Raw genomic sequence first — 72,089 nt, 5'->3', positions numbered from 1 at the left:
GTATGTACAAACTTCCTTCCCCCTAAGGGATGGGAATACAAGTTTAGTATGTAGTCATAAGGCTTTAAAAGGAAAGACATGGTGTGTCATCAACATGACTAATTCCACTTACAAGTTTCACTGAATTGATAAGGCTTACCCCCAATCATGCAATGACACAGAGCGAATAAGTGATGCAGAATCTGCAAGGTCATACAACTCAACAGCACCTTTTGTAGTCCCAACAGCAAGAATCTGTTGATCGGTGCCACTGATGCCATACAGCTTCACTTGAAGCAAATCGCTTTTCAACTATACAGATTCTGCATGTTTTAGACCCCTCTTGCTCACAGAACACTGAATCAGCTCCCCATCAGAAAACAGCACAAAAAGTGACCGCAAAGAATGGAAAATTCAAGTGGACAATTCCAGAAGTCTGAGACATGACATGGTTTAGTGGTTGGGACCATCACCCATTTGAACTCCTCTGGCAGTTGAACCATTGCTATAGTGATTGGATAATTTATTCAACCACTGCCATCATTTGGTAACATATCAAGGAAAAGGCACCACAGAACTGTACAAAGATCAAGAAAGCTGTTTTTATCCTCAATCCATCCAATAAGGTAGTAGTAAAACTTTGTGCTAGAACTGAACAATCAAGGATAACCTTAATGCCACAAATGTTGTTAAATGCTTTAACTATCCAAGGGAAACATAATGAATTGAGGATATTTTTACATAGTTTTGCTTGAAAAAGGTCCCAAGCCAAAATGCACATACCTCACCCTTCCAAGATATGTTATAAAGTGATCCATCAGATAGCCAATCAGCAGTGTTTGTTGTCACAAACAAAGTTGCTCCTGTAATACAAGCATTAAAGACTCAATATCATTCAAGATTAAGAACTAGGTCAAATTGAGAGTGACCCAAAGTCAAGCATGGCCAAGTGCTTTCTGTGAGTATGCTTCAGTGGTTAAGCGGCATGCTTCACTGTTGAACACAATAAAACCTCTTAACTTTATCCTATTAAATGCCCATGCAGACATCGCATGTAACTAACAGAAATTTTATTACTATTAACTTCTATCAGTAGGTCATTGAAGTAGAGAATTTAAAAGCACAAAGTTCCTCTCAATTATAAATGCAATCAAATATTTGTCATCCAAACTCAGGCTAGATGAATCATGAAATGATTGGAAAATAAGCAATATAATGCAGGCAATTAAGCCACTGACTCGGTAGAATAAATAAGAGATGATGCTTACTTACACTGTCAAATTCTTGTTTGCAAATGGGACTTGTTCACTGAGAACTAAGGATATGTTTGAGAGAAATAAACCAGTTGGTTGCTTGCCGCCAATGTATATTTTTGTTTCTGCCCTTTGAACCTTAAAAATGTGAAGATGAAAGGACGATGTCTACAAAACAGCAGCAGAACCAGATAATTTATAGCCAGCAACAAGATTAACTATGTACTAAATTACATTCATGATACAAGTAACTTAGTAGAAGAAAACTATAGATTTCACATTTTAAATATATCTTCCTATAAATAAAGTTGGTACCACATAATATTTAGCGGATGACCAAGAACAAGCACATTGCCGCATACATATATGATTTAGTTCGACGATACCCCTTTGAACCACATTTTACTTTGCTACATACTCGTAAGTTTCATTTGCAATAACTATCGATTTGTTCTCTCAGTCTAGCAAACATGATATTACTGCCGCAAAAAAATGTAGCGGCAATTGACACTAAGTTCTTTGCTACAATAACTACCAGTCGTGACATAAAATAGCTACTCCTCCAGTTACACAATAAAATAACTAGCGTAATGTAGCTACAATAACTACCAGTCACAACATAAAATAGCTAGTGTAATTTAGTGATAGAGTACTAGCTACTCCTCCAGTATAACGTACTTCTATTTCCGAAGAACTCATCATCCGAAACAACACGATGAGTTTTAAAGTAAACTCTAAAAATGCAATTGCATGTTGCATGGTAGCCAATTTATGCGAAGCTAATATGCCGCATTACACGGTTTGGATTGAATAAGCATACAGTGTATCAGTTCAGAACTGGACAATGTGTCACGTAAAAAAGTAAATGTCACATGAATGGTTGCACTTTACTCAGTAATTCAATACTTACAAGAACAGCAATGAGCTTAGTGTCGGGCTCCAAATTGCCCGCAAATTCTCCCCTTCTCTTTGAATAGAATCCACATCTCTCTTATACTTCCCCAACCTCACTCTGTGCTGTAAAACAGAATCAAAATGAAGAAAAAACTATAACATGCAAAAAAACTGATCTGATTCGGCACAGAAAACGCGAAATTCACAATTCCACCAATAAATTAGCAATGTCAATTAGCAGAGGTACCTGAGAAGACGACCAGAGCTCGATGTGAGTCGGCGCCACAACAAGGAGCAAGCTATTGAAGACTTTAAGATACACGATCTGCTGTGTGGAAGGACAGTTGGGCAATTCGAGAGGGATGACCTGCGGCCATCCATAAGCCATATACATCTTCGAGAATTCGCGCGCGGATAGCGAGAGAACGATGTTCAGAGCGAGGAATTCATGGAGTATAGAGAGAGAAAGCTAGGGGTCTGAAACAGGAATTGGATCGGAAGATTTGGAGGGTGTGATGCAACCCATTTCTCAGGTAGAAGGAGATCTGAGAGAGTGCCGGTCCCGAACTAAAGTTGTTTTTGCACTCTGCCCCTCGAATTTCTGTATATTCTGAATCTGTCCTACTTTTCAATTTTATACCAACTTTTTTATGAAATCTATAACTTTACTATGATTTCTTAATTTCAATATATACATTTGCAATTGATTATTGTTTCATTTTCTCTCTAACTATAGAATTCTCTTTTGATTTATTATCGTCTCTCTAACTTATAAACTTAATTATATATTAAACACTTTTAGAACTTATATAAGCAGCTTTCTGAGAGTAGTTTTTTAAGTTCATAGTAAATTCTTTGAAATAAGCTTCTCAAACACCACCTTAACTTATGATTTATGAGTGGCCTTTGCTGTGTTTCACGATAAAGCCCAAATAAAATTCAAATTGAATTTCATTTGTTTCTATGAGATAGCAAGCGATATCGTATTCGCAAGTTGAGGTAAAAAGAGTTTATATTGGAAGATATATATGAATTTGAATTTCATTTGTTTCTATGAGATACAACGATATCGGTATTGCAAGTTGAGGTAAAAAGAGTTTATATTGGAAGATATATATGATCGTACGCAATTGAAGTGGGATCTAATATTAGAATATCGTGTAAGAATGAGGTGTTCGGTTTGCAGATTATATCTCATGATAAAATGTGTATTATGTTTGATTCATGAGTTTGAATCTCATGACTAGGACCTAGTCTTATATAGATAGTCATGTCATAATTAGTGATAGTCAATCCTCTCCACTAAATAATCTCACAATTTAATAGTATTGGATTATATCTTGCTATTATTTTATCTAATAAAACCAAACACTACCAAAATATAATAAGTCAAAGGCCTCAATTTATAAAATGTTACTCCCTTCGTCCCAATATAACTAAGTGAGACGTATTCCTTATTGGGTCTAACCATTATAAGTGACGTTTCATTTTTATGGCAAAAAAATAAGACTTTATCTCTCTACTTTATCATCTCTTCTATTTTTTCTTTGTTCATTTAATCATTAAATATCACTACCTAAAAACTTGGGCCAAAAGAAATATCTTACATGTAATACGTAATAGAATGGTAGAAGAAATTGTTGGATATTTTAGTGTAATTGGATTAACTTGATTGATCGGTTATTGTTATAATGATACATCATTTAAGTATAGAGGTGCGGAGTGCACGCTTATTTGAATTCATTATGATGTTAGGGCGAAGTCCTAAATAGATGAACGGGTCGGGGGCGGCCGCCTGCTTGAGTCCAAGGGGAGCCCTGCCGAAATCGACAATTGTTTCGTCAACAGTGCATCGTTTCATCTTCTTCAAAAATCGATCAATTCGTGGTTCACATCTCGAATACATATATGAATGTTACGCAATCTCTGAATTTTATCCGATCAAATAATTTTGATAGAACCACAAATTGATTTGATCCGAAAGTGTTTTGCTGCTTTTAGATATCTGTTTTTCCATTCTCTATATTGAATCTCCCTAACGAAATGTATTAGGAGTATATGTAATAGGGAGGAAGAAGTAGTAAGCAGTTAGAAAGAATATGGACAAAACATCGAGTTTAAATAATGAAGAGCAAGGAAAAGAAAAGTACTCCTTAAAAGGGAAAATTTTAAAGCATCATTGATGATAAAAATTTGACATCATGGTTTCTAGGGGCGAAAACAATATACACAATCACAAACTTTATAGAAATGATTCGCCACTGCTCTTATTTGTGTTATGTGAAATTTTCGATCCCCATCTATACACAGGGGTTCAGGCGGAGCCAGGAATTAAAATCAAGAGAAAAAAATTATGTATAGCAAATAATTGAATAATTGAGAAGGAGCATTTAAGAAGAAATTCCAACAAATATACAAATTTGAAGAAATATACTATATTAGTATATGTACAAATTTTGAGGTGGGACACAAAGGTCCATGGGGCCCTACGCCCTGGTTCAGTTCCTCTCTAATACGGAGAGAGATTATTCTTTTATGAGTATTTAATTATTATATACTCCTGTCCCCATTCTTGCAGGTTTGATCGACGCGGTTTAAGATATGTAATGGAAAGTGTGTTAAAAAGTTGGTGGGATGTGAGTCCTCTTTTAAAGTATTAGTTTTATAATAAATGTGAGTAGGAATGAGTTAGTGGAATAGGGGTACTTAAAAATGGAAAAATGAAGGGGTCGGTAATTGAGGACGCAAAATGGCAACTTGTCAGTAATGGGGACGGAAGAAGTACTATATCCGATCCGCAATATTTTATCAAAAAAAAGTTTGGAAACAAATTAAAAATTTTGTGTTAAGTGTACAAAGATTCATGGCGAGAAAAAGAAACACGACAAATGATGAATTTCAACTACAATACCAAAGAAAAATGACGAACAAGGCCGTCTAACAGAGTTTGGAATTGATGGTCATCCATCTCTGGAGCTGCATTGTTGACAATTACTTTACCGTGCTCCTTTACAAAGCTGAACCATTACTTTTCCATTTCAATGCAAAAAATAGTAGGTGCGCAAACAATGTGATTTTATTTCATGTGTCAAGTCAATTAATCGGATCCACGCTTACTATAACTCTAAAAAGCGTGCTTGTATCATAATATAGTGTGATCTATGTGTACGCAAACCATAGTGATTATCGATAAATAAGTTAGGACTACGAAAAATTTGGGGCCACAATTCTACCCAAAGCCATTGTTCTGCATCGTACGAAAGCCCGGGTAAATTGAAAATGATTTGCCAATTTTTATACTAAAATCAAGGAAAAGTAACGAAGAATATTTTTTTTTGGTAAAACGTCACTAGAAGCGCGTGCCTCACGCGCCGTCACTCCAGTTGAATCTATAAACAGCAGTCAACCGAAAATCTAGGGAAGACTCTGAGAAATGGAGTATAATAATATTTTAACGAAGAATAAAGTCTTCAAATATTTGTCATCAATTTTAATATCCATTCATAAATAAATATAATCACATCCCTAATAAATCGTTTAGAGATAATCATGAATTTCCACATAAAACATCGATTTTCAAAGTACAGCAGACATACTTCATGAACACATTTACCAAGAATTGTTCCACCTCTGAATCTAGAATCTTAATTATTTGGAGAGAGGGAGAAAGAGGGAAATACAGAGATGGGAAAGTGGATTCTTGGTCAATTTAATATCTTTATGATATTTTTGCTATGTGTTTATTTTGTGATTCGCAAGAACAATCGTTGAATACATACACCATTTCTACCTTTTCATACGCTAGAACTGTGCTCAGCCCTTTTGACGGGCCCTACATTGGGAAAAATTTTTACTCCATTAATGTATCTTTGTTTCAAACTAGGATTTTTCTGTGTGCAAAGGTTGGGAGGTATGAATTTTTAATTTTTTTTTAATTTTTTGTGGGATTCAGGTTTCATTTATTTCTTGAGGTTTTGGGGTTTTTTTGTGAAGAATTCTTAGCTGGATTTGAGGGTCTTAGTCTTGACTTTTGGGAGTTCCTAATCAATGTAATGAATCAAGATTGAATTTTGAATTGATAACTTTAATTGATATCTTCTACTTATTGGCTTTTTTTATGAATTTAATTTCTACAGTTGTTTGTAATCTGAATGTCTTGATGATTTGATTGGGTATCTTGTTCAATTAAGGTAGTTGATTCGGTTGGCGAACGAAAATAATATACTTCTATGAATTATAGGAAGTAGTATACCATTTCTAGTTTGTTAGTTTAGTTCAAACCTTCCCTTTGCAAAAAAAGCTGAAATTTATAAGGGGAAAAAGATCAATAAAAAATTATCCCCCTGCAAAAAGCCCAAATCATCACCATGAGATTTGACAATCTAATGGTCAATAATTAAAGACACACCATGGTTTGACAATCTAATGGTCAAAAATTTTAAAAGAAAAACACGGAGGGTCATTATAAAGCAGTTTTAGGTCATATTATATATATATATATGTATATATTGTAAAATTAAGAACCTTATGCTTTTTTTAGGAATAAATTTCTGAGCTTTTAGACAATGTGATGATCTACAATCTTGTGCTTTCTCTTGTCTCATTGCAGTTGAATTGCCACCAGGGTTTCCCGACAATGTCTCTAGCCTTTGAGTGGGATACGGACGTTGTAAGTTATATGAAGATTGCCTGATTACTAAACATACAATTATTTTTTTTTTGATAGATTGTGGATTTTGCTTTTCATTTGACCTGTTGTGTTTGAGGTAAAAATATCGGGTTTTCCCGAATGAACTCAGTTCACTCATAGAACGTCAGGGAGGATTTTTCGTGGCATAAACCGGGAGCTCTGTGCCAATGATATGTTTTCGAAAAGGGGAGCCCTCCTATCCTGATGTTTACAACACTTCTTTAAGGGGTTTGGGAAAGAATTTTATGGCTGAAACAATCATTGCAGATAAATAGTTTGTAACTGTTTCTTCCCATGTCTCCTTTAACTAAGTGAAAGGGAAAATTTTTATTGCAGTGTCGGAGTACATATCAAATTTGGTTCTTTTGTTGTCGCATAGTCTTCAAAATTCTGAGAAGTGCTACCCGATGCAAAAAAAAATATCGGCTGGGGTTACAAATGAACGGGTTTTTTGTTCAAGGGTTTTTTGCTAGTGATGAGTTAGGGGTTAGAGTCATTTGAAATTTTTTTGCAGCATGAATGATTTTTCTATACAGATTACTCCCGGTATGTGGTTTTTTGGGCTATTCAATGGGGATTGGACCTGGGAGGGCTCAGTAAAATGGTACAGTTCCCCCAGCACTAATAGCATGATTGTAGGGGTAGATGATAATTTGTTTTTTGAAATTTTGAAGCCTTGGGGTTGGGGTATTTTTTTCTTACTTTGCAGATTAATCGAGGCTCGGGGGTACTTTTTTAGTGGGAAAACCGTGGAAGGGTTTCCACCAAAAATTTTTCGGGGGCCCAAATTTGAAAAAAAACCGTTAATTTTTCAATGTGGGGAGCTATAATTTAACCGGGGAAATGGTCTGGAAAATGGATCATTTAAAGGTATGAATAATAATGCCATTTTTCAGAAATGCCAATGGGATTGTTTGTCACGAAAAGGGCCGGATATCTACCATTGGGGGGGGGATGGGCATGGTTAAAAAGATATCCATTGCAGTCACCAATCTGGGCACTCAACGAGACAAAACCCCTTTAAACACGTCAGGAAGCCTTTCCTTTATGTGTTATGCTAGACACGGCACAATTTCCCTCAAAAAAAAGTTTTTTGATTTTTTTCCCTTGACATGGGGGAAAGGGCCCCCTTTTTTTCCCATTTCCCAAAAACAGGTCGGGGGATATTACTGTTCAATGAACATAACTCTAATACAAGTGGGATGGGTCCGGGCTTAGCTTAAACATGCTATTTGTTAGTATGGCAAGTGGTTGGCCCCCTGGATGGGGGGGGATTTTGCACATTTGGACTCACAACCCCGGTAAACATTTTGTTTTTTTTTACAGTTATCTGCTAATTTAATATGATGATGAAAATGAGGATTACATTCTTTTTTAGGAAAAACCATTGGAACCCAAAAGTAAGGGGCATTTCACCCCATTAGGGGTTTAAATTTAACCTAAAAAAATATTTATTTAGCTGAGGCAGATGCACTGGGTGTACGTTTTTACAAACATACTTTCCCCTTATATATACATACTCCATTTGTTTTTTCTTGTAGCCTAGGGGGTGATTTATACAGGCTTTGCAAACTATGAGTAGAGATGTTCTCTCGATTTTTTATGATCATTCGGCAATTTGTGAACTTATTGCTAAGGGTTTTAATGCAGACAGTTGTTAGGAGAGATTCATCTGTCCCTTTTGAGTCGAACTACTTTCCCAAAACCAAAGAGCCTTCAAACGTTTTCCTCTAGAGCCATTTCTAAGCAACTACTCGACTGGGGGAAATGATGTGGAGTGTGGACCTATTTCCTCCTCGCGTCCCCTTTTGGTGCAACTGGTGGAAACATCCACGTTCATCTGAGTTGACTCGAAGATCAAATACAGCTCTATGCAAGATATGGAGGGGTTTTTCCCCCTGAATTTGGGGTTATTTTACACAAACAGCACAAGCAACACAACGGGTCCATGTTCTTCGCTGTATGACTCGGGAGGAGACAATTAATTCTATATGTTGTACGCTAGAGGAGGAACTTGGGGCCTTGGGTTGAGACAACTAAATCCGGCTGATTCAAGTGGTAAAACCGGGATCTCCTTATCGCTGGGGGTGCCCAAGAAATGCTCTTCTCATGGGTTTTGTCAGTCCAGTCTCAACTCGACTTATGCTGTACAGGTTTCAGCGCTCATATACATTTCTTGCGTGACATTTAAATTGTCAGATAAGTCATCCCTGCCGTGTTCCACATTTGGTTATGTGCTTGTGATAGGAACCATGGAGGTTTTGACTGCAGTGTCGAACTTGTGTCTCTTTAGGGGGGGTTTTTGTTTCTTTCCCAGAGCTGAACCCTCAAAAGGGTTTTTTCCCAAGCAAAAACAGGGGGTCTTTTTTTTTTTCCATTTCTCAATCTTGAAAAGCATGCTTTTGAATGTAGTTCTTTTGTTCAACTAAAAAATGGGGGAACTTTTGTAATATGTAGGAAAATTAAACAGTCGTTTTTCCTTAAACCGGGAAATTGCAGCAATACTTCCCCCTTTTTGGGCCCCCGTAAAAAGGGTATGAAGATCTACAAAAGGCGAAATTGAAATTCTTGCTTTTTTAAATATGGTTTTTTTTTTTTTTCAAGGCATTTGCAAAAGGGGGTTTTTGTGGGTGGAATCTCTAGTCGTTGTATCATTCATGTGATGTCGGCACAGGGTTGTACTTCTTTTCGTGTCTTGCAGGTATAGATTCTGAAAACCCTTTGGTTTTTAAAATTTTTTTTCCCCAAATGCTAATTCTTGTTTCCCAAACTTAATTTTTGGGACTTCTGGCTTTCTTTCATGGCTTCGTAGGCTTTTTGTTACTTAGTTTTCCATTAAAGAAGTTTAAAAAAAGGGCGATCCCCCTATTGTGCAATTGTAACACCCTTCTCGGCTGAAACTGGCCCAGCAAGGTATTTTTTTTCAAAACCCTGTTCTCATCTTACAATGCCATCGGAGTTGATCACCGTATTTTTTTGCAGGTCTAAAAAGCCGGTTATGTCTTGGCCTAGGAACTCTCGGTTTTTGGGTTTGGGGGGGCTCAAATTTTTTTGCTCAAAACGGACATTTCGCTCTCCCCCGATTTCCATTTAAATCTTCTTGCTAGGTAGGTGAAACCCCTATGGTGATGTCCTCCTTTGGAAACATGTCACCCTCTGATCCGGTTTGATGTTGCATCTCATGTTACATATTTTATCTTCACCTCAGTAACTCTTAAACAACCTCCCTTGGGTTTCCAAAAAATGGTTTCGTAGCTTGATCAAGGCCCCTCTAAAAAACGTTTCCTTTTGGGGGTTCGTCATTGAGGATTTGCTGCATTGGAAGGCTGCTGTCAAAACTGGAAAATGGGGAAAAAAGCTACTGGACAAAAGGTATGTTCCCTTTTCCCCCCTCTTTTCTCCCCTCTCTCACCCCCTCATGTATGGTCAAAATTTGCGTTTGTTTTTTTCTACCCATTTGATCTTCCTTTCTTCCTCTGCTCGAAAGCAAAAACGACGACATGTGGGGAGATGGGCCGTTGGATGGGAACTACGGGCTAACCAGACAAAAATTTATTCAACAAATGAGCGAAGGATTGAAAAAATAGAAAATTCTTTTATTTATTCCCTTTGCACCATAGGTTAGATATTTAAACACTGCTGTATTTATATCTTAAATGTAACATATATAGTTAGCTTTTTTTTGAAAATTTGAAGAGAATGGTTCAATATAAAAAACTTTACTCAAACAGTGTTCTTATTTGTTATTTTTTTTTGGAGATTTTTTTTTCTTTTTTTTTTTTTTTTTGTTTTAATTTGCTAAAAAATTAAATTTAAGATGTGTATGTATCTTTTGTTATTGAAGAAAAAAGAAATGAATGAAAAAAAAGATATTATTTAAATTTTTTTTAAAAATTTTTTTTTTCTGCTCTCTTTTTACAAAATTTCCTATGTATATAGACAACCAAAAATGCAAACTAAAAAAAAAAAAAGAAAACCCCCTTTAAAATCCCCCAAACTTGCTGTATGAAATATTGATATAATGTACAATATCACCATTTGACTACCCTGTGACAGTGGCTTCTTCCTGGGCATCTCCTAAACCTAAAAACAGCAACGGTTCTTGAAAAAGGGGTTCAGCTAAGCTGCTGACATCCAGCCTGCACTCTGATTTCCGTGGATCACACCCGAAAACATCTCCTTGTAGTCCTTCCTGATCCCCCAAAAAGAGCCCCCCGCGCATTTCCTCATACTTGGCCTGTTCTTCCGGTGGGGGGAGCCAAACACTGCAATGCCAACTCAAAAATCTTCTGGGGGAAAAGGATTAGGAGACCTCACCACCTCGATCCCAAAACCATAATTCCCTCACCATTTAAACTTCTTCCCCCTTCAAGTTGACAAATCATTTCAAAACCAAAACACACTTTCCTCTTTCTCTCAAATGCAAATCATAGGAGATGAGTGAAAAATGTGTACCCCATCTGGCATGGGGGCTCCTTGCTTTCGTTTTGGCTCAAAAGGGGGGTCTGCCTGTGATGGTTAACCAGCAAGACGCCGAATGGTACACATCACTCTTCTCTGTGAGTTGGTAAGTTTTTAGATATTCGGATCCAAGTAGCCAGCAGTGCCTTTGACTTAGTGGAAACTGCGTAGCTCCATCTCACTATCAGCTGCCAGTGTGCAAAACCAAAATCGGCCACTTTTGCTCGTAGATTCTCAGTAAGGAAATTTGGAGGACTTGATATTTTGTGTATGATGGATGGTCTGAAAGCACAGATATACAGAAAATGGAAACTGAGTTGCATCAAATTTAACATTCAAACATGGGCTTGTTTTCCATAAAATGTAGATAAGTGACAGCATGCGCCACATCAATTCAACATCTAACCCTGCAGCAAAATTAGAACATTATCACACCTGCAAAATCAACGGGTTCAAAGGGGGGTTTAAGCAAACCAGCCAAATGCAAAGAGAACACGGGGAAAGAACTCACAGTCAAAAATTCCCTAAGAGTTCCATTTGCAACATACTCGACCACAAGAATCCTCTCATCTTCATGCACCAAATAACCATAGCATCTCACTAGATTCTGATGTTCCACTTGTGCAAGAGTCCTAACTCACTTTCAAACTCAGCTCCTAAGTGTTTATCATACGCAATCTGCAGCCACACAAATCTTATACTAAAAACTAGCAATACAATAGCAACATCCTACTAAAAACATGTGTTTTTCATAACTTGAGCAACAAAATATCCTTCTGACCTTCTTTGCGCGTTTAATGGCAACTATCGTCCCATCTTCAAGATGACCTTTGTAGACCGTTCCAAATCCTCCTTGTCCGATCTTTAAGGTGGGCGAGAAGTTTTTAGTCGCCTTGAGGATTTCTTGAATGGTGAACTTCATACTCCCCGGCTCTCTGCGGTGAGTTGAACTGTTGGTGCTCCCATATATCGATTGATTTGAATTACGCCTCTGCCTGCTTCCGAACTTGACGCTTCAGACAGATCAACAGAATGATCAACTACATATCTACTTTTATTCAGCCAAAAATCGTCTTTCATTCAATAACTAATCCAGTTCATTTTACTACATGAATAGCACCTTTGTGAAGTTTAATGATTAAAGAATTACACAACAAAAATTTACCACAATATTACTAATGTTTTTTTATACCATTGACACTCCAAAAGGTAAAGTAATTGACGATCTTGTCATCAGTTTAGGCCACATTCCCTAAATCAAAATTAGTTATTGAATAATTAGGAAAACATTGTCACATTGTTGTTCAATCATGATTGAGCTTCTCCCTTCTCAATAATCATCCTGGGAGAAAACATATCTAGTGGATGCACCACCTAGTTAAATGGACATTAACATTTTCATAGATTTTCACACAACCATTACTACTAGAGTATTTTTTTCATCCAAACAAAGTTTTCTAGTACTATATATTTGTAAATTTACAATAGTATGCTACAATAAACTAGAAATAAATCCAAATTTACGAAAGATTAAAACTTTCTCCAGCCAAGATCTCAGAAATCCTAATCTTGTATGGTCGTGCAAATCAAATTTCTTCACACAGTGTGTGTGATCATGAAAATGGATCTTAAAAAAAGGGCCAAAAATTGAAAACAAACTAAAAAGCGATAATTTTAACGTACCAGAAGAATCATTGAACGTGCTGGTGGAGTTGTTGTTATCCGGCCCCGGGGGAGTGAAGCAAGCGACGAGCGCATCCGCGATGGAGCGAGCGACAGCGGTGAACGGGTTCCTGGTATCGACGGCGGTGGCGGTGGCGGCTGACCTCCGAGAAGTGGTGGTGGAGGCTGAGGAGAAAGTGGACGTGCTTGCCGAGTGAGACAAGTTGACCGGCGTGCCGCCATCGGAGCCCGAGCGGCGGCCTCCGAAGAGAGGACTCCTCATGGCTAGCGATGCTCCTACGTCTCACCTGTTTTTTCAAGTGGTGAGAGAGAGAGAGATGGCGCGCACCACCGGCATTGGTAGCTTTGCAATAAATTGCAAGTTGTGAGTGACGATGACTTGACTTTCTTCATTCACTCTTTTTCTTGTATTTTAATGTATGTGGGGAATAATTTTCTTAACTCAAGAATGCTACTATAATTTTTTAATTTAGCCTCCACTAATTTTTTTCTTTTCTACTACATGTGACCAAACTGTCTTTGGGAATTAGACTAATCTTGCTTGATCAGGTTTGCAGATTAAGGTCGACTATTTTTAATTGAGTACTAATGATGGTTTTTTTTAAAAATTATGAATATGATACTACTATATGTTATGAGAAATAAGGAAAGTCAAATTTTTTGTTCGAGATGTCATTTTAATTTCAATTTTACTGTATGTGTACTGTTTCCAATAGTTTTCGAATTTTTAGCTATATAGGTGGACTAAAACTAAACCTATTTATACTTCAATGATGGGATGGCTTAATTAATTTATTTTGATGTAATACGAGAGGAGGTGTCAAAATTCAAACCTAACAATCCATTGTTTTCCATGCTAATAATATTTTATTTAGAAAGTCTAACTACATAACACGTACTGTATTAACGTATAGGTTGATGTATCGAGAAATTATAAATCTGAAATTTATTATAGTAGTTTATTTTTTCTGTTAAATAATTGTATGCATCTATAGCAAACGATGTTTGTTAAATCCTAAATAAAATAGATAAGATGTCACTTTATGCGGAAAACATAGTGTAACTTACCTTTGGGTGTACTTCTGGTCGGTGACGATATATACAACCCTTGTTTAACGTAACTTCGGCAATAATTGTAGTTAGTTACGTTGCCGAAAACTATTTCATTTAGTAAACTCAGGTCATATTTGCCAATATAACAATTGACTCACAAATTCTAGAAGTTCAATATAGCATACATGTCAAAGTCTAAGTTCTTTTTTTAAAAATTTATTCTCTGACAAAAGTTCCACAAGGGCATTCGCTCAGGAAAACAGAAATTGATGCAGCTCTGCATTCAATTTTATATGTCCGGTTCGTATACTAATAATTGGTCGTCAACTTAGTTTTATAATAGACTAAAGTCCAATTTTCGAATCGTAAAAATGTAAAAAAACAAAACCATTGAAGCAAAACCATAGCGGTTTAGAACTGGAATGATAGAAACACTTTCGGTTCGTTCCGTGCAATTCCCAAAACCGATGGGTTCCAGGCAGAATCCGGTTCAACGTGAGACCTCTACATGAACAATAGCTTCGGTTCGGCTTGTCAATCCAGTTTTTAAAAAATTGAGTATAACTCATCTGTGAGATTTAATTTGATTAACTAATTAACTAGTATATTTTTCTTTTTTAAATTAGCATAATAATTCACTATGTTAATTAAGTTAATAATTTAGGATTCCCGACAAATCCATTTGTGGGATTTAATTTGTATATATTTTATCTTTTAATTAGATTAGTAATTAACTTGGTTAATTATATTAATTAGGTTAATCATTAAGTCATTAATTATGTTCAAATGATTTGACCGCTTAACTTTAACGGTTAACTTTGGACCAAAACATAATGATTGAGACCAAAAGGTAACAAGACTTAATGTAAGAGACTAAAAAGTTTTTAAAACAAATATAAAAGACCAATTATGGACTTTAATCTACAGGGTTGCGTTATGTCTTAACTAATTTGAATAACTAATAACTTTCAATTCCGTGTATTAAAATTATCAACACAAAGACATAATTATATCAATACAACATAAAGACATAAGTTTATCAACACAAGAATATTGATAAATTTATGTCTTTGTGTTGATATTTTTAACACACTAAATTGATATTAGTTATTAGTTATTACTATAAATTAGTTAGTATTTGATTACACACCTTAATCTACATTTATATCTCATATATGTATTGTTCATGTCATAATTGTTTTTATCATGATTAATACAAAAAATATGCAACATGTTTAATACTTGGACCTCCAGTATAAAAATTTTGACTCTGCCATTGCCACCAACCACCGTATCACATCTCCATCACCATCACCATCACCATATAAAGCTACTCTATTATGGGTTCTGATTTCATTCAAACTCACATCTTTTTCGATCAAACGATGCACTTCCCATGGCAATGGCTTCCAATGAAACTGAAGAATGTTCTCCATTGGCGTTATCGTGTCTAAACTCCAAACCAAACATTATAGTACGGAGTATATTTTTTGTAGTTTTTATATTTTAAAAAATGGTATATATTCAAATTGACTTGCTTTTTGAATTCGAATGTTTGAAGATGATTCAAGATGTTTTTATACGAGGTTTGATCGTGTGTTTATTTTTTTATTGGATATTGATGGATTTGTATATTTTGTGTGAATTTTGTAGATTGTGGTATGATGTAGTATGAATCAAATGAATACATGCCATTGTTTCCAAATATGCAGATTGGTATGGTAAGCACGATAAAAATTGACCTAATTCATAGCATGCATATTAATTAGTGGTGTGTTATAAATGCCCGAAAATTGAGATTTGTTCATGATTTGTTGCCTTTTGAAATCTGATCTCTTTCCAACTATAAAAGTTCATCGAAAGCTCTATTTTGATACATCATAGAGCATCCTACACATTCATACAAAACTAGAAAACTCATATTTTACCAGCAAATCTTAGCAGCGGATAAAATCCAATGCTATTTAGCGGACCGACGGCTGAATATTCGTGGGTAATATTAGCCGCAGCAATTGACATCAGATTTCCGATGAACTTTGGCACCTTGATCATACACCATAATTACTAAAAAATAAATACTAAAAATTTGTATACGTTACAAATTCGATTTGATTAACCAAGTTTCAATATTGAAATAAATATAAAATAAAAATAATTAAATTAATGTTAAAAATAAAATATCAATAAAATTATTGAAATATATTCCAAAACTAGCATAGCTCACAAGCTGAATTATCATTTGAAATATATTATGCGTATTAATTCCGCTACTAAATGTTAATTAGGTCATGTTAAATAGGTCATGTTAAATAGGTCATTATCCCTCGCCTCACAAACTGCACACCATAATTTACAGATTTTAATTTGATCCGCCGCCCTGTTGGTCCTCCCTCTCACGGTATTCTCTTGCTTTAGTTTTGCTTTTGATTTAACTTATAATTAACCTCAATTTAGTTGCTACACTACTTGGCTTTGTTAAAGGAGTAAGAATTTTACAAAATATGCATATGTATTTTAGGCTAGTTGATCGTCGGAAGGCCTCACATGCTTTGTTTACACACCTACCCTAATTTTCTCAATAAAGACGTTTGTTGTACTGCTCTACTCACGGGGGTTTGTGAAAGTAGTGGAGCGGTTGGCTGTCGGCCAACTTGTAGGCTTAGATACTCAAACCTTGTTATCTGCTAGCAATTATCTGTCTGATTTAATCTAATGTTAATTACTCGTTGTTCCCTCTTCTGATTTGTTTCGTTTGATATATTGTGATTCAAGTATTTGTTTGAATGTTGATTAATTATGTTTGAAGTATGCTATATTATGCGTTTGAATGCTAATTAGTTAATGAATTATTCTGATCCATTAATTATTGATAATTTGTGGATTGTTGTGTTGGAGGAGATGATGAAATTAGATCATTAATGTTTGTACAATTGTACGTGTTTTACATATGCATCGACGTCGTAGTGCTTATACTCATACTAACAAATCATCTCACGCGGGATCAATTGAATAAGATATGCATGCGACATTTGATGATGTCAATCTCACATGTGACGATTGGCCAATATTGCCTAATAGGAAGGAGAAATTTCAAAGAGATATGCATACTAGAATTGTTATATTGGTTATAGATTAATTAAATTAGATTTTATAATAAATTAACTAATATTCAAATGTTATAGGAAATTAATTATTCATTGTTCGATGTCAAGAGATATTATAATGATATTTAAGCGTAGGCCCATTGTAATGGGTTTTAATTGGGTCTTATTCCAAACAGACACTAAGGAGACTTTGAATTCTGATTAAATATTATTTTAATTATATAGAAGTCTATTTTTTTAAAAGTAATATTCTAATATTTTATTTTTAAAACAAACATATTTTTGTTTTGATTTCTAGGAGCATGATGTGTTTACACTTTGGGAGATGGCTAAAAATTAGATTCCCTTCCTTCATTACACCCAAAAAAAGGATAATAGAAGCGGGGAATGTAAGTTTGGGAAGTGATGTGGAACAAATAATCTGTTTATAACAAATCTAAAGTTATAAAAAAATCAAATATTCTAAAAGGTTAGATATTTAAACGGTTGGACTTGACATGGATCAACATGAATTATGGAGGCTTCATTTTCCCGGGTAAGCCCCCATGGTAAATGAAATATATGATGGGATGTGACCTCCATAATTCTTTTGATCGTGTCAAGTTTTCGAATCGATTTTCCTTTGTAATATTCCCCGGGAAAATAAAAGGGTTCATCTTTTGGATTACCATTTTGCGACCATCAAACTCTTTCAATTTCTTGGTAAAGCGGTAAAATATTGATAAACCCCCCCTTTGAAAAGCATCCCGACCTTGATTCCCAAGAAATGGGTAATGTAAATCCGGGTGTGCTTTTTCGACCCCTTCTCTTTTGTATCGGAAACCTTTCCCGATCTTCTTCCGTCGGTTTGGTCTTTCACCAATGAATTCCTTGATGAACTTGCTAAGGGAATTTTTTCGGGGTTTCAGAATCGGGTTGTTTTCCCCGGTTTTAAAAATCTCCATGAGATCTCTTTTCACCCTTCTTTTTTTTTCTTCCCCGGTATGGAAATGGTTTGCTCCTCGCTTTTGTGGAACTCCCCGGTTTCACCAATTTCCCACCTTCCTTCTTGCTTACCCCTCGGGTTCGGATCTAGGAAAAATGGGTATTGGTAGAAACCCCCCAAATCTCCCCGGGGTCACAAACGGACTTCTCGGGTCTAGGGCATCCCCTTGAAACACTTGACCTTCCTTCCCTTTCCCTTTTTGTATGGGCCCCCCTGATTTCGGGGTCGATCCTTCATAGCCCCCCCGGATCTGGTGTTTTGACTAATGTTGGGGGTCGGTGGTTTGCCGTGGCGGTTTCCCTTCTTTTCCCCTCTCTTTAAAACCCGGATCGGGACGTTGCTTCCCATCATATCCATCGGCTTTTTTTTCCCGTGCGTCTTCAATTTTCCCCGTGTTGTTGGAATGAAAATTTTGCAGGCTTTTGAATTCCTGGTGTGGACCTGTCATCGAAACCCCTTTGGGGCCCGGAGTTGAATTGATTAAAATTTGATCCTTGACCTTGGTTAGATATTTCCCCTTGATTTTTAATGGTTTTTTTGGTTGCTAGACCCTTGATTCCCGATGATTTGGTTGGGAATTGATAGTTCCCCCGGTTATTCCTCGGTGAGGTGGCCTAAAGTCCACGGATTGTTGATTCTTTTGGTGGTATGGTCGTTTCCCTGTCCCATTCGTTTGCCCTTTTGTTTTTCCGCCGGTTAAATCTCTCCGGGGGGTTGTGCATAATTGTGATCTGCGTGGGGTGGGGGCTTTGATTTGTGGTCCATCAAAATTGGGGTGAGCCCTCCATGGGCTCCCTTTGTCTTCCTTGGTTCCAACTTCCAGTTCCCCTTGTTTGCTTGGGGCGGCTTTCCCCCTTGGGGCAGAAAAAAATAAAGTTGCCTTTCCTGGGGACCGGGGGTTTTTCTTTTTCAGGACATGAGGTTTATCTTAATTGCTTCCCCGGGGTCTCCTTTTATCATCTATCTTCCCCCTTCTTGTCATCTTGTTTTCTGCATTGGGACCTTCTCAATATCTTTCCCCAGGTTTTCATAGGCCTTCTTTTTGATCATCTTCCCAAAATTTCTCGGGTTCCCTTTATTTTGGTAAAAAATTTTCCCCGCGGAAAATTCATCAAGTCCTTTGCTGGGGTTTGCACCTTCGTAAACAGATGTAAGTCTCGAAACCCAAACATCCTATGATTGGACAGCTCCAGGGCCCAACCGGGACCCAAAAAGAGCTAGAGACTCATCATATTCTTCTTTCACTCCTGAATTTCCTTCTTAAAGGGATTCGTCTTGTTAGATGGGAAAAAAAAAATCCCAAAAAATCCGGCTTGAAATCCTTTGTTTTATCCGGGGGAACTCGGTAGCCAAGTATTAACCCCCCCAGTGAAAAAGGCCCTTAACGTGTCTCCCGGGGGCCCCCGTTGGGGCTTTTGAATGCTACCGCTTACTAAACCGTTCAGAATTGTAAGGACATTGTTCCCGTCGAGAATGTGGGCAAAACTCAGACATTTTTCTTTATATCAAAGCCTCGCGCGGGTTTGAGCATTTAATGGGGGGGTTCAGCGAGATGTGGGGGATGACCTTCTGGCGGGATCTACTAAATGAGCCAAAAGGGTTTTCCCCCTCGTCTCGGAACGCTCGCTTGACGACCTTGGGTCTTCTTCCCCAAATTTTACTCCTTCTCATTTTCCCCAAGGAAATGGGTCCACCGTCCTTAAACCGTCGGTGGTAATAGTGGACGTAGACTCTTTGACTTGCCACTTGTATCGGCGGCTCACGACCGGATGAACTAGCCCAGACTTCGAATGGAAGCCGTGCTCATAAAGCATCAAGAAAAACAAAATAACGAAATTAACTATTTACACCAAATCCTCAAGCCTGATAACAATAAATGCCATCCATCCTCGAGCAACGCCATTTGAAGCTTCCTAATTCCTTTTTAGGTTTTGTTTAGGCTGCACGGTAAGGGAATAACAAGACTCCTAGGTCCGTGAATCCACTAGATCACAAGGTCTAGGAACTCACGGATCGTTGGAAGATCTCGGTGCGTCGGACTACCGAATACCACTTCAAAGAAAACCCTCAACCACGTATACTAAAATTTAGCACGGGAAGTAGGGATCGATCCCACGAGATGGATGCGTAATGAACATGCTCATGGACTTGGAAATTATTTTGGGTTGGCTGCGCACGCATTTTTTTGGGTTGAGGAAATTAGACTAAACTTGGAATTTTAATCATTCGCTAAAACTAGATCTAGGCAAAACGAAATCATGCATGTGAAACCGAGACAATCACTAGATCTAAGAAACTATTCTAAATTACCTAGACCGAGAAATAAAGCGCGGTGGGGACGCATTTGAAAAAGCGAGAGTAAGGACGAAAGGCTGGAAAAACAATAGCTAAAGTCTTAGCTCCAACGCGACATCATCTTCTTCAAATCATATTGCATCAAAACTCGGTAGAAACAGGTATGAAGCGTAATCGGAAAACAAAGCAGCTGGAATTAAGCAATTTAGCGAAGAACAATTAGGAACTAACGAGATCTACGGCACTAAGGCAAGTAAAACGAAGGAAATAGAAAACTCAAAATCCATGCACCACTTGAATCCCATTTGGATCGACCTCGAATGCTAAATCCTCGGATCCAAGCATCGAGCACAAACTCCGACCAAAAACATACCATAACTACAAATTCACCAAACAACCTCCGATCAACAACAACACCACGGATCCACGCCGAATTTCCCGGATCGGGCACAAAATTGACCAAAGAGATTAACATGCATTGCGAAATAAAATTTCAACAAAGCGAGAATCAACGAGATCAACACAAGATAAACACCATCATGACAAAAACTAAATGCATAGATGAATCGGTAACATCAACAACCAAATCGACTTCCAAATGCGAAGTTCGAACGAAATAGAGTGCAAAAACGAATGTAAGTAGATTGTTTCTTCGCCGCTTCGCAGGACGGTTACGGCCTGACTTTCTCGGAAGATGAGACCCAGAACCCTAAACTACCACCAGAACTCCCATTTCCCAAGTGTGTTTTTGTGTGTGAGCTAAGAGCAAAATCCGTCCTTTTTCGTGTGGTGCATGCTCCTTTATTTATAGGCGTTGAAGTGGGGCCCGCCAAGTATAGATAGTCTTTGTTGCCCTCGTATTGACTTTCCCCTTTATTCTAGCCATTCTTTTCCTTCACTTAGCTCATTTTCCTTCATTTCCTTCGCTAGTCCGTTTCCTAGAGCTTTCCTGGATCTAGTGATTAGCACACTACACAGGCTTAAAAATTGTGTTAGACCCAGAGTAAAATATAGTGCTTTTCACCACATAACTTCGATGCATGAAATTAGCCTTATCAACCCTCTTTAGGTAAATAATGAAGGATGAGAATCTAATTTCGGCTCTTTTCTCTCGAAGTGTCAAGCACATCATGCTCTCAAGAATCGGGCCAAAAATATGTTTTCTTTGAAAAAATAAAATATTATACTTAACATTATTTTAAGAAAAACGGATCAATGTAATTAAGATAATATTTATTGAAATTTCTCAAAGTAAGCATCTTTGGTCTCGTTTGGAGTTAAAACCCGATATTTGGATTTGCGCTCAAAATGTCGTTGTAATCGTCTTGACCGAACAATGAATCATTAATTTTCTATAACATTTGAATATTAGTTAATTTATTATAAAATTAAAGTAAATTAATTATGAATAACCAATACTCTCTCGTATCAAAAAGATAAAAATCTTTCCTTTTGGTCGTATCTTAAAATAGAACTTTCTATTTTAGCAAACTTCTTTCTCTCTAATGAGGTTGACTCATTTTTTCTCTTACTTTATCAATTTTACTAAAAATCATATTATTTCAAAGTTCCTATTTTTAAGAAATGGATGAAGTATAACAAATACAATATGCGTATTCTATTGAAATTTCTTTTTCCCATCAAAGGGGGCATTGGCCATTGCCACCCTTGAGATCGACATCATTAAATTCCACGTCATATCTTGTTCACCTGATCATGCGCGAGAGGGAAATTTTAGTATGAGTGTGACCACGACACGACGATACATATCTAAAACACGTAAACATGAGTGATATAATTTCTATCATATCCTCCAACACCACAAAAACAAAGAAATAAAATTTCACTACTGCTGCTAAATGAATAGTGACAAAGAAACACCTCTCTTAGTGAAAAAAATACTCCACTATTCAGCAAAACTACACATTATGAATTGACATTATAAGGTATCTGAGATTAACTGCAAATTACCTTTCCAGTTCATGTGACTTGATTTCTAGTAAAATATACATCAACATAAGATCATGCCGTGTTTTTACTTTGTATGTTGCAAGTTCCACTCTATCTTCATTCTTCAGACATTTTAGGTTTTAATATCTACTAGTTTTAAACCCCACGTGTGATGACGGATATTTTTTTATCGTACAATTTTAAATTATTAATTAATTAATTAAAAAAAAAATTTAATATAACTATATAAGATTAAAAATATAATAATATACTATAAATAACAATTCAATAAATATACTATTTAAAAAGGAACCAAGACAAACACAATTATTTGGACAACAAGAAGAGACTATCAAGTGTTGACACTTTTGAAAAATATCTTTAAAACAATCATTCATAACTCTCTAAAAAAATGTAAATCAAGTTTTAGCAAAATAATGAATCAATAACTCATAATATTCAAAACATCAAAATTATGAACAAAAAAAAAATTCAAATGATAAAATACACAAAAATAACATTACATTAATTGGTTTAGGACATTAATTCATCATAAGTGATCAAAATATTATTATTTTTACACCACTTAATATAATTATAGCACCAAATGACAATATAATACAAAAATAATAAATTGTTAAAGATGAAATTAAATATTATGCATGTCTGGGGTCAAGAATGTTATGATTCTTCACTCTCTAAGAATTGTAAGAAATATTGGGGTAAATTTCAAACCATATATACATGCGGGACTCTAACTATTGCCATCAAAAGAAAAAAAATAACAATAAATGAAATGGAAATTACAATACAAATTATAAAATAAACTAACTATTAAGTCTAGTTGAGAAAATCCATCTTTTTGCAAGACAAATTACATTACGGTTAATTATCTCGGATTGACATATTATCTTCAAAGATGAAATTCTCCTTTAAAGTCATAACATCTAAACCCTAGGCAAAGATGAACTTGATAGGGCTTCAAAAAATTGAGTAATAAAATGTTCCAAAAAGTAAATAAAATGTTGAGAGCTTTAGAGAATGGAGAATGCTTTTGTGTGATTCCCTCCACAACTCTATGTCTTTTTATAGGCACAAAATTAGTCCATGAGAGATCATGGAATAAAAACATCATAAATTATAAAATTAAACAATAGAGGTTACAAAATTTGACTTTTCTTATTCTTTTTTTGTTGTTATTAGCCATGGATTAAATGTTATAATACGTTTGTTATTATGAATAAATGAGTTTCAATGCATTTGTGTAGTCCACCATGATAATTGGCCGTTACTTCACATCATCTACATGCAATAATTTATAATTAATTTCTAAATAATAACTAAAAATTTATAATTACAACATCAATCATTGTCTCTTTTATACTCAATCATCCATAACTCATAAATATTCATATTTTAACCTTAAAATTTATAAAAAATTCAAAAGAATGTCAAAACTGCATTTTATATATGTATAGATAGTTCTGGATCACAATAAATATATATTGCTCCAAACAACGCCCAGAACATAGATATACCAAACCAATATCACCAGCCCTGTCAAAACTTGAAAGCCGAATTACAAAAACTTTGCAAGAGCCGTGCTGCAAGGGCTCGACGGAAAACTTAACGGCAGAGAAACATACAGGTTGAGTTAGCGAGGACTGCGGGGAGAATAATTTTTGGAGTTTTTGTTCATATAAAAATGTTTGAACAAATTTAATACTACTACTAGTCTACTAGTATGTAGATAAATTTATTGATGTTGAGGCATTTTACATTTGAATTGTATATACTGTCATTCTATTTTTTTATAATAAACTCTCCCAAAATCATGAATTGGGAGTAGTATTAATTTGTTTGAAAGTATTGAATACTTTTTAAATACTCACATGCACTTAGCATAAAATTGTTTGAAACGTGCATATGCGCATTGGATTTATTTCCAAATTAATAAGTTTTTTCTATATTTAACTTATTATTATTATCCATATTTGTATAATTAAATCTCAATACTAATTTACAATTGAAAAAAATAAAGCAATTATACAAGTTGGAGTAGGATTTAAATAATTTACTAGTATAACTATTCAATCAGAGTCTCATTATCCAAAATCCCTCTTAAAGACCGAACTAGAGAGCAAATTAGGACCATCCATTTTAGGGTTAGGATTAATTTACAATTAATTTAATATTTTATTCAATAAAAACTTTCTTATTTTATTTTACTTTTTAATTTTTTTTTAATTTTTTTTATACAATAAAAACTTGCCGGAGTAAATTATGAACTATATTAACGAAATAATGAACTAAATGAAGTATGCTATGAAGTAATTTTGACGAAATACATTAATGATACAACAAATTTTAGGGTTAAACGTTACGTGGCAGTAATGAACTATATTTAATGAATAATGAACCAAATGAAGCGTTAGTAATGAAGTAAATATGACATTTAAACGACAAGCAGTAGTAATGAACTTATTACTTCATTCCGTTAGTTTATTACTTCATTCAGTCATGATATTACTTCATAATGTGTTATGACATAATTATCTTTAAGTTGAAATAAATTCGGTATGTAATGAATGCAAAAAATTACTTTATAACATACGTTTAGTTCATTATGTAGTGAATATAGTTCATTATTTTCTCCAGCAAGTTTTTATTGAATAAAAATAATTTTTTTTTAAAAGTAAAAAAAGTTAAAAATTAAAAATAAAAAAAAAAATAAAATTTAAAAAAAATAAAATTTAAAAAATATTTATTGAATAAAATATTAAATTAATTGTAAGTTAATCCTAACCACAAGATTAAAAAAATGTATGGCCGAATTTGGTCTCTAGTTCGTGCTTTAGAAGGGTTCACATTGATCACAACTAATTTTAAAGACCGATCTAGAGATTAAATTAGGGTCAATAGAACTAGTTTTTGGATAAGATGCGTTGATGTGTAAATTATCATCTTCATTACAAGCTCATTTTACTTTATTGTACTAGGTTTATTACTTCATTGAATAATACCTTGAAACTACAAGTATATTTTCACTTACTTCCGGTAGGTTTTGAAATGATTCAACACATTCTTCATTTGAATTCAATGAACTGAGTTTTTACTTTATCAACTTTAAAAAAATACATATCTTTCAATAGGTATATTACTCATTGGACAAAGTTTTTACTTCATTTTAGTAGGACTTCAAATGCTTCTACACATATTTCATTCAAACAGTTTATTACATTATTTCATGTGCTTATTACACCATTCAATTAGGCTACCACTTCATTTTGTTATCATAGCTGGAATTTTGGGACCGAAACGCGACGGGATGACCTTGACGTCTCGTCGCCGACTCCGCGAGCGAATGAATGAAGACAAGACCAATCACGGCGCTAGTATACATGGAGTCGATTCACAGCAGATAATAGTGCCGTAGGCGCGATGATAGACATTGCGAGAGAAAGAACGTACGCGGTACGTTGTGGAATGAAGTAATAATCCTATTGGAATGAAGTGAAAACCTAATGGAATGAAGTAATATAGTTTGGAATGAAGATAAATCCTCCTAATATGTTATGACTTATTTTCCTTGGACTGAAGTAAAATAGGTTTGTGATGAACGCAAAAATAATTTATACATTTGCACATCTCATCCATAAAAAACTAATTCTAAAAACCCTAATTTGGTTTAGTTTAGGGTTTAGGATTTTGCAATAAGGAGTAGATTTGCATATTCGAGAAGACTCTATTGTACTCTTTCTTCTCTCTTATACGCATTCTTTCTCTTATTTTATTTTATCTTCAATTAACCCATTTAATATAATTTCTTACTCTCGTGTTCAAAGAAATACATCAGTTTAGTTGGCACGATCGAAAAGAGCTAGTATTGTTATTTTATAAAATCATTTCTCGGCTTTACCAAAATTGACATGTTCTGATCAATGTCATTGTACAAAAATCTTGCTGGTTAAATTTATCCCTATCAATATATAATGCCATTTCAGAATTTATAGCACTCTTTCAAAAAAAATATAACTAAATTAAGCTAGCAACAAACACGATTAATTAATAGACATACGATATATTTTAAATACTAAAAATAAATTAAATTGCAAAAATGTTAAGATTATCCAATCTGGATTTAGATGATAAATCAATATTAATTATGGTAGTAACAGTGAATTACAAGTGTAAATTGTGAATAAAAAATTTATAAATAATGTGAAATAAAAAAAAGGGATATTGGCATCTAATATCACGAAACTTTCAAAAGTTGGATTTTTCCACGAACTTTAAAATTGGCAAATAATATCACGAACTTTATCCCGTGTTTGTTTTTTCTCACGAATGAAAAAATTAATGTTATTTTAATAGATTGAAGAACAATTTTGGAGGGTGTGCTTTAAGAAAAACTATCTTCAAAAATTGAAAAACTTGAAACTTTCAAAATTGTTGTCAAGAAATTACAAAACAAATCGGTATCATAATATTATTTGTGGGAATTTTTTCATTCGTGGGAAAAAACAAACATGGGGTAAAGTTCGTGATATTATTTGCCAATTTTAAAGTTCGTGGGAAAAACCCAACTTTTGAAAGTTTCGCGATATTGATCGCCAATATCCTTAAAAAAAATCGCAGCAACCAGGTGGCACATTACTATTGGTTGTGTTCATTGATTGTGTAATCCTGCTTATGCACACTCAAACGTGAAGCACACTTTTGCTCTTCAATATAAAGATTTGTTTAGATATTGAGTATTGATACACTTATAAGTGCTTTAGAACTATGCACAATGCTGCCAAAGCTATGGCAACTGCGAAAACATTGTATTCTCAGAACTTTAATGATAGTATTCTATTATGTAATTATGATATTATGAAAACATAAATCTGAAAGGCCAAGCATTCATCTTAGTCAAGTATTCCTTTCTCTGAACTTTTTTGAAAGGCCATAAGCAGAGAAATAATTTAATAAACATCATTGTGTTGAGCAAAAGTCAAAAATGTGGGGAGGTTGGGAATCCAAGATCTCTGCATGAACAATAGTCAAGATATTCTATTATTTGGGTACCCTCAAATTACGATATTAACCTCACAATTCACGAAACACATCACACGAATTAAACACGGTATAGGAAAACAATGTAACTGTACCCGCTTTCACCTCTGTTTTAGTTATTTTGTCAATGAACGGCTCCTTTTCAAATAGTGGGTTGTCATAGATTTTTTTGAAAATATAGTAAACTAAAATTAAAATCACACTATTTTCTCGTGGAAATAAAAAGCTCAAAAAATATAAAAAATAAAATTGAAATCAAACTATTTTCTCGGGAAAGAATCGTCTGCTGTGGAGCATCCACACAACAACTCTTACCATGCACAAAAAAATGCTCGGTTTCCATAACTTTTTTCTCTTCTTTTATATTACTATTTGGTATCTACATTAATAAAAAAATATTAAAAGTGGAGTACAATATTATTCTAGTTTATGGTTGATTATTATTTTATTTTTATATGCACCAAAAGATGCCATTTTTATTTTCAATTTATTTTCCATAGTTATAAAATCTAATAGCATTAATTATTAAAAATGTTATAAAATCCAATTACATTAATAAAAAATCTATTTATGCGCTTAAAATTAAATATATTTAATCAATTCTAAAATTAAAATGATTATCTAAGAAGAGTACAATTTGATATCGAAGCATTAAACTAGTATCGTAAAAAAACAACTCTTAAGTAAAATAGTAATTGATCTGAAGTCTAAACAGAGTTGATTTATGGAATAAAAAGCAACTAAAAAGGGAAAAAGGTAATGCAAACGACGCCGTTTTGGTTCGCTGAGCTGGGGATTCTTGCCCTCTATTTTCTTACACCTACCCGCGATTTGAAGAACAAAAATGCGTCACAAACTTGAAGCTCTAGAATTCTTTTAGTTTTACTTCAGACTTTGTTGAAAAATATATCCAGATAAAAATGTATCTACAAGTCAAATTTATTCTAGTTTTCTCTTATCATCGTATATTATTGCTTCAGAAATCGAATCAGTGAGAATTCACGTCGGCCTGGATGCAAATTCAGCTCAAACATTCAAGAAAGTTCAAAATTCCACCGATTCTAGCAAAAAGTTGGAATCTTTGCAGGTGATTCTGAGTGGGAACGCCACAATTTCAAGCGAAAACAAGACATTCAAAGTGGGTTTTTCTCCCTGAATGACGAATTTTGGTATTTCGGGATTTGGTATGCTTCAATCCCGATTCCGGCGTATATCTGGGTTGCAAACCGCGAAAATCCCATCAAGAACTTACCGTTAGCAGCTGCGGAGATCACTGGCGACGGTAAGTTGGCCGTAGTAGACCAAGATTCAAGGAACATCGTGTGGGAATCGAACAATGTCGAAGAAGGAAGTGATTTGAGGCTGTTAGAGCAAGGGGATTTGCTGCTGTTGAGCAGCGACGGCCGGATGTGTGGCGGAGCTTAGATTTTCCGACGGACACGTGGCTTCCCGGTATGAATTTGACGGCGGAGCGGCAGCTGACTGCTTGGAGGAGCTCAGTCGATCCTGCTCTGGGCAGGTATTCTCTGCGGCTGAATCCACCTTATTATGGTGAACTTGCACTTGTTTATAGTAGTAATAATAATGATATTAGTGTTGGTATGAACAATCCTTTTACGTATTGGACTACTGGAAATTGGAGTGGAAATGCATTTGCTGGTGTGCCTCAAATGGATTCCATACATATATAAGTTTAACTTCAATGAACCCTTTTACTCCAATGGCAACATTCGGGTACACGGAGGTGCCCTTGGAGAGTGGGCTCCGTTGACGAGGTTCGTCCTTGATCATATGGGGCAGCTGAAGCAGTTTACATGGTCCCAACAGAGTCAAGTGTGGAACACTTTTGGTCTCAGCCTGATAATATCTGTAGAGTTTATGCATTGTGTGGGAATTTGGGGCAGTGTAATGGAAACCCTTTGAGTCCTTGTCAATGCTTTAATGGTTTTAAGCCGTTGAGTAGTGTTTCGTGGGGTAAGGATGATTTTGCAGAGGGTTGTTTGCGGGAAGATGATGCTAGTTGTAGTGGGAATGATGAGTTTCAGAAGGTTGGAGGTGTGACCTATGACAGGACAATGGTTGTGTCGTTCAGTGGGAGTAGGAGTGAGTGTGAGAGTGCGTGCTTGAAGAATTGTTCTTGCGTAGGTTTGTATCATAATTCAGATAGTAACTCGTGCAAGAATTTGTATGGTTCGCTTCTGAACTTGCGTAATTATACTTCTGATAATACAATGAGGGATAACGTGTATGTGAGGGTGGAGTCCAGGGCGGTGGCAAAAACAAGAAGAGCAAGGAGACGGCTCTTTTGATCGGAATGATATGTGGGATTCTTGTGATTTTGAGTGTGGGAACCGTACACTTGTACTTGAGAAGGAGAAAGACTATGAGGAGGAAGGGAGAAGATGACAGTGGGTTTCAAGTTTCGAATCTAAGGGTGTTCTCCTATAAAGAGCTTCATGCTGCAACTAGGGGTTTCTCGGTGAAGCTAGGTCATGGAGGGTTCGAGCAGTTTTCAAGGTGTGCTGTCGAATTCTGCTGCCGTGGCTGTGAAGAGGTTAGAAAGGCCTGGTGGCGGTGAGAAGGAATTCAGAGCAGAGGTGTGCACTATAGGAAACATTCAGCATGTTAATCTGGTGAGGCTAAGAGGATTTTGTTCTGAAAGCTCTCATCGTCTCTTGGTTTACGACTATATGCCAAATGGACCTCTTAGCATGTACCTGAAACACACTAGTCAGAGTCTGAGTTGGGATGTAAGGTTTAGGATTGCTGTTGGGACAGCAAGGGGTATTGCTTATTTACATGAAGGGTGTCGAAACTGCATTATACACTGTGATATAAAGCCCGAGAACATCCTATTAGATGAAGATTTCTCAGCGAAGGTGTCGGATTTTGGGTTGGCTAAGTTGATTGGCAGAGACTTTAGCAGGGTTTTGGCAACCATGCGAGGTACATGGGGTATGTTGCACCAGAGTGGATCTCTGGTGTTGCAATCACATCGAAAGCTGATGTGTATAGCTATGGAATGACATTATTGGAGCTGATAGGTGGCAGGCGCAATGTGGAGGGGCCACCTTCTGCCGGTGGAGGCGGAGAGAATGAGAAAGAGAAGTGGTTTTTCCTCCTGGGCGGCACGCCAGATTATTGAAGGAAATGTTGCAGCAGTCGTTGATAAGAGGCTTTCCCATGTGTATAACGAGGCGAGGCAATGCGTCCTTGGCTTAGTTGCCGTTTGGTGCATACAGGATGATGAATCTACTAGGCCTTCGATGGGGATGGTAGTGAAAATGCTGGAAGGTGTGGTGGAGGTGACCGTTCCACCCCCTCCGAAGCTGCTGCAAGCATTAGTATCCGGTGAGTCCTTTCAAGGCGTCCTGCCTGATTCCGGAAGAAGGGTTCCACAGCAGGATGCTGGCAGTTTTGGTGCTAACACCACGATCTCCATGGACTCGAAAGATTCCAAATCGTCACAATAATTTCTCCTTTTTGTGTTAGCATAGGTTGAGAATCAACCTACTGATAACAATTTGAAGATGTGCTTATCAAGGTTCATTGCTTAACTAGGGCTTATCCATTTATGCTTGAAAGACTCGATCGTTCTTTCAATGGTGAAGCAGGGCCGACCCTTTACCACTGGTGTCACATAGGATGAACTACAATCTTCAAGAAGCTGGTGAGACATGCTGTGAACATGGCGATCACAACGATAACTACCTGCAGATGGAGAGATGGTAGACTAGGTGATCTGTTGCAGCTTTTATTGATGTTTATATATTACTTCTTTCTCCTATTTAGCTTCTGCTAAAGATGCTTTTATGTTCGTTCTTTTACAGTTAAAAAGAATAATTAAGGCTTGTAAGAATTTCTTGATCAATGGGTAGTAAGATAATAAAAACCATATAAATTCGCAACAAATGGAAACACGCGTAAGAAATTTAAGCAGATTTTTTAAAAGATTGACTCTTTTACAAATTTCTTAACAGTATTTTGACAGGAAAATACTATCATGCAGGAGGGAAAATTTCAAAGATATTTGGGTTACGGAAAATGCTGGAGGAGCAGCATTGAACAGCAATGGCTCACCCTCTGCAACATCAACATCGTCATGAAAATCGACTGCAATCTTGGTTTCCATAGAAATCAAGAGACCGTTGTCTGATTTTCTGAAACAATCTCTCTTCTGCCGTCATGCTTTGCTTGGAGATCAGGTACTTCATTCAAGGATCCTGTGCTGGCATCAGATCCCTTTCCATTTGGTAAGAACACTTCATCTCTGTTTATCAAGAATTGATTCTTTGGTTGAAATTTAGCTGAAGCTGAGTAAATAACTTAAATTTGTGTATAAGCATGATATGGATGGGAAGGCATGCTATTCATTGGAATTAATGTAGCAATAAGGGATTATCAATAAAACACACTATCCCTGATCAAAAACTAATATTATTTGGCAAAAACTTGCGTACATTTAGATATGCATCCACCCCACAATTAGGGTTCATAAATTACAGTGAGGATTAAGCTAGGTGATGCACCAGAGTGTGCCTCACTCTTTTTACGGGTTATCGCTTATTACCAATTTATGGCCTGTGTTTTGGTTCACTTTGCAATGATGTCAAGACTTTTCAAAATATGCATCAACATTTTTCCAATGCGTATAAATCCATTTTAGAAGTAAAAATAAATTTTCATGCGGACTCCTAATCCGATGAGCAAAGGTGGAAAATTTGATCTGGTGAAACTTTCTTTTGGGAAGGTGTTGAAACTTGAAAGCTTTTTTTCCTTTTTTTCCCCATTTCTATGAAGGTCGGGACATTTTTTCAAGTGCAAAACACTTGATTTTTAGGCAAGGGTTGATAATAATCCCATATTTGAACTTGTCTTGCAAATCAATCAATTTTTTTCCCTTTTTTCCGCATTTGTGTGTCGGGGCTGCAACTTAGAGGTGCCACGGTTCGGAACCGGCACATTCCGGGAAACCGTTAGGGTTTCCCATTTAGAATTGTCGAACCGAACCGAACCACGAGGGTGTTTCACGTGTTCGCTCCGGTTGGCTATTTTATTACGGTTTTCCACGGTTCCGAACCGCCGTTTTGCGGTTCCGGGTTTGGGTTCACGGTTTTCCGGCGGTTTCGGTTTGAACCACCCAGAACCGGCGGTTCGGGACGTGTGTCGGTTCAAATTTTTGAACCTGGACCAATCCACGGTTCAAAAATCAACGGTTTCGGTTCAAATAAATTCTCACAATTTCGGTTCGGAACCGTAACTGCGGTTACGGTTTCGGTTTTAACCGCCTCTAAACCTTGGGCAGGTCTAGGGCTGCTAAGTTCTCAGTCCATGTGACCATCTTTGAATCCTCCTCATAGGTTGTTTTGCATAACAGGTTTCCCATCCTTTTCACCAACAGCAACCCGTTTAAAAAAGCAAAAGGGGATTTGTCCATCTCCTTGCTTTGGCCATGTTGCTCAACTTCAATCAAGTCAGTCATCATTTTTTTTTGTTGAAACTGGCGATTTTGTCAAGGTTTTCTGCTAATCTATGCGATTGTTGAAAAAATTTTTAACCAACTGGCTTTATTCTTGCAGGAGGAGGCGATTTGGTTGCTTTCATTAATCTCACTTGTTACGACGTTATAGGTCCACACTTCTCTCTCTCATTGTAGCATTGATGCAGAAAATTTGGATGGGAATGATATTTGAGACTTATCAAAAATCCTTATAGGTCCATATTTGTGTTTACATCTTGTGTTGCTTGATCTCTATTTGTTTTCTGGGATATCATGCTAACAAAAACACATCATTCACATCGAAGAAAATTGGAGATCAGATGATGATTGTGTGAATTATTTTTATCTTTAGAAAGAAACAAAAATTTGGAGAGGAAATTTGCTTGAAAAGGGGGACACAGTTTTTCTAAGTCGAGAGTCTTGTGTGCAACGTTCAAGTTCTTTCATGCAAGTATGTAATCTCTCTCTCTGCCCAATGGTAGTACAAGTAGTTGTACACTGCACAGCACAGCATAGCACAGTTCTTTATTTGCTTAATGTTGAAGTGATATTTTAGATGAATAAGCAGTTTAATATTCAAGAATGATAATAGCAGTGGACGCATGTGCCAATTTATGATAATATACCTATAATTCAAATTAAAGTCATATAAAAGGAGCTAATGGTAGGGGGGTCTGGTTGAAAGTTGATTTATTTTTTCATTCTAGTCAACACACACAACATGATTTAGCACACAACAAACAAATAAAAAAATTTTTAAATTCATTCATAATAATGGTATATCATAAATTCTGAAAAATAATACTAGTAGTAGAATCACAACAAAATTTCACCAAGAAATGAGTACAAAAAAAAAAGTCATATGGTGATGGCTTAAATTGGTTGATATAAATTACTTGGGGCCATATTAAAAACTTTTCACGTAATCAATTATGACCTACAAATTTTAATCAATTCATGTATGGTTATCTTTATTTTTTTTATTTTCCATTTATTTTGAATTTTAAAATGTGTTTAATTTTTTTATATGCAGTGTTTGCGGGCTATGTCAAGATTTGAGAGGCAAATAATAGAGCTAGAAATATACAACATGCAAAGCTTATAGTTTGAGATTTAAATAAGAAGTTTGTTTCTCAATGAATAAGTGTCCAATTTTTTTATAAGTAAATAAATTTCCTACTTTGATTTATTGGGTACTATTTATGGATATTAGTTTTCTACTAAAAAAGAAAGAAAGGAAGGTTGTTTAGAAAAGAAAAATCAAAGGTTTGAGAAAATGAGTGAAATTAGACAAAATGTATAGAATAAGGTCAAAGTAATTTGGATAATGAAAGAAAAAATGAAGTTCATTTATGCTCAACTTGGGATTTTTATTTTTAATCACTTTTTAGTTAAATATTCCTTACCTACCAAAGAATATGTATTACAACAAAAAATAAAGATTTTTTTGAATTTTTTATGTTAATTCACAACAAGTAGAGGAGAGATGAGACTTTGAGTTAAAGAAAAATATAGAGAATATTATTTTAAGTTTGAACTTAGTGTAAATGGTAAGAGTAAAATCACTATTTAAGGTGACATTTATACTAAATGGGTTTGAGTTCAGTGTAAATATTTGGATATGCTCTTATACTCATAATACCTTATACACTTTGAGAGTGAGTGATAAACACACTTCTCATCTTTGGAAGTTGAAACACTTGTGAGTACATTATTCCAATGTGATAAACGAGTTAGTAATGAAAGTGTACTAATAAGCCTTACTTGGTTTGATTATTTTATATCTTGCTTCATTTATCTTTTCCTTAGACAACAACAAAGTTTAGTCCTTAGACAATTTGTTTGTTTTATTTATGTTGTTTTCTTGTTTTGTTTGAGGACAAACAAATAGTTAAGTTTGAGGAGTTGATATGCTCGGATTTTGACTGTTTTAAGGCCTATTTGGTATATTTTGAATGTCAAACTCGCATTTCATGTCTCAGTATCGCATATTTTATACATTTTGGTATTTTGACGTGTTTTGTGAGAAATGTGTAAAATTAGCTTGAAAAGGGACAAAAATGTCAAGTTCTAGAAACTAAAGATTTAGCATCGCCCGCATCGCGACACTATGTCACGGCCGTCCGAAGAGTCAACGGTCCGCCTCGAAAATTGAGCCTAAAGCTGAACACGCCCAACAACCGCTGAAACATGGTCAGCGTTCGATGACACTACGCCGAGAGTCCGAAAGACTCTTTGCGGTCCATTGGGTCAGTTCAATGGTCCGTTGAGATTATCGGCGCACCAAATTGACATACTTTCTCTTCAAGACTTACCATGTTGGGCTTGGAATCATACCATATAGAAAAACGTCCATGCATGTATAAATACTCCCTCGGTTCCGCGATAGTGGAGTGGTTTCTTTCGCACGCGATTTATGATAAAATTGTATTAAATGAGTTAAATAAAGGAATAATAAGTAGGAAATGTAAAAGGGTAGAGAGATAAAAAGAATAAAGGAAGAGGAGTAAAGTAAGAGAGGAAAAATGTGTTGACTATTACTAGAAAATGAAATTACTCAACTATTATGGAACGACCAATATGACAAAATGACTCAAATACCGCAAATAGAGGGAGTACTTCATAAAAATGATCTTGTTTCCTACTCTCCACGTCGATTTGAGACTTTGAGAGTTCCATCTTCCACCATCTTTCTATATTCATACTTGGAGTTTGGAGCTTGGATCAAAGAAAAGATTGTAGCATACAAGATTCTTCCTTTGGATTTTATCTTTGTTGTTTTTATATTTTCTATGTTTTTCCTTTAAACTAACTATGAGTTTAGTTTGTTTTCTCGAATAGCTAAATCAGAGGATTGTAATGATGTGTTAGTAACTCTTTGGTTTATATAATTCAGTTTTTTATATCCGTTTGTAACTTATGTTCATATTTACTTTATTCTAATTTGTTCAATAATGTTTCAGGTTTGAGTGACATTCTATGATGATTTCTTGGCATGCGAAGTAATCAAAATAGTATAGCTAAAGGTAGAGATGCCCAAGGTTTTCGGGTTTAAAGGGGTTTAAAGCGGAACGTAACAGCTCCGTTCACCGAACCGAACGTGACTTTCTTGAACCGGGAAACCGCCATATTTTGAACCATGGGCCGTTCCGGTTTCAAATTTACGAACCGAAACCGTCGGAAAGCGGTTCGGGCGGTTCCAAACCGAATCGTGAAAAACCGTCGGAAACCGTGAAACCGAGCCGCGAAAAACCGCCGAAAACCGCGGGTTGAACCGTGAAAGCCGTAAAAACCGCCGAAAACCGGGCGGGTTTCAAACCTAAACCGAACCCCGGTTTTCGAACCGAACGAACAGGGAAAAACCTCACGGTTCGGCCGTTCCATATTTCAAGCAACCGGCGGTTCCGAACGGAACCAGCCGTTTACGAACCGTGGGCATGTCTAGCTAAAGGTCAATACTGGGATATCGAACTCAAGAAATATAAGCAAGTATGTACTATCATATACCAGTCATATACTATCTAGAGAAACAAGAGTTTTGGGTTTTAAATGAAGAAACTAAACAAAAAAAAATAAGATAAAAGGAACAAAGCAAATAAGATAGAATTAGGCAAATAGAAGAACTTCAAGGATAATGATTTCACTAACTTTTAGTTATTCTAATTAGCTCTACGTTCATCGACTCAAGTTTTACCACGATTTCTCCCTACCATGCATCAATACTCATGTCACAATTATTGTATGAACATATAAGATAAACCAATCAAAACTATCACCGAATCAAAGATTGACAATAATCAAGGTAACAGCCAATTAGTCGAAAAAAAGTTCAAGAAAAATCAAGTGGAACGAGTTCGAACATTAAACATAAAAGAACTACATAAAAATTAATTACTATCAAACCTCAAGATTCTATTCTTTCGTAATCCATAACGGATGAACTAAAACAATAATTAAAGTACGAGCATGAAATAAACAAAAAAACAGGTTGAATCTTGAAGTCTTCATGCTCCTCTTGCCTTGCTTCAATCTCCAAGAATGATGGAAGAATTGAAATATGGAGTGGAGAGGAAGAACCTTGGAGGCTCCCCTTTTGGGGCTATGGAATGGTGAATATTATGAATTAGGTTATGGGATATATATAGACTTGAAAAAGATTTAAATTTGGTAAAAGTTTCCTCCAAGCAATAGTAAATAAGGAATTTTCATTTCCCCATAGGTTAAGGAAAAGATTTGGTTCACAGGAATGCCTTTCTTTCTTCTGAATTTCCATTTAAACTTCGACTTGAGCCTCGGCGACTTTGGTAGAACGGTCATAATTTTCTCCACGAACTCCGATTGAGATGATCAAGGTACCAACGCGGCTCTTCGAAGACGAAAAGAATGACATGTAGAACGCCCTGATCAGACTTCAGGATCGCCGGCAATGGGTTTGAACACAGGTTGCTGCGAAAAGTCCTGGGCCGCCGGACGCTCCGAATTCCTGGGCCGTTGCGCGACCGCGTATGGGGCCAAGGGCCCTGTTGCGCTTCAGTTCTAGCTTCAGTTTTACGTTTTATGTCGTTTTTTCCCTATTTTCATTTTACAAAACACATAAAAAAATAATATGAATAAAATATACAAATAATTGATATGTAATTCAACATTGACACTCAAAATAAATCAAAAATGGTCTTAAAATAATGCAAAATCCTTTGCTTATCAACTGTGCTAGAATTTAATAATTGTATTTTGCTCATCCATGGAACAACTCTACATGACCAAGCAAAATATATCTTGATCCTAAAACTACCTAATGTGACCCCACACCAATCATATAACAAGATATAATAATACCTTCCTATTTTCCAACTCATATATCTAATCTTTCAAAAAAAATCATAAACTAATGCTTTGTCATCTCCTTTTACAACCCTAATAAATAATCTCTCAATGAATCAATCCACACCCCAGCCAGTCCCCAAATCTCCTTCTTACCCCTACCCCAAAATCAATGAATGAGAGTAAATAGAGCAAATATGCTACCCCTCAAACCTTAACCCTAAAACTCAATTTCTCAATCTCACAACCCAACCCACCCCCTACCCCACCCTAGTATAAAGGTGAGCATAAGTCCAAAATTTGGAAGGCAAAGAAAAGAAAGAGAAAAAGGAGGGGGTCAAGAATTGAAGAATAGAAGAGTCATCCCCAAATCCCAAATAGCTCGATTGAAAATTGGTTTACTGGTACGTCTCTCTCTTCCCAATGACCCCTCCATACATTTATTTCTCCATTTAATTTTTAGGGGTTTTGCTACACAAGCCCCTGTTTCTGTTCAAATATTCAAAACCTACCCATTCCTTTCTCTCTTTCACTGTTCAACACAGAAAAAAAAGAGCGGGACAAAAAAAAACTTTTCTTTTTTCACAGGACCGCAAAAACAAAAAATCCAAATTCCCGCACACCTTTGGTATTTTCGCTTCGTCCCGCCCAAAACCCATCTCAAAATCGGAGGTCCGCAAATTTCTTCTTCTTCTTCTTGCTTTGATTTTGTTTTTATTTTTTTGTTATTCGGAGTTTAACACACACACATGCACCGTCGTTTTGTCTTTCTGGTTTCGATTGCGAAATGGATTTGATTTGTTTTAGGGTCTGAAAATTATAGAAAAAATAAAACAATGGCAGGATGGTTGGAGAGTGAGAATGGTGAAGACAATGGCGGTGCCGAGGTTAAATGGTCGTTCACGGAATTTCTCAAAGCTTTTTTGGAACATGTTTACGGCAATTCTGCTCTGAGGCGCTGCCGCCGGTTGTTGGTGAGGGGCAGGTTGTTGATTTGCTTAAGCTTAAGATTGTTGTGAGGAAGAGAGGTGGATATTGCAGAGTGTCGGAAAACGGGCTGTGGAGCTCGGTAGCAGCTGATTGTGGGCTTGATTTGAGGTTTTCAGCTGCTTTGAAGTTGGTGTATGGAAGTATTTGGATGCGTTGGATAGATGGTTGGGGAAGATTGAGAGACATAGAGAGGACGGAGTGAGTGAGGATAGGTGTTTCGATTTTACTCGGTTTTTGATGGGGTTGGAGTCGGGTCCAAGGTTTTCGTATCGAGTAAAATTGAGAGAGATGATGGGTTTGTAGAGTTGAAGAAGACTGAATTTGAAGTTGTTGATGGAAATCAAGTGTTTGTGGAGTTAAATATAGATGTTGAGGGTTCTGATGAGAAGGGAGCAGTGAAATGGCGTTAGTGATGATGTGAATATTAGTAAGGAGAAATCTGTTGACAATGGCGGTGATGGTGATGATCTAAGAGTGGATCAGGACTCCGTTAGTAAGAAAAGGAAACGAGAGTGCTACACAGGCTTGCTGAATTGGATACGAATGTTGGAAAAGATCCTAGCGGGCCTGCTGTTGAGCCATTACCTGAAATGCAGAAGTGGAACTGTTATGGGAGTGAGCTGTCTGGAAGCAAATTCTCACTATTCGTGAGGCGATGCTTTTGAGAAAGAATGTCGATGCAGGGTCTCAACGAACTGTCTGGCAGGTCTGCATTTCATTACTCCCATGCTTGATTCCAGCTGATGAATATGAATATATATTTGTATGCAATACCCCAATATAACTGCATCATGACCAGTTTTAGGATGCATGAGAGTATGTTGTAATCTAACATCTACGGTTGATGATAAATCCAATCAAATAAGCAGTTAAATGCCTTTATCTTTTGTGGGCTGAGTTCTTATATCCAGTGGGATCAGTATATTAGCATGCTCTTTGTATAATATTTTAGCCTATCTAGGGCTATAAAACTCCGCCCAAACTTTTTGACTTATGGTAGTCAACTTTTACGGTATTGAATATTCATTTGTTGTTCATGTGCACGATGCACAATAGAGGTATCCATCGTGTTGCCTATCAGTGTTTGTGTCGGTTTGCATCTTCATGTGCTAAGCACATCACCACTATTTCAGTATGTCCTCTGTCAAGGATCTTTATGTTCTGAAAAGTTGTTAGTTGCGCATGTTTTCTTATACAAAGACTATTATGTTGATTTCCAGAAATCATTTATTGAAATATGCTCAAGCTGACATTCCATTCTATTCTATCTTATTTTTAGTAAATGCAGCAAGTACTTTTAGTTATGTCTTCTCTGGATTTGCTTATGTCTCTGAAAATGGCAACATGGTAAGTTTACTCCATAGCTAACTTCCAGTGATAGAACTTCATCTGTTTATTTGTGTTCTATGTTTAGATTTGCAATCCCCATGTGTTGTCAACAGTGACTTGCATGCATTATAGAGGCCAGACATTCTTTAAACGCTTGTTGAGTTAAAGAATAGATCTCATGAAATTCTGAGTGATAAATATAATTGAATTGACAAAACAAAAATTCATGAAAGCATCCATGTTAGCTTGCATTATATATTTATCCATTACATGGTATGTCATATATCATCTCTACTTTTAGAACAACTTGGCTTGGAACATATACGCTTTCTTAATTAAAACAATTTCTTCGTATCTTTTAGAAGAAGCAAAAGATACACCGAGCATGTATGATGATGAAGGGTTAAGATGCAGTCAGAGGTACTCTCCTCCAAGGATCGGAAGTCGAGAGACAGGGTGGAGCTGAATCATCTTCCTCAGATTTTCAGACCGACGAGGATAATGCTGACAAACAGTCTGATGCTGACTCCCCAATCTATTTGAGCAACTGCAGGAAGAAACGAATCCCCATAGGCTCAAATCATCAAGCAGATTTGCCTGAGTTCCAAGGTGAGGATTATGAAAGTGAAGCTAAATGGTTAGGTACCAAAATCTGGCCTTTGGATAAAGCAGAACAAAAGAAGAAAACCCTAATCGAAAGGGACCGTATCGGAAAGGGAAGGCAAGAATGTTGCGGATGTCAGTTTGTTGGATCTTTTGAATGTGTGAGGTTCCATATTAGGGAAAAGAGGCTGAAAGTGAAGCTTGAACTTGGCTCCGCTTTCTATCTATGGAAACTCGACATGATTGAGAGGACGTCGCATTCTCATGGACAAAAGAAGACCAGTACAAGTTCCAGCATACAGTGCAGTCCAACCGTCTCTCATTAGAAAAATACTTTTGGAACGAACTTTTCAAGCAATTCCGAAGAAGGGAAGGGAAGCACTAGTGAGCTACTACTTCAACGTGTTCCTTCTCCAACGTAGAGCCATCCAGAACAGAACCAGCCCGCTCAACATTGACAGTGATGACGAGGAGTCAGAATATGGGCCGGTTACTAATAGGTTTGGTGCTGGTTCAATTTTTGTTCCCCAAAGAAACCACATACGAGTAGCAGATAGGTTGTTGATTCGAGGTGTGTAAATCGCAGTTTTTGGTTCGATAAAAGCTCATTTTGGTTTTGCACAGTCAGACACGCCCGTTTCAGGTGTACAGATGGCTGAATATGATAGATGAAGCACAGTCAGAAGCAGTGGAAACATACAGTTAGTTACAAGGTTACTGCAATACTTTGCAAGGGCTAATTTCTCTTTGGTATGTCAAAATTTATCATCTTTCAAATTCATTATGATTATGAATATCAAGAACTAGCTTTTTTTGTTAAGTTCCTATTTGCTTCTTCGTCATATTAACGTTCTTTTTTTATGTTTTGGCTAGCAAGTCTATTACATAATTTGGCATGTTCGATTTAGATTATTGCATTTTCTTGGTACGAATTCGATATTTGATTAACAAAATAACAACCGACAGCTTCCTAATCCACAAATCAGCAATATTAACAGTTGACATGGAGCCATTTTATAGTGAAACCAATAAAAGTAGGAGTTATATTTTTAGCTCTTTTATAAGTGAGATTTAGTTCATTAATGGATGTTTAATTCTTATATGGAATGTAAATGGTAGTAATATATTTAAGTCAGCCAAAATGATACAGATCTAAAATCTTATCTGTCATTATACATCTAGCCCCTATTCATTAGTTAATATTAATAGAATTTCCTCTGGCCCATTAAAATTGAGTTATTATTATCTCATATACTTTATTCTCTTTCTTATTTATTTTCTAGTAATTTTTTTCATATCCAAAAGAAACAGTTCAACTCTAATGGAATGGAAGGAGTAAAGAAATGTACATGCATATAAATGGTTCAAAAATACACTACTCCTAATAAGTCGGATGATCATTGACTCTTTCAAAAATTTAAAGTTTAAAACCCACCTCTCATTAGTTGCAATGAGTATTTATTATGTATACATATTAGAAGATTAGAGATGTTTTTTTTGGTTTTTAATATCTTGTCGTATGCTCTTTATTTAATATTCACATTGGAGTCTGAGTCTGCCAAACTCTATCCATACCCGAAAAATTCAAATTTTCATATTTTATCTCAAAAATGCAATTATAGTGGTCTTTGTATTGTAATGCATATTTAATTAGTCTAATTCCGAAAAGTCGCAAGCCACGAACTTCTTCGATTTACATTTGCAAAGTGACTTTATTTTGGTGAGCCGGAGGGAAGACTGTTTGAATTAATAAATAGGATAGCAAATTAAACAGAGCCGAAAAATACATGTACTCATATATTTTAAAATAATGGTGTTTGTCTTATCTATTTAGCAATGTTATAATATGGTTCGGATTAAACTGCGGCAATTGTTTAAATACATGACATAATGATGCAAGGCTCTATTATTAATTAATTTATTTAATTTTTCTATATATTATGTTCATTGGATTAATACACACACATCATACTAGCATATAATAATACAACTGGTTCACTTTTCTTAGTATAGAATCTGATCCATTGTTTCAATACTTCATAGTTATACTTTATAGCCATCTTGTCACACTCTCTCTCTCTCTGACTTATGTATAATGCGAATATATATTTGCGGGTATTTATGAGGCGAAATAGGAAATCATAATATTCTCTGTCTAAATACACCTGGTAAATATATGCACGCAATTACTAGTGTTTTTTTAATAAAAACACTAGGTTTAATTTGTAAATTTAATCAAACACAAAAAAATTTTTATACTATAAATTATATAATCTGTGACTGTAGTTATGCAATTCGAAAAATCGGCTATAATTTTATAAATGAAACTGTCGTGCCATGCACTTTCATTTTTTGGGCATCAAAATGTGTCAATGCAAAAAATTGACACTGCGTATTAAGATTGTAAATTTCGAAATTGCATTTCTTTTTTGTGAATAACCTGCAATTAAATGATACTCCAGTTTTGTACGTAAAAATAATATAAATTGCAGTACTAAGATTTAAGTGAAATTAAATTTTTAAATAATTTTTAGAGAGAGAAAATGATTAATTTGAAAATCTAAATGCATGAATTATATAAATTCCATTGTTTCTAAAATATTATTCCGCACTTGTTTATACGAAGGATTTATAATTTTTTAGTTCCGAATCTAATTACTTATATTATGATCTTACTCATTTTATAGTGTAGAGTGTAGATAGAAAGGAAAGCAACGTACGTATTGATGGATAATCAGATATGGTGTGCGAGTAATCAACATACTGTATTAACTTCACACCCATCTTGTTATCTTCATTCTGTGAGAGTTGAAAAAGTAGCATCTCTCTCTTCAACCTTTTCTTGTAACCATGTCTTCCCCAAGCAAGAGACGAGAGATAGACTTGATGAAACTGTAAATCTTCATTTCTTGTAGTTTTGTTTTGTAGAAAGCTTTGACATTGTTTCTTGAAATAGGATGATGAGTGATCGCAAGGTGGAGATGAGCACGAGTTCTATGTGTATTTCCATGGACCCACTGAAAGTATTTAAATCTAGAAGAAATTCTATCAACCTGCTCTTGATGAGGAAATTGGAAAAGGACTGGATTTTTTGCTGTAAAATTGAAGTGTACATTCTACTTCTACATTTTCTGTAAAATATGAATTCAGTTTTGCTTCTCTATCCTACTCTGTTTCTGTCTAATTCACTCTCTCTTTGATTTTCCAATGTAACACGATAGGTCCGTATCATGGCGGTGTGTGGAAGGTAAGAGTCGAGCTTCCTGATGCCTATCCCTACAAGTCTCCTTCCATAGGATTTATTAACAAGATATATCACCCCAATGTGGATGAAATGTGAGTTTCGATTGCGAAATGCTCTCTCTTCTGTCGTGTCATATATCCATGTTTTCAAATTTCAGGCCGGTTCAGTTTGTCTAGATGTTATTAACCAGACCTGGAGCCCCATGTTTGGTAATAACCAGTCTACTTCTTGGTTAAGCAATGTCTGATTAGAGTCTCAAATTCTTGATTGCTTGATGCTAACTAACCTCCTTTAACAACGATTTTTTGCAGACCTGGTTAATGTGTTTGAGGTGTTTTTACCTCAACTACTTTTGTATCCAAATCCATCAGACCCCTTAAACGGGGAGGCTGCTGCTTTGATGACGCGCGACACAACTGCATATGAACAAAGAGTTAAATCTTCCTGAAAACTTACCTTAAGCTCTCCTCTATACATATGTTTTGGTAGCTTGTGCTCTAGGATCAGATTGAAGTAAAAATAAACAGTTGACTGGAGAAGTATGTCATGAATCTGATTTCATATGTTTAAAACAAAGCATATGATCTTGTTCTTACAGATACGTGATACAAGTGAAAAGGTTTATCTTATTCTTATGACATGTTTATAAATGTGAGGAGTACTAATTTAATCCCATAAACATTACTTCCCTATGGGCAATCTCAGGGTTATACTGTAAGCGATTGTGACACACTTTACTGTTCGTATTCTAGAATACTGACTGAAATACGCCAAGGAGGAAGATGCGGGGCTGTGCCGGAAGAGAAATCGAGCGATGAGGAACTGACTGAAGACGAATATGAGTCGAGCGACGATGGTGTTTTGGGGCCTGTGGATCCTTAGTCTTCTCTGTGTCTGTAGCTGTAAGCATGCATATCGTTTCTTATATCATGTTGCTTTTCTCTCCCACAGTTACTTACAATTTAATTACATATAGCAATAACTATTCATTGGAATGAATTCAAAATGACTCAAATGTGGCTTCTTGAATCTGCTTCATGTACATAGATTGTTCTACCAATTACCTCACAACGAGTCTTCTTTTCAGCATCTTTTTTGTGTGGCTAAATACTGAAATATTCACATCTTTTTTGTGTGGTTATATTGAAGAAACAATATAACTACTTTTCGCTTCGTAGCAATATAATCACATTTAATACATTTTGATAGTTATAAATTCCACTCATCTGCTTTATTGCAATAATGCACAAAATGTCGCAGAAACCAAAATGAGATTATGCAACTTAGTAAAACATCTATGCAAAAGGACAACAGATAATATAAATATAGAAACTACTAAGCTTGCCATAATAATGGTAGAGGCCATGAATATGAAGAAACTATCAGAATTGAAGATATCATCACATTACAGATCATATTTGCATTTTTATCATATCATTTCATTTGAACAGAAAAAGAATCGAGCAATAATTGGAACTGCTACATAATTCAATTCTCATAAATGGCTAGGCCAGCGCCTTCCAGCGTCAGTTCTCATTCTCTTTACAGGATTCGCCCAGCCGACGGAGCCACCGCTGCTGTTCCCTTGTTGAGGAAAGGGGCCCCCAGCCATGTTGGCTCGAGCCAATATCTTTAGCGCCTGAGACTGACCCTGGACTCTTCATCACACGTCCAATGCCTGTAGGTGACAATGGACCTGCTGAACCGTTTCCAGACTTCGTACCCGATTTCTCCCTGTCTTTCCTCTTCTTTTGCAGATAACGAGATCTCCTGGGTGAGTGAAAGGCGACGCATCTGGTTGGCCAAGATCCCGACTGCTGCTGCTTCCGAGCCTCGAATCCTTGTGAGGCATCAAGTTCCTGGCTTTAGAACTCTCGACAGTGTGAATGGGTGTGCGGGTCTGTGTCTTAGGGAAAGGTATTTTCTGAATCCACGTCTTTGACTGATTTCTGGCGCTTCCCCTGAGCAGAAGGAAACTGTCGTGAAGATGGACCGGTGGCTGGCGTGGAAACAGGAGCAGTGAAAGACATGGAACTTCTGGCTTCTCGAAAGTCAGTATCTGAGAATGCTACCCCAATTATATCGAAAAAGAGGTCATGGACTTTCTTCGCCTCCGACCTCACCTGTTGCATTGTATCGTCAGTCCACATAACTAGTTTGTTAAAAATGCATAAATGGCGACAGATTTCATTCAAACTATTAAGGCAGTTTAATTACTCCTAGAAGCCTTTAATTTACATCACAGATTTCATGCGATGCAAATAATGATTCTGAAAAGAAACAATAAGGCGTAAAATATCACCTAGAATTTATCTAAGGCTTATTCCTATGCAGTTATACCAAAAAATGCAAGATTCAGAGATCACTTGGACAACTAGTACAGGGGGACAAAAAAGCAAAGTGATCTTGACACCAGCATGTTCACAAAAGCTCCCTATGGACTTATTAATGCTACTTTGTAACTATCAGGGTTGCTGCTGAGTCGAGTATGAACATGGACATTTCACGAAGAATATACAGACAGGGAAGGATTGGGAGAAGAACATCATACCTCATATGAAAAACCGAAATACTGCATGCTAGACTTCAACATAAGCTGCACGTCAGACACAAATCCCATGACTCCACTGTACTCAGATTTGTCAACACGGTTATGAATCTTTCTCAAATCCAAAAGGCAATCACCATCTCCACTGGCATAATCATTTCTTTTCCACAGCTCAGTTAGCTGTGGTATTATTTGATGACCTTCATAATCTATTCTTCTCTGGAGCTTGCTTATAACAGTCTTGCACTGTAACAAAATTATGTTAGAATAGATCTTAATTCAGAAACAGAAAGCAGGAAGGCAAAACAACATCAAAACTGAGTGTGTGTGTGTGCGGAGGGGCGAGAGAGGAATGTTGGATTAAAACTTGAATTAAAAAAACAGACTAAGCATTTGGTTTAACTTTACACAATAAACAAAGTGAAATCAAATTTCACATTTCCCACTCCATTTTGCCTGGATCAGAGTCATTGCTAATACACATATACGCAAGTATTTCTTTCTATTCAGTAAACGAGTAACATAATCAAATTGACTGATACAAACAAAAAGAGTAACAGAAGCATACCTTTCTCAGAACGACCTGGACATCTTAGGGCCACTAGTTTTAGGCCCTTCACAACTTTAGTGTCCAAGTTTTCTGTGAGATGTTCAGAGGAATCATATGCAACAGCAGGCCCATAGTTCACTCTCCCAGATCTAAGAGTACTTTGCACATTAGCTGTATTTCTCCTTGATGGTAGATTTCTTTTGTTCTTGGTAGATGAATCAATTTTCTCTGATTTATCAACTAGTATCTCCAAGAACTTTATGGACACGGTCATCACTTGCTTGAGTCTTGTATTTATTATCCATGTACTGGTAACATAGTAGGATCACCAGGACGAAGAAGATGACCTGTCACTGGGCTTCTCTTCAGCCTAACAGGCCGTGGGCGAAGCGAATACTCCGTTTCGTTTTATCTTGGGTTGCAAGACCTGTTCATCTTCACCTTCATCACGATCTTGGATCCAGCTACCAGAATGCTGCTGATTCATAGGAGAATCTCCAGATACAGCAATCTCACCTTCTTCTAATTCATCTGCCTGGAAAATAAAAACAGCATGTAAGATAACAATGTTGAGAATCAATAGCATTATACCAAATCATAAAGCAATTGTCAGACATACCAATTTCTTTGATTGGGAGCCGGACCTGCCATCTAATGCAGAAAGTGATCCAAACTTTTGAGAGGACACGGAAGGTGAGACCATGCGCATTAACTTCCTACTATGCGAAGAGGACCCAGAAGAGCCAGCTTCTTCAAGTATGCTATTGTTTCTGACGTTATCCAAAGCTCTTTGGTATTCATATCCATCAGCAGAAACAGGAGCATCTTCTTCTGATTGATCTTTATTACTCCAGGCGCTTCAGTGGATTCATCATCTTCAAACTCCCCAATGTCTCCATCATCTTCTTCTTGAACAGAATATTCATTTCTATCATTGGAGCTTGCGTCAGAAAATTCTCCATTTTCATCATCTAATTCAGTATAAACAGGAGTCTTTCCCTTAGGCCGCCCTCTCCTCCTCTCAGAAATCTCAGAAGCCACTTCAACAGGAGGTTGCATTCCACCATATACAGCATTCTTTGATGGCTTCTTTGATAAATTAGCAATGGTGTATTTACTTCTTGTGTATTAGCACGAAGCCAATCAGGGACCTGATCATATCGAGTCATGTCCTCTGCCCAGTCAAGTTCTTCATCCATTTGATCAAAGAGCTCCTACTTCTTCCTCACTCCAGCAATCATACGGTTTACCTCATGAAGAGAAGGAACGTCGTGAACTGTTTCTTGGTATCTTTCTTCATCATGCAACAGTGTTTCTAAAGTTAGTCGTCTCTCTTCATGTGTAGTCCTCTGGTCAAACCGCCCAGCATTTATAACTTCATCAGCCATGTCAATCTTATACTGCTGAATATTATTCGAATCAAGCTCTCAATTGAACCCACATACCGGTCCTTGCCAGCAAGGTCATCATCTGATCAACTACTCCACCACTCCTGAACTCGTCCTCTTTCTGATGACTGGATATTTTGCCGACCACAGCTTCCATGTAAATGACTTTCACCTCCCTCGTCTGCCCAATACGGTGAGCACGAGCAACAGCCTGTTCCTCATTTTTTGGGTTTGGATCCGGATCATATATAATCACTGTGTCAGCAGACTGAAGATTGAGACCCGTCCAGCAGCACGAATGCTAAGTAAGAAGATAAAACAATCAGTGCCTGGCCGATTAAACTCCACAATAGCACTTTCGCGGTCTTCCAAGCTAGTCGTCCCATCAATTCTTCTGAAAACAAGCCTTCGCCACTGCAAATATTCTTCCATTATATCAAGAAGTTTGGTCATGGTACTAAAGAGCAGTACCCTATGTCCCGTTCTCTGAAGCTTCATCAAAACTCTATCAAGAACCCACAATTTTCCACAAGACCTCACAAGAAAATCCTTTGAGAAGTCACTGAAATATGGGTAGTTTAGCAATGGATGGTTGCAAGTTTTCTTAGGTCCATGCATCTATTGTTTAAAGTTTTGTAAGTTTTAGCCTGATAATTTTGATTCTTCTGACACTTGCGATATTCATCTTCAGGGTCAACCCTAAGAGTACCAGTTGATTTAATCCAATCATAAATGGCACCCTGTATTGCAGACATTCGACATTTCAAAACAATCGAGACCTGCATTTTCAAATTTATTCAGAAACAATTTTGTAGCAATATGACATTAGAATAGTAACAACATACCTTTGGAGGAAGTGATCCTTCTACATCTTCAACACGCCGCCGAAGCATAAAAGGTTCTAATATTTGATGTAGTCTATGGATAATTATCACCTTCTTCTCTGTCTCGAGCCAGTCATCTTCATGTGCAGGCCCTTCTTTTGAAATGGTTGAGAGAACCAATCATGAAATGCTTTTCTATTATCAAAAACTTCTGGGAGCAGTAGGTTTAAAAGAGACCAAAGCTCTTTAAGATCATTCTGATAAAGTGCAAGAAAAGATTAATACAAGTTAGAAGATGTAAGAAACATGTTTCAGTTTTGTTGTGATAAAGGAGCTACAAGTTATGGCTGCTCTGAGCACCACTATAAGTATTTGATAACAACAAAAGTTGACTAGTACTCGCAGTCTCATCATAGTTGTATATGCTAATCTGCAGCAGATCAATCCTATAGATGCTACAGTAGAATGAGACTTATTGTCAACATAATGGAATTGAATCACACCCTTCTATCCCAAGTTAACACTTCATTTTCTTAAGGAATTTTCCAGATAAAATTTTCCTACCTAAGAATCCTAACAATATCAACTTAACTACTACTTTACGGTCAATACGGCAAAAGTAATCAAGAATATCACCCCTTCATCTTTTCTAAAACTCATGTCCAGTCAAAAAATAATACTTTCCCGATGAAGTATAACCAGAAAAGAATATATGGGCAGTTAAATAGAATATATTTGAATTAATTCAAAACTCAAGGAAATAACTTCTAGTCCACAAAACATATACCAATCATAACAAAATCATACCTGCAATGGTGTCCCTGTAAGAAGCAAACGCCTTTGGCAGCGATACCTATCAAGATCACGAGCTAATACTGACTCTCTGTCCTTCATCCGTTGTGCTTCATCAATTATAATATATTTCCAATCAATTTTTGAAAGTTTTGAACGATCATACATGATGAACTCATAGGTAGTTACAAGCACATTAAACTTCATGGCTAGCACTTCCTACACAGTAGATGAAACAAACAGAATTGATACCATAGAAGAATATTATGAAGTAAAGAGTTTAACTATGAAATTCTTCTCTTCTTACTTGAGAAAATAATTTCGCCCTTTGGTCTTTCCCACCAACATAATATATACAGGAAACACTCGGAAGCCAATTATGCAATTCACTCTAAGACAAAAACCAGAGATGTTAAAGTTAGATACTTATAAGAATTCAAACAGGTGCTACAATGAAACTCTTACCTTCCAGTTGACAAGCACAGCATTGGGAACAATAATAAGATGAGGGCCATAATTTCCTTTGAATTCCATTAAATGAGCAATCAAGGCCATCACCTGCATAAAAATTTGAGCAAAATCTCAAATATAAGCACAAATGAAATTTCACAAACACAAATAAGTAAAGCTGTTTGTTTAACGACATAAGGAAGTTTTAAGGGAAATAAATGAGATTCATGTATCTTGATTCAGGGAAAAAATTCAACTATTATAAATAATCCTCAACCAAAACGACCAAGAATGAGCCAATTTCAAGCTCGAAAAAATCCAAGACAAGCTTGACCCCGAAGTATTCAATCTTTTGTTTTTCTTTTCAGTATTGATGTTTGTCAGCCTCTTACAGAGCTCAAGTTCAAGTTCAATTAGTTTATATGCTTCCAAGCATGTCCACTTGTCCAGAAGTTCAAACTAAACGAAACTCAATTGGGTTTTTTCCATTTTGTATGCTAAAACTTAATAAACTCATTTCAGTCTAGAGCTTGAACTTGGTCATATGCTATAATGCTTCCGAGCCAAGCTCAAGCAAGCCTCATTTTAGTTACTAAATGGGTCATTCACAAACCCAACACAACTTAACTATAAAAGCTTGAAATGGAGCTTGAACCAAGCTTGAGCCTCCTGCAGTGCAGTCCTGCTCATCAGCTCAACTCAGCTCCTTTTCAGGTTATAAGCTTTCAAAACTCAGGTAATATCATGTGTAGGAGACATTGCAACTCTTTAGGCAAGGAGACCCAAACTTTTGAATAATATTAATCTAGAACTGTCTCACCTGCACAGTTTTGCCCAGACCCATCTCATCTGCTAAAATGCCATTTAATTTGTTATTGTATAATGATAGCATCCACTGCAAACCAACCTGCATAATTGAGTAAAACTAGGTCAATAACTACTGGAATGTGCAGAGAAACTAACACGTAGAGCTGATCAATTAAGGATCAATCACACAGTTCAAACTAAACCGGAACTAACAAGTTGATAGTCTCGTAGGGTTCCAGCTCGTAGCATTGAAGGCTGCCTTATGACCCTTTCATTCACAGCATGTGCCAGGTTGTAGTACCTGGTAGAAACCATGAAAAGGGGAAAAGAAGATTTTACACTAAAATCTAATTTAAGTATGACAGGAAAGATACAGACGAGAACACCCACATGGTCTGTCTAATATGTATATAGAAATATTAAGCATATTGTAATAATTCAGGATGAAATTAAAAATATTTGATCCAAAATTTCTCTAATGGCATCCATATATTATGAGAAATGAAATAAAAATAAGCTAGCTGTGGCATACTTGTTAACAGACTGACTATCTCTTGGTGCATTCATCTCAGAAAACCGGTTCCTTATCATGACTCTCTCTCGCACAGGCAGCAGCGGCTCTTACTTCTTCTTCCGAGAGACCCTTGTATCCAGAAAAGACATAAATGAGAAATACTGAAGTATCTGAAGCCACAAATTAGCAAATAAGAGACATAAATATAGGATAAAATACATTCATTACAGGAACATAGGGGCTAAAAGAAGACATTAAGAGATACAAGTCAATGAAAACACCAAATCCTATTGTCCTTGCTCTTCTGTAAGAAAGCATCATTTGTTCAATTATAACTGAAAGAACTTCGTAAAAAACCATTATGGAGTCAGAAAGGCATAGTGAAAACAGTGGTGTATTCTATACAAGATTGATGATGCTCATATTTTGGTAACATCTTCCCACTTTTCCAAAGATAATTAGTAAAGAAGTGTGAGAATTTCATTCTCATATACGAATAGACTGATGTGAACTGTCATATTTAAGCATCAGACATCTTGATTTCTTTATTTGAAACAATTTCTTAGAGAAACTTATCAAATTATGATCATTTGAGTTTACCTTAGCAATCACGAGCAGTTACTTTTTACTTGATGTTTTCGAATTGGAGATGATACTACATTGGTCCTTTCATATGCTTAGTACGGAAGAGCAGGGAGAGAAGAATAGAGAGAATACATGGGCACGTGCAGCGAGCTGCTGGCATGAGCTGCCTCCTCAACCTCCTGCTGATTTTTAGTGGCTGTTATTTTACTGCCCAATTTGTGAAGATACTCCTCAGTTTGACTTAAGAATGATGAGAGAACAGCGTATCTTTCTGCGGCCTCCCCAGGTACATTAGTCTGTTGTTCCAGAAGCATCTCTCTATATCTTTCCACATCATTATTTTTCAAGGCTTCCATCCTTTTATTACGGTCATCATCCTTCAGTTTGGAGAACTCCTCAACATCTTTTCATGATACTTATGACTCCCTATTCGGGCAGTTCGAGCATCACGGAAAGCCCAATGTGCCTCAGAAGCTTTTTGCGCCAATGGAAATGGATTTTAGTTGCTTCTCCCTAGTTGCCTTCTGATTGGCCTGTGATTGCCTGTTAAGATCCTGCGCTGACGTTCACAAAGTCGAGCAATTTCCGATATGGTCTATCAGGCATAGCCATTATTTCCTGTTGTTGTTGCTCAATCTCATCCCTCAAGCGTGCCTGGCACTCAGCAAGCTGAAGTTTTTTGACTCAATTTGTAGCCGAGTAACAAGATCTGGTTTAATTCTCTTCCTCTCTAAGTTAACACCAAGTATTTCATCAATTTTCCCAATTTTTTGCCCTTTTCCTTTTGTGAATCTCCCTCCTTCATCAGCAAAAAGATCTTTGATATCATAACCTAAAGTCAAGTTACTATTGTTGTTCATCATAGAGATCCAAGGGTCTCATGTTTTCTAGTGAAAATGGGAAATCAAATAACGGCCCATGATATTTTCGTGTTAAACCAGCATCCTTAGGTTGGGGTGTATTACTTGCTTGAATGGGTTTCTTGACCTGCACTGGATCTGAAGCACTTGACTGTGTTGCAATTCCTTTACCCCTGTCTACAAACATCATTTCTGACGGGGTGTTCGTTGCCGGTTCAGACTCCTGTTCGCTTTTCCCAGAACTACCAATATATTCGGCTTTTCCCCAAGGGGACCCAAAACCCTGCCCTTTGTGAAAAACAGAGTTCGTTCCGCAGTTTTCACACAGCCCACCATCTCCTGAACCTTCAGTTTTCATATTAACTCTCCAGCTACTGATTTTGCATCATGAGCCCCTTTCTCACTGAACTCCATTTTTTTTGGGTCTGCTCCTCTACAGTTTCACCAGATAATTTGTCCTTTCCAGCATTTGCAGGAGGTGAAACCCTGTTGCTTTGTAAATAAGTGGTGGAGGAGCAATTTGGAGGCCCACTGGCAAAGTTACATCGCCTTTCTGCTAAGAAAGTAAAGAAAAACGTGTGTCAGTGTAACTGCGTAAGTGTCCACGAAGAATCAGAGAGATATTGAACAGATATTCATATACAGATTTTTAAAAAAAATTCAGAGAAACCTATATGAAAATCATTTACAGATTTCTAACCTTCAGGGCCTAAATGAAATATCTGTGCAAGAACATGCAGCTGCTGCTTGGTGAAACCAGTGTGAATTGTCTAAACTCGAACTGGGTCCACCCTGGTGTTGATGGTTCCCCACATCACCTTCATTAGATGGAGTTGCAATTGAGGGACCAAGGGCTGTTCTTTTTGCGCCTGAGAAGATTCTGCTCGAAGTTTTTGAAAGAAAACTTAACCCCCTTCATTGGATTCCCTGGTGACTGTGAAGGCTGAATAGGGATTCCATGACCAAGAGGATTGCTGCCTAGGGGGAAAATGCTGCACAGAGAACTTTTGGGGAGAATGGTGCAGAATTGAGGTGGAGCTGCATTGGAATTCACACCAAATACTAGGTGAAACTGCCTGCCTACTTTAGAGGGCCCAGATTGTCCTGACACATCACTTGAGGAATTACCATGGGGAGCTTTCGTTTCCAACTGGCGGTGAGGTAACATGCTGTTTGTTGAAAGACCCAAAAGGCAAACCAGTACTATTTTCATTAGCTTTTGCTGAGCAATCCTAGACTGCATTAGTGGGATAAGCTGTGCAACCACATTTGCATTTCAGGGTGTGACAGATCAAAAACGCTAAAGAGCCAGTGCCTGCATTGACTGCATCTGTGCAGCCATAGCCATCTGATTGTTTGTCATGCTCATGATATTTTGCTGAGATTGTGGAGCTTGCATAGGTGCGGGTTTGGGATTCCCTGACCACCTAATGGAGGATAGTTCTTTTGGTATCACTTTTTGATCGAGAAAAGGGCGATGACTGTTATCTGAGTTTGTCACTCTGAGCAACCTGCTCAGGGGGTTTTTTGGAGGAGGAACCCGAGACTGATTTGCTCCTTGCATGGATATCAGCTCTTGCATTTTCATGTTTGCCATCCTCATTTTTTTGATCTTTGCCAAGAGAACCAAACACCCTGGTCTCACCTGCTGGGGATTGCATCCCCAATGAATTTCTGTTGGGTGCAAATCATCTGCATATAAGCTTGTTCCCGGATTCAACATTTGTAGCTCAACACCTTGACTTCTATTATGTTTTGATCCGGATTATTAGGGGAACCATGCTCTGGCCCAAATCAATGAACTTCCTGGGTGTTGAGGCAGCTGCAGGGAGCCAGATGGGCAGAAAAATTGCCCCCCCCGGGGGTCCATGTATCGTGCCAGCGGTCGCTAGAAGGGCATCTTTCCCCTTCAGGTCTCTTCATAAACTGTTGAGCCCTTGACTGGACATTCAAAGTTGGTCATATACATCTAGAATTTATGAAAAGCTATACAACAGAAACAAGTAAAGACAACGTGAAAAATTAACAACACATACTTACACAAAGATATAGGAAAAAAAAAACCTTTTTAAGTTAAAACTCTAGAGCATATAAAAGGCAATCTTGCAGCTTGAGAACATTGCAAGGAATGCCCATAAAAAGAACCAGTGCCCAAGAAGCTGAAAAGTTTAGCTTGACAAGACACTATAGAAGCATAAATTGCCAAACCAACAACAAATGCTTTTCCCCCTCAAGCAAAATTTTTTTAGTTCAACCCCTTTAAACCCGGGAAAGAAGTGGTAGAATTTTATAAATTTGGGGATGGGCACACAAAATGTCTTGGGTAGATAAATTGTGTAGTACTTAAAAATCAAAAAATCTTCGAAATAACTTTTTAAATTTCTCAGGTGTGCAAAAATCTTTGATTACTAAAAATTATAAGCCAATAAATATGTTTCATTTTCTTTCTTGGATAAGTGTCATCTAGTCTACGTTAATAAAATTTTATGAATACATCCAAAAGAGAAAAAGAATAAAACAAACTATAGGAAAAAAACCCCTTCTAAATACAAAACGAACCAATCAATTCTCGGGATCAATAGAAAAATCGTGACTAACAAAAAATGTCGGTAAACAGGGGGTGACACATAAATAAGTCGGTTTTGACTCGTCATCAAAGGGGAAAGAAAATTACTTCACGCATTTAAAAATTAAAACAAATTTAATGTAGCAGGGGAAGGATGGAAGAAAGAAGTACGCGGGTTTTCACCTGTCTCTGCTGTTGATGTTGCTGCTGCTGTCTCGCTGTTGATGCTGCTGCGCTGCCCTGCTGTTGCTGCTGATCAAATGCGGACCCCCGGGGGACGATGGGGACAGAGAAGCAGAGGCCCTGCGGCTTTGTCCGGCCATGGCCGCCCCCCTCCGCCCTGTTGGGCCCCACCACCGGATTGCATGCGAGAAATTCCCAAAAGCCCACGAAGAGAGGGCGCACCTCTAACAAAAAATACGTTTCACCCAACCCCCCCCCCTTCGAATGACGAAAAATCAAACACCGTTGTCTCGAAGCCATGCCTGTAGAGACAACAGATTCCCAGAACACACCCTTTAGCTCACAATTTCAGCAAACACCTTAGATCTTCCCCAAAGAGAAACCAAGAAAATCAAAAAAAAAAAAAATCAATTACTCGGGAACAGGTAAATGTCCTTTGCGGCAATTGAACCTTGCACGAAGACAAAACGCGTCGTGCTGAACCGATCCCAAAATTCAAATTACAACGCCTACGACCAAAGTCCCGCATTGAAACGCATCCTCACATATATTCTTCCGCCTAAAAACGCATCAAACCATTCTCTCATCCAGAAAACTTTGGGATATTTGGCGCGATATCGAAAAACCCCCGGGTCGATCGATGGGGCGATTTTCCCAATTTGCCGGAAATCTTTTTCTCCCCTTTAATTTCCCACTTTCCAATTTTACTTTGGGTTTTTAAGCCCAAGGGGATTTTTTTAAAATATTGTTTGGAGCTTCATGGGCTGAACGGGGGTATTATTGTAATTGGTCATATCTTTGGGTTATCCGCGTTAAATATGTTGATTATTAATCAAGACTCTGATCATGTGATTGTGAACATTTTTTATTTCTGCATTTCAATGTAAATGCAAAACATATCTATATTATGCAGTTTTTGTCTTATATAGTAAGTCACATTCTATAATTGAAGTTAAAGATAATTTAATCAAATTTTTTTTCGACAGTTTTTTTTTCAAAATTACCATACTATTTTGTGATATTGACATTAAAAATACCTATTTTTTTTGATTTATGAATTAATAAGTTTTTTTCTGAGTTTGAAAAAAAATTTATGTTCACTTTGTTTTTATTTTTCACATTGAAGTTTTGAACTATCTCTTCAATTTGACATGAAAAAAAAAAATGACAAACATTCATGTTTACTTTGTTTTGATTTTACACATTGAAGTTTTGAACTATTTTTCAATTTGACATGAAAAAAAAAAATTCCTCGCCAGAAAAAAAACAAAAAAATTTTGCCCTTTAGATATCCCCAAAAAAAAAGATGTTAAAAAGAAAATTTTAAAATTTCCCCTCATCTGAAATTACCCCTCCTTATTTCCTACCTTTTTCCTCCCCCCTCTTATTTTTTATACTTACTTTCCAAATTTTCCCCAACCATTAAAAGTTCCCTTTAAATCCGGGGGAAAAAAATTAAAAATGGGGGGAAGAAAGTTTTGGGGAAAAATTCCCATTTTTATATATTATTTTTAAATGAATGTGATGGGAAAGGGGGCTCTTTATCTTTATTAATTATCAAAGGGAAGCGGACCCAAAAAAGTCAAAATTGTGGGGTGAATAAATTAAATAAATAATATTTAAATAATTATTCTTAAAAATAAAATATAAAAATATAAATAATTATATTAAAAATATGTATTTAAATTGAAATAGTATTATCATCTTAGAATTATAACGAACATATAATATGATTTAGTTGTTTGCTATGTTCAAAACTTGGTACTATTTCAAAATATATTTATTTTAGATTTATAATATACTGTTATTGTTATTTTTTATCATCATTATTATTATTTTAATTATTTTTTTGTTAACCTTTTTAGTATATCATCTAATTTTATTTGTTATTCTACCAATAAAATTATTATTATTTGTATTGTAATTAAAACATTAAAATAATGACTTACAATAATTAACTGTTTTTTATGTTTTAAATTTTAATAGGGTTAAATAAAATTAAAAAAGTAGTCCAAAATAAACTATTAAAATCCCTAAAAAATAATGTAAGAAATTACAAGAAAGTGTTTTATTTTACGTTTATGAAACTAGGCTAGAATCCCTAGTTACTTTCTAAAAGTAAGCGCCCCTCTTCTTCTCCGATCTCCCTCTTCTGCAATCTTTTTTTCAGATTATATTTTTATGTTCTGTATTTTGTAATCTACCACTCCTGTAATTCTCTTCCCTCTCTATTCATCTAATATTTTCTTAGCCTCCCAAATTTTCTTCCCATCGGTCTATCGTGGGGTCGAAGGCGTGGGTCGGCGAGCAAAATATGTTGTTTCCGTGGCACTTGTGGACCAGCGGTGGGGTCGGCCGACCCCACCCGACCCCACTTGGGTCCGTCACGGAATGGGACTCTTATTCGTGGACGGACAAAAATGAAAAAACGGACTCTTATTCGTGGACGGAGGAGTATATATATTAAAACCCGTCATTCACAATCTGTTTCATTTTTCAGTGACGAATGGAGTATTTAATTAGCGTAGACACTATTGATATTGACATGTTAAAAGTTGGCCAAATAGTACTCCCTCCAGTCCCATTGAAGATGACTCGTTTTTCTTTTTGTTGTCATCAATTAAGATGACTCATTACTAAAATTAAAACATCTTTTATCTCTACTTTATTCTCTCTCTCCTACTTTACTTTCTCCACTTAACACATAAAATAAAGTCGCATAAAATCTCGTGACGCCCAAGGAAGGGGTCATCTTCCTTGGGCAAGAGAAGACTCTATGTATCCCATACACTATTTGACCGGTTGGAAGGTAAGCAAGTAGCATGTGGTGTTCTGTGCACAAACTATCGTTTGAAAACCTATCATTTCACCCGCTAGACGATGAGCAAGTCGCAACAAAAGGCGGAGGGAATTATTGTTTAAAACTCTAGGCAGATGGCAATGTGGTTAAACGCTCCAATGCTACGTCTAGCGGTGATAACGATCTTGTTACTCTCTCGTATGTTGATGACTAAGGTTGTTGTTTTGGCGTAGGTCGACACCATGAAGAAATGGTGCATCGTTAGCATCGAAGTTGTTTGTTGTTGAACACAGATAGGGTTCAAGCAACAAGTTTCTTACGGGATTCTAACCTAGCGGTAGGTCTTCAACGGTACAAACAACGACATTGCGATCAGCCTCATGTGACTTGTGAGTTGTGAGACATTGTGCAATTTGGTGTGCCTCGTGTATATTTTTGACGAGGCGACATGTTTTCAACCTTGGATTTTGTAGGTCAGAAGCAACACGACTATCGGATGTCATTTGACAAGCAAGACAGTGTAATACAAGAAAATCATAGTCTTAAAATAAACTAACCAAAAATTAATTAAAACCAAAAAATGATGTCTTCGTTGAGTTTGGAACGATACCATTTTTCGTACATGGGACGAGGAGTGACGTAGGCAATTTCCGACCTCCACATCATCTTAAATTTATGGGATTTTAATTGTGTTAGAATAAAATAATCAAAGTTGTTGTATTGTTATGTTATTTTAATAAGTTTATGTGCATTTCATTAATTATGTAAAAGTTTTATCATAATAGAATTTCATGTATAATATGATTATGTCGTCAACCACTGCAATTATTAAATATCCCCATTTAAAATCTTTTTTGGGGAAAAATGTACCATTTGTAATTAGGAGTAAGTATTTTGCTTGGTAACAAATGTTTAGACGAAATCTGAATATATCTACAGATTCGATTTTGAGTCTTGTAATTGATAAATACTATGGTTTATAGTACGGATTTGATACAATTGTGAAGTTATTAATGTACATTTATGCGTACTAAAAATCACTGATAATAGGTAAATAATTAATACTCCGTACACGTTCTTCCGAATTGTGTAGAGATTATTTTCTATGAGTTATTAATTACAATTTCAATTATATAACGATTCTCATCTCATAGTCTTATGATTCCATAACTAAAAGTGAATTTATCAAAATTGACTGTTTATAATAAATAAAAAAAAAGAATCTTACTATAAAAATTTATAGTTATCGCAATCAAAAGTGATTGTTGTTATTAGTCAATAAAAGTTACTCAGATGCAAGACGATGGCCTAGGTATCCACGAATTTTTTTTATTATTATTATTATCTTGGTATCTCACTCTCAGTACTTTGTCCAATAACTGTAGTTAATAGTAATAACAAAAATAACATAAAAGTTAATAAATAATTAAATCCATTACATACACAATATTCTAGCAATTTAAAACATGAGCCTTTAGAACATCCTCATCCGGCTCTTAGCTAAGAGCACGGAGTGTACCGACCCACTTTTATTTATGTCCTATAAGAGCATAACCGTGACACCCACATCGCGCTAGCTAGGACAACTCAAGGTCCCACCATTCATTATTTAATTTAAATACTTCAATTACTAAAAACATTTCTACGTTATAAAAATACATTAAAAAATAAAAATTACATAATTAAAATCCTAAAAAATAAAATGTACATAATTAAAATAAAATTACAATTAAAATCCTATAAAATAAAAAATACATAATTAAAATCCTATGAATTAAAAATTACACACGTGGAAGACTAGTCCTCTATCCCCAATGCCTCTTGAGACCGGATCATTCTCTCATGTGTTGCAAGTTGCTCAGGAGTCATCTAAGACGTATCGTTCATATAGAGTTGACCAAGAGGTCCACAACGAGTTGTTCGGGGTGGAGACACAAAGGGAGCGGGAGGCGGGAGCGGGGCGGGACGGATGGAGTCGGGCACGACGGCGGGTGGCCATCGCCTTCCCTGCGGCGCGGGAAGCGCTCGGGCCGGCGTCGAGGCACCTGCATTGTTCCAAGAAGCGGTAGCCACATCATCGGAGCGCCGTCGGATAGGCTACCGACCTCGACCGTTGCTAGAGGAGCTGGAGGAGGATGCTACTTGCCGCCCTATACTTCGGATGAAGGCACCCCTCCGCCAACAAGCGAGGTACTTGAACGCTTTGAACTCCAAGCTTTGTTAGGTCGTCAAGGCGCGACGATGATGTCGAGCTCGTTCTTTCCTCCGCCGCCGCTTTCGTTGGAAGTACCCCGGAACTTACCATTGTCTCGTTACATCGAAGATGCAATTCGCACCATACTATCATTGCGATAGATGGTTCCCATCGGGGTTTTATTGTAAAGGCGAGTGATGCGCCACCAATCGTTTCTCCGGTTTGGTTTGTGCACGTCGGATCTTCGAGCACCAAGTAGGCTTTGAACATCGCCATCATCTCACCGGAGTGTACGGGTGCGGGTGCCACGAGTAGGAGGAGTAGGAGTAGGAATAGAAGCTAGGAGTAGGAGTAGAGCGCTGCTCCTCCCGATCCGGGTTGGGTGCCCACTCGACCCGGAGGCATTTTGATAGATCACCGGGTAAGGCGGTAGCCACCGCAACTGCGAACCTGGGTTTGAGAGGGGCCGTAAATTGCCTTCCGGACTAGGGAATGAGTCGGAGTTGAACATCGTGGTTCCAACCGCGTGCCGAGGGTGATCGTCGACCGAACATTGTGTAGTGTAGTGTGGTGGGAATTTAGATGAGAGAATATGAGAAAAAAGATGAGAGAATGTAGATGATAGAATAGATGATAATGTGATTTTTTTTTGTTGAAGTGGGGGTATTTATAGATGAAAATGTGAATTTTGGAGAAAAATTTAAAAAATAAATTAAAAGTGGATAGAAAACGGATATAATTTTTTGGAAAGTGGAAAAATATATTTTTTATTTAAAAACTTTTTAAAATTAATTTCAAAATTTAAAAAAAAATTAAAAAAAATTGAATATCCCAAACGCTATGCGTTGGCGAATGAAACGCCTCGTGTCTTGCTCGCGCACGGACGATGCTCTTAGCTAAGAGTCGCGATGTCGCCCCAGACGAACTGGACTCAACGGCGACGAGCTCGTCCTTACTGGCTACTGGACGAGACGGACGCCGTTTTTCAACACCGCTATCGGATGCTCTTAGACAAACATGATGATTTAGACCAAAATCGAGAAAATGCTCACAGTACAATAAAACTCTAACACCTTCAAAATTTAACAACTCTATCATTTCTTTTGCAATTTTTTTCAGTAATTCTAAATGTTTAAGACTTCGTAGTTAACAATAAAATATTTTTGACTGAAATTGCAAAATGCTCATATGTTTAAAATCAAAATGGACCTTAGTTTTATGTTTACATGTTTAACTAGTAGTGTTTAATTTACTAATTGAGTCAAAACCGTTTTGATCGTCAAATTTAACAATATCATAATTTTTAAGACAAAAAATGGAACAATTCATAATTTAAGGATCCGAAGCTATCAAACTTAATATTCTAACCCAAATTTATGAAACGTCATATGTTTAAAATTTAAAACATTACTCTAAATTAAAATAAATTTGTTGTATTCGTGAAGTATGCCAAGAGTTTTAGAGTTTTACTTAGTCTCAATATCATTATAATCTACATCTCTTTTGTTTTTCACTTATTTATTTGAATATTGAAAATGTTGCAATAAAACTTAATGCACCAAAATCATTTTTTTTCGGTGCGGCCCATTGTTATAATATGGATCTCCCAACACATGTTTAAAACCCTTTTGATTTTTTTTAAATAAAGTATATTAAAATGAGGTATGGGTTTTTTTGATCATGCACATATGTAGAAATTATCTTGGGATTGTTGTTTGATTTATTTATTGGGAGGGGAAGTATTGGAACATCCCCAAAAAAAAAGGTAAAAAAAAGGGAAAGTTAATATTATCATTTGAAAGGTAGGGTCATGATAATCTATAAACCCTAAGATACAAACTATAAAACTCTAACCCCTCCCCACATTATAAGTAATCGGTTAAATATCATTGGGCTTATGAAATGTCAATATATCCATAACTAATCAAAAAAGGTAATTTGGAGCAAATGTAATCTGAAATCATTAATTGGTATGATTATAGATCGTTAATTCCATTGTTTCAACCCTCATTAATTCGTCTCTCTTCCTCGATTCCATCTTTTCTTGCAACACGAGACGTCTTTTCTCTTAAATCAATCGACCCCAAATCAATGCGACATTCTGTCCCGGGGGAACTTTTCATCTACGGGATCATATTTTTCAGGCAAAAGGAGGGGGCTCGGCGTCGGCGAAGGTGGTTCCCCCGGAAAAAAAGTTTTAACGTTTTGACTTTTTTTTCGGTTTTTTTTTTTTTCCCGACAAAAACTATTCTTTGTCTTTTTTGACATTTATTTCTTTTTTTTTTTTGGGGAAAAAATCACATGATGAGTGGCCTCATTTTTAGAAACCCCAAAAAAATTTTTGGGGGATTTCCATTTTATATTTAATTCCTATTTTTTTTTCGACATTATGATTCTCGATTATTTTTGTTGTAACATTATGAAATTTTAGACATTCTCGGTGTTTTTTTTGTTGACATTTTGATATTAATAGTTGATTTTGTGTTGCATTATGATTCTCGGTTGATTTTGTGTTGTTGACATTATGAATTGTAGACCTTCCGGTGATTTTGTGTTCTTGACATTTTGTTATTAAAGGTTGATTTTGTATTGCTGACATTATGAATTGTATAAGAGCTTTTGTTGACATTAACAAGAAAGGGAAACCCCTTATGATTTTTTTTTTGCTTATGTTTGTGAATTATTGTAGCACCGTCTGGAATTCTGATTGTACATACGATAGATCATCATCGAAGAATGTCATCACTTAATGTCATGCGAGATTGTCAGAATATCATCGCAAACTATATCGGATAAAACACATTCTTGGCGGTGGAAATATTGAATGTTGGATACATTGACATTGTATGATGATGACATTGACATTGAATGATGTTGAAAAATTGAAACTTGAGCTGACATTGTATGATGCATTGACATTGACATCGCAAACTATATCGGATAAAACACATTGTTGGCATATTATGTATATGTATAGAGCATCAAAAATCTACATTTAAATAGGATTCATCAACCATTTTGAAATATAACCTAATGCTCATGTCTTCTACTCTACCTACTACTCGGGTCAAGCACAACAACTTCTACACTAGATATTCAACAATTTTTTCACCAAAAAATCGTGGAAATTGATATGAATTAGCAAGAAAAATACCTGAGCTTTGTAAGCCATTTCCATTTCAACACAGACGTTGAAGTTGATTTATGCGCGGATAAGATTTGGGATATGAATTTCAACATGAGATTGAAGTTGATATCGCAATGTTGAATAATTAAAATATATTATATTTTATGGCTGAATGAGTAATGTAATCTCTTTCCAAAAAAGATAATAATGGTAGTTTGGGAGAGTGGAGATAAATTATGGCCTCGTCATTGACTTATCACACCTAGAGACGGTTACAAACAGTTCGGTTATAATTATACCAGTTGAGTGAAATGAGGATGTGTATATGACCACAAATAACGATTTTCCATATACACTCCCGTTGACATAAATTGTACTACCCGGTGATATCGAATTTGTAACCACCTAACAGCCGTAGATTAGTTACAATGATGGTGTGTGATTAAAGTTTGTAGTTTGTATTATAGATGAGAGTTTGTATTTGATCACACCTCCGGTATTATATATTTTTTCATTTTGAAAAAGGTATCTTTTCTTCCATCAATGCGGATACCATATTTGCATTCTTTTCATGAAAAAACATTCTTCAGGGAAAAGGTATTCGAGAATGTATTACACTTTATATATTTTTAATGCATTTTTTACTATTATTTTATTTTTTAAAAATAATTTAACTTTCCATATACCTTTTTCCTTTGGAATATGTTACTTTTTAGAAAGGGTACATTTTACTTTTTAAGAAGGTATACATGATATATCTTTTCTATATACCTTCTCTCCTTTGAGATGCTAGTACTCTCATGTCACCGAAGATGATCCACTTTATTTTTTAGTTAATCCTCTGTAGAAGATGATCAATTCTTAAAAGTAGAAATCACTTTATGTCTACTTTATTCATTTTTCTTATTTTATTAAACTCTTATAACAAATAAAATTATATAAAATTTCGTCTTGCATTCAAAGAAGGACCTCTTCCTAGAATGGAGGGAGTACTACTATTTTACGCATAACTATTTTTTGTGCAACTCAATTTGTATTTATAAAATTCTACTATATGACAGTAAAATTAGAGACACTCGAATACACATCACAGTTTACCTATTAGAAAGACAAAAATCTCTTTCATTTTCCAAAATACACTCGATTAGGTTGTTACAAACTTCAATCTATTTTTAAACAATAAATAATGCTGAAAATATATGTTATCCATCATTTCTCACGTCAATTTGTGTGGGAAAATAATTCTATCCGTTTAGGGATTCCTTCCTATCAAACACACATATAATTTATAGTACTACTCCATATATACATACTACGAAGATACAAACAGATAGAAATTTTTAAAAAAAAGTCAAACCAAATCAAATCAAATCAAATAAATTAAAAAAAATAAAAAAAATATAATTAATTTACTAAAAAAAAAAATATACCCAAATTCATACTTTCCATCCAAAAAAATTCATAAATGTCATCAACTCATAAACACACGAATAAGAATCCCGCAGCGCCCGTCGGACTATCTGCTAGACGAGCGGCACAAACCCCGGCGTTGGGCCCCCGTCCGTCTGGGCAGCGAGTTTTCCGACCCCCAAGGGTCCCGGCAGGGGAAGTTCAGGTCCAGACCCCCGGGCTGGTGGCGTGACCCCCCCCCACCCGCGAGTTCGGATTATGACGCATAATTAAATTTTTTTTTAAAAAAATCAGATTTTAAAAAAAAAAAAAATTAAAATTAAAAAAAAAAACGGTAATTTTTTAAATTTTTTAATTTTTTTTTTTTATATATTTCTATATATACTTTTCTCCATTCCCCAAAATTCACACAAACACACATTTATCCTCTCATCTCTCTTTCTTTCCTCTCCAACCCTTTTTAATAAAATCTTTCCCTTTTTTTTTTTCTTCCCCAAAATTTAATCAATTAGGGCCATTTGAGCAAATCGGAATAATGGAAGAATGCTGAACAAAACGTAGGGAGGAGGAACCCCGGCCCGTCTGGAACCCCCGGACATACATCCCCGAAACCGGGAGGAAACGCGGGGTTGGGAAACTGTTTCCCGTCGAACCCGGGGGGGGAATTTCTATTGTCCCCTTTTCCGTATGTCACGCCCCCTTTTTGCATATGCGAATACATTGGGGGCCCGGGAAGAGTTCTTGGAGAAGGGTTGGGGCCCGGTGGCCGCCCCGCCACACGCGCTCCGAAATGCTCGGCACCGCCCTTTGTTTGGGAAAAACGGGGATGCGTTCGCAAATTTCGCACGCGGAGAATCCGGGGCGATTTTGTTTGTTGAACCGCAAGGCGCGGGCGCCTTCTGCAATTTCAAGAACCCAACCACCCAGTTGCTTTTCCGTTTTCCCGCCGGGACGGGTTCCCGGGATGCCGGGAGTTCGTTGCATGCATTGGCAATGGAAGAACCCCGTGGCGTTGAAGGGGGCATACGGGCCCCAAAAGGCCCCCCCCCGTTATACTGAGGCCGTCGCCCTACGGCTATGGTTTGGCATCGTATTTTTGGGGGCCCGGCCGAACAACGACATCAACGTGCTCAACAACTCCGACCTCTTCCCCAAGTTCGAATGTGGCCATCAACCGCGCTAACAATCCCCGGATAAAAAGGGGTCTATCTTGCCGCGGCATCTTCCCGTGGCCAACCTTTGAAGCGTTCAAAGGCCCCGGAAAGCCGGGGTCTTTTTTCGCGGGAAGAAATCGCCCAAAGGGTGGGAAAGCGTTCGGGGTTCTCCCCAACTCATTGGGTTTTTTTCGCCCGGCTCGAGGTGGTTTATAGAGAATATTCGAATCATTTTCGTGCATAATCTTGCACAACATGATTTGCCAAAAGACTGAGCGGGGGAAATTGTTGACCGAAACCCCCGGGGGGCCCCCAAAATCCCCTCCGGGAAAAGATCCGTCTTTTCAAGAGCGGGTTTCATTGGGCGGACCGTGATTCTCCCCCCACCCCCCGGGGGGGGATCAATGGGCACTTTGGGCAAAATTTTTCTTTAGATGATCGTAAGAAACTCCTTCCCTTTTTTTGCCTCCATTTTTTTTATTTGAGTTTAAGTGTGCAATTTATAATTTCTAGTTTTTTAATTATGTCTTTTTTTTTTTTTTATTATTTTAAATTGTAAATTTTTTTTTATTTATAATGAAGTGTGTTTTTTAATTAATTTTTGGGAAATTTAAAAAAAAAAAATGAAAAAGAATGAATAGTTAAGAGATGGAAGAGATGGGGGGTTCGGTGTTTTATTAAAAGATGTTTAAAAGCAAAGGGAAAAGAATAGGAAGAGATGAGACGGGTTTAAAAGAGGGGTAAGAGAAACTTTGGAAAACCAAAAAGGGTAGAGCCTCCAAAAAAATTTTGAAACACCTATACAAGTTGATAGTTTGAAAAAAAGAAAACCTATGAATTTTTAAATAATTTATTATTGATTCCTTCTTTTTTAAATTTTCGAACTCGAGTGTGTATATTTCTTATACAGTAAATCTGAATTCATCAATCATGATCTTTGGCTTGCTCCAAGTGCCCTTAGCTCGTGCGCACCCTCAAGCAAAAAAACTAGCCATAAACCCGTAACCAAATTAACTCCAATTCCAATTCCCAAATTTCCCAAATTCCCAAAACCCCCAGAATGGGAAACCCCAACCGCCAAATTCCACCACCACCACCACCCCCCCCCCCACCCCCCCCTCTTCCTCTTTCCTCCTAGTCGCCGCTGGAAAATTCCAATTCTACAAATTTGCCGACGCAGCTCAGCGGAAGATCCACATTACGGACGATCTGGACGACGTCGTCGACGACGAAGAGGACGACGAGTGGAGAGAATGGGGCACGGTGAAGGCCCGACCCGACTTCGACCCGCCCCCCACCGACTTCACCAAGATGCAGGAGCAAAATATCAAGGGCCCTGTTTTCGGATTCGTTAAACTCCGACCCGGAAATCGTCGGACTTCGGTAATGACCTTTACTCAATTCGAATTCCCATTAAATTGTGGTGTTTAGCTTTACCTGCTTCCTCTCCTCTTTGATTAAATTTCCTAATTTGATAATGGAAAGAAAGAATGTGAGCACGTGCGGGATGAAGAATTCTTCTCCTAAAATGATAAGGCGTGGAATCTTAATTTATTAGGACGTTGGGGAGTTAAGGTGTTCTTTTTTAGTTTATTACATTTTTTTTTAGTAATACTGATTCATGAAATTGTATTTTGGATCCAGATTAGTATACTACTGCTATTTTACTATTTCTAAATTTTGTCTTATGCATCACATCTGAAAGGAGATGGTATCAGAAATAGCCATGAAATGGACCAAGGTGGCAAGAACCGGAGCAACTGAAGCCAGGTTCAGCACCGTTGATCTCAGCACACTAATGTTCACCATGCCCAAAGCTCTAAATGTTTTCGAGGTTTGTTCCCACAAATAGTTATCTATATACATATATCTTGCAAACCTGTTCATTCTCTTTATTGACCATCTTATTAGTTAAAGGAATACCTGTTGAGCCAACCAGAGGCTTATGAGATCAAGATAGGCGATCAGCTCTTCAGAAGACCTGGGGATCCTACGTTCGATGAAGTTTTTCGCAAGCTCCAGATGGAGAAGGCTGAAAGCTCTGATTCCACGCCCAACGACGAGCTTTAACAACAGAATTACTACTCTCTTACTAGATGACTGAATATTCTTGTATGACTCATTTCATCTTCACTTTCTTGTAAAATGTTTACATTTTCAATTGTACAACACTTTCCTCTATTTCTGTCAAAACTGCAGATATCTTAACGTGGTTAATAAACTGTTTCTATTCAGTGATGCATACATTTCTAAGTTTTTTGAGTATAACATGATATCTACACTTTGCACTGTCATCAAGAGTGTCATCGGGTATTACAGGGAGATGTAATCATACAATGAAGTGTTTCGAGAATTCTGTTCAATGAAGAGGTTAATGTGTTTGAATAACGAATTAGGAGACTAACCCCAAAGAAGATCAGATCACTTGAGCTTAATGCTGAAGTCTGACAGCTGAAGAAGTTCTTGCAGCCTCATCTCGCTCATTTGAGTGTTATAACCCTAATCCCCTGCTTCAATTACTTGAATTAGGAATCGAATAATGTCGTGGAAATCAAATAATCTCGCTCTTTTGAGTGTTATCAATCACCTAAATATAGGTTCCATTTGTTCAACCCCGGCTCTTTGATAACATTCTTCAGAGTTGCATATCGATCTTTAACAAAGCTTTTCAACATAGATAGCTCATATTGTTTGCAAGTTTTATTCCAGTAGCAGTAGATAAACATCATGATCCAGATATCTTATGCATGAGGATATTAGTAGACTAGCAATGTTACTTCACATTTATGTTTGTCTATAGAAAATACTCACCCAGTTCCCAACCCATAGTAACTCAAGCAAGCTCTTGAAGCAGACCATCTGCTAAACAGCCATGCAAAAGAATATAGCCGAAATCAGTAAGAATCAGGCTACTTTCCCTCACTACCAAATCTCTCACCAGTTGTGCAATTAGAAAATTGAGAACATAAGGGTCCATTCAATCTTAACCTTTCCAAAAAGATCTATTAGTGCATCCCTGTCACTCCCATCCGGCCATCCCATTCTGCCATGATCACGGGTTTTATAGTCGTCCTGTTCTCCATCATTCCGGCATCCGTGAGTCCAATGGCGGAGGGAGGTGGTAACCAGGGGGTTCAAGTGACCCCCCAAATTTTTTTAATTTTTTTTATTTAGTACTATTATGTACTCCCTCCGTCCCAGTTTTATAGTCACATTTTGTCATAAAAGTCCGTCCCACATTTATAGTCACATTTATAGTTTTTCATATTTGACATAAAATTTTACCCCATCATTCACTAAAATTACACTCAAATGTCATTATCAACACAAAAATAAACCAAAACAAAAATAAAAAAACCAAAAAGTCAACAAGGGACCCACCTTCAACCAACTCACTTCATTTATTACACACTCCACTATCTCACTTCATTAATTACACACTTCACTTATTCCTTAAAACCCGTGCCCTAACTAAATGTGACTATAAATTTGGGACGGAGGGAGTATATATTTAGAAAATTTTAATTTTATATTAAAATGTACCCATATTCCTATTTGACTACTCCTATTCGACTACTCGTACACCCGAATATAAATTCCTGGATCCGCCACTGTGTGAGTCCCTCTGCAACCTTACGCAAATATATATGGCTAGGTGCCAGGTAAGAAGGCACAATCTGCAAGCCTTGTGTAGTTGTGTTACATCTCCTCTTACTTTTAGAAATTCATTACTCCCTCCGTCCCTCATTAAGAGTCACATTTTTCCGTTTCGGTCCGTCCCCTATTAAGAGTCACACTTCATTTTTACCATAAATAGTAAGTAGGTCCCACATTCCACTAACTCAATTCACTCACATTTTATTATAAAACCAATATAAAAAATGAGTCCCACATTCCACTAACTTTTTCAATCAACTTTTCTTTACATTTCTTAAAACCCGTGCCCGGTCAAAGAGTATTTTCTACTACATGAAACGTATAGTACCATTTTCATGAGTTCCTATTATCAAAATTTGAATAATATCATAAATGGGGCATTTCAAATTTTAAGCAAGCGACGATAAAAAGAGCTCGAACAATGCTCAAACTTATTCATAAAGAAAACTGTGTGCATCTGATCAACTATTCAAACTTATTCTTTTGACCATCATACTTTAGCAGCCTTAAACAGGTATAATAAAAACAAGTAAATTCGAAAATTTGAAAGAGAACACACACTCGCACACAAAAAACATGTAAATTAGATATATTCAATTTCCACAGAAGCAGATAATTCGATATTGGGGGAAAAATTAGCATCGCTTTCGTGCAATATAACTATACCAAACCCCATAAAACATTGATAACATCAAAAGCAAAATCGAGTGGTCGGAACAAAGTGAATGCGAGTGAAGACCAAAATTCTGAAGCAAGACGCCAATATGATCTCAGTTCAGCAAAACCTTGAAAGCTGAGAGGGAGCTCTCTTCGTAGCTGTCGCAGACCACTCCATCAAAATCCTGTGCATAGAATGAGTCCATGACTGTGTGTGATTTTGAATTGAATTGAATTTTGGATATTTCGATCTAGTGCAATATTTCGATCTATAACCCGCCACACCGGAAAGGCGGCAAGATATAATACAGTCATGTTCAATGGAATTGGGCCTGAAAACAAGACACCTCTAATTGAGCTAAAAAGTGCGGGCCCATACTTGTTAGTTTCACTTTGGATCTAAGTATGCTCCTTCCCAACGAGTCAAAACTTTTTAGCAAGGAAATTAAAAAATCTATACATATATGAAAGGCGAGTTTTGACCTTTTTTAAAAATATATATAAGTTTTGTTCTTATTCTATAATAATTATAAGTTATGTGATCATTTGTTGTAAGTGTAACTGTAATAAATATTTATATGAAATAAATGTCATGAAATGATTTAGGCTATAAACGCCGTTGCCTATCTATACATATATAAAATGCGAGTTTTGACCTTTTTTGAAAATATATATAAGTTTTGTCCTTATTCTATAATAATTATAAGTTATGTGATCATTTGTTGTAAGTGTAACTGTAATAAATATTTATATGAAATAAATGTCATGAAATGATTTAGGCTATAAACGCCGTTGCCTAATGAATTTAGATTACATATAGCAATTACAAATATTTGTGAGTTTTCGGGTACCGGGGTATTTGAAATGGGACGTTACAAATGTGCAATAAACGGCAGTTCAATACTAATAAGAGAACTTATGAAGTTTGGTGGATGATTCAAAAACAAAAACAAAAAAATGAAACACAATTCAGAGCATAATGCATATTTTAATCAGCCGTCGAATATATACTCGTGATTATAATCAATTAACCAATTTATTACCAGAATCAAAGAATATAATTTTGATTCAATTAATAATTATAACAGATTAAGCAATTATATCATTTCCATAAATGTAATCAACTTAGTC

General features: G+C 36.5%; 1 protein-coding gene, 1 long non-coding RNA gene and 6 pseudogenes across 2 annotated transcripts; 5 read left to right on the top strand and 3 right to left on the bottom strand.

The window, feature by feature from the left end:
* LOC125200185 overlaps window positions 1-2,712 on the bottom strand; it is a 9,584-nt pseudogene extending 6,872 nt beyond the window's left edge.
* An 8,146-nt stretch (window positions 2,713-10,858) lies between these two features.
* Window positions 10,859-13,247, bottom strand: LOC125200193 (annotated as a pseudogene).
* Window positions 13,248-28,859: 15,612 nt separating this feature from the next.
* On the top strand, window positions 28,860-31,094 carry LOC125200192 (annotated as a pseudogene).
* Window positions 31,095-31,103: 9 nt separating this feature from the next.
* LOC125200182 lies at window positions 31,104-32,819 on the top strand. Its single transcript, XR_007172689.1, has 3 exons — window positions 31,104-31,142; window positions 31,415-31,658; window positions 32,783-32,819. It is a non-coding gene; the product is annotated as an uncharacterized LOC125200182 (long non-coding RNA).
* Window positions 32,820-37,331: 4,512 nt separating this feature from the next.
* Window positions 37,332-41,509, top strand: LOC125200191 (annotated as a pseudogene).
* A 1,989-nt stretch (window positions 41,510-43,498) lies between these two features.
* On the top strand, window positions 43,499-44,571 carry LOC125200190 (annotated as a pseudogene).
* Window positions 44,572-45,387: 816 nt separating this feature from the next.
* On the bottom strand, window positions 45,388-56,143 carry LOC125200189 (annotated as a pseudogene).
* Window positions 56,144-66,177: 10,034 nt separating this feature from the next.
* LOC125200188 lies at window positions 66,178-68,882 on the top strand. Its single transcript, XM_048097918.1, has 4 exons — window positions 66,178-66,480; window positions 67,704-68,027; window positions 68,350-68,478; window positions 68,556-68,882. Exons 1-4 carry the CDS (start codon window positions 66,178-66,180, stop codon window positions 68,712-68,714), a joined length of 915 nt encoding a protein of 304 aa, XP_047953875.1. The 3' UTR covers window positions 68,715-68,882.
* The last annotated feature ends 3,207 nt before the right edge of the window (window positions 68,883-72,089 follow it).

This window comes from Salvia hispanica, unplaced genomic scaffold (genome assembly GCF_023119035.1).
Source record: "Salvia hispanica cultivar TCC Black 2014 unplaced genomic scaffold, UniMelb_Shisp_WGS_1.0 HiC_scaffold_839, whole genome shotgun sequence".
Lineage (NCBI taxonomy): Eukaryota > Viridiplantae > Streptophyta > Magnoliopsida > Lamiales > Lamiaceae > Salvia > Salvia hispanica.
Note: the sequence above shows the minus strand (reverse complement) of the source record. Positions and strands in the feature narration are given on the sequence as shown.

Bases quoted from the DNA above. Each gene is read 5' to 3' on its own strand.
- LOC125200188 (XM_048097918.1), top strand. From the start codon at position 66,178: ATGTCACGCCCCCTTTTTGCATATGCGAATACATTGGGGGCCCGGGAA. The intron at 68,028-68,349 runs GTAATGACCTTT...CACATCTGAAAG, and splicing joins CCGGAAATCGTCGGACTTCG to GAGATGGTATCAGAAATAGC. The intron at 68,479-68,555 runs GTTTGTTCCCAC...CCATCTTATTAG, and splicing joins AAGCTCTAAATGTTTTCGAG to TTAAAGGAATACCTGTTGAG.